Source organism: Strongylocentrotus purpuratus, unplaced genomic scaffold, assembly GCF_000002235.5.
Source record: "Strongylocentrotus purpuratus isolate Spur 01 unplaced genomic scaffold, Spur_5.0 spur5_scaffold_10, whole genome shotgun sequence".
NCBI lineage: Eukaryota > Metazoa > Echinodermata > Echinoidea > Camarodonta > Strongylocentrotidae > Strongylocentrotus > Strongylocentrotus purpuratus.
The window spans coordinates 28,633,832-28,705,920 of NW_022145595.1; the positions used below are offsets into that span (position 1 = coordinate 28,633,832).

Genomic DNA, 72,089 nt, shown 5'->3' on the forward strand with positions numbered 1-72,089 from the left:
AACAGTATAACGGCGCGATTTTTGGAAAATCCTGGATCCGCCACTGGGTCAAACCACCCCCTTGGCAAAAAGCTAGATCAGCCCCTGCAAGCTCTAGCTGCCGTAGGTTTGTCGGGAAAGATCTGTTGCTTGAAAGATAGAAAAATTCTTTGAGAGATGAAATACCAAGTAGACTTGTCCATGTCGTTCACAATCATGGTCAAGCCTCTGTACTTCATTATCTCTATCACTGGGATGACCAATGAATCATTCACATTTTAGAGTTTTAAATCCCGTCTGTACTAGCTTGGCCAAGGGGAATTAGACCTCCCTGTAAGGTCACTGACAGGTGGTTATCTCATCAAATCAGCTCTCAATTAACATAAGAAAAAGGGGATCATGGGGGACCAACAGGCACCGATTAGGCATTGTTTGCTATGTAGAGCAGTAGAGGGCGCAAGTATAGCTTTAAGTAGTGCAGTTGGGCTTTAAAATGAAATGGTATTGGAAGTCTTGAACTTCTTCCATTCTCTCGGGAATGGAGGCTACTTCAAAATGGTCGGAGGATATATATATATATATATTTTTTTTTTTTATCCACGGCAATTATTGAGCCCCGGCCTAGTATAGTGTTGATCAATCAGTTTCTCAAAATAAATAAAATTTGCAATCGCTGCTCTTTGAAGCAAGTCTTACGTGAAGTTAATCTCTCTCTCTCTCTCTCTCTCTCTTTCTTTCTCTAATTCGGTCTCTCTTTACCACTGTATCCGTCTGACTCTCTCTTTCTATTTCTTTCTCTCCTCTCTCTTCCGTTTATCTCTCTCTCTCTCTCTCTCTCTCTCTGATCCCTGTAAAATCATGTATTATGATGCATACCTGCCAACCTGAGACAAGAGAAATTAGGAGTAAATTTTTCTGGATGGACTACGAGGTCGCGAACCACCGAAGGATTGGGGTAGTAGCCCGTAGATTGGGGGGGGGGGGGGGGGGGGGGTACACAGGACTTTAGGGTCTATTTTTTTTCTCTCCATTTTAATGGTGCAAATGGGCCTTTTCCTTCAACCTTTTCGCCCCACACATAAACAATTTTTGAAATGTGAACACTCACAAAACTACATGTTTCACTACCCACCTCAGTTAGGAGCCCTATTTTGCAAAGGTATATAGTAGTAGTAATCCAAAATAAATCCGAGGAAGTCCGGTAAATAACAAGCTTCCACGATCGTAGTCATTGCACAAGCATTGAAGAAAACACGCCAATGTATACAGTGTTTATGCACGGCGTATCAACTGCACATGTAATATAAATACACGTGGGATATACGCAGGTATGAATAAACATCCCCAAATTGCTGATGTGAGATGCTTGTAGGATACTTTACAGGACAGAATGGACATTTTGCCATTGAAAATGGCGGACGCACACACAAAATATTAATTTAAAAAAATTATCAAAAAAAAAAAAAAAAAAATTAAAATTAAAAAAAATCGGAGTTTTGAGGCATGCACTCGGAATTCGGAGTTGGTATGAAAAATGAGGAGAAACTCCGCCTAAATCGGGGTGGTTGGCAGGTATGATGATGGTGTCATGATTGCTTACCAGTTTTACCTAACTTAATCCATCTTTAAATGTGCACTTCGTAATACAATTTTTTTTTTTTTTTTTAAATGGTGCATTAAGTCGAATACTAGACATGGGCCTCGTCTTACACAGATCGATTCAAATTGATTGCTGCTTGCTATCAAGCACAACTCTTTACTAAACCTGAAATGAGATTGGAGGACTTGTAATCAATCATATTCAATCACAGCTCCTCATCAGACAGGACCCTGGAGGACACAAATCATACAAACAAAACACAGACAAAATATTTTTTTCAGATATTTTATTGAAAAAATGTAGTCATTATCAACAAAGTAGTAACTGTTTGGGGGATTTTAAAAAAAGAAAAGAAGAAATGACCCAAAGATCTCTTTCACAATCCCCCTTTCCGCTCAGTACAATACCACTATACTAACAAAAAATGCTTATATACATAGTGTTCTCTTCAGTACAGGTTGTCAAGTCTCTACATACCCTACATTTTTTTCTCACCCTCTCAAAACGAAAAGAGAGAGATATTCTGAGCTAATAAAAACATTTCATTGTGTTTTATGAAGAGGTCGAGCAAAAATTGTACAGGTTATTCTTCCCATAAGTGATTAACTATCTGACTTTTTCTCTTCAAGAGAATGTATTCTGATTGAAAATAGTTGCCATCAGATAACTGGACCTGAAGTGAATAAGTAAGGCAGTGCTCTAGCAATTACCATGGCGATGACTCTTTTGGAGTTTATGTCTTAAGAGATATAGGGTTAGGGTTGTGATTGGGTTATGGGTTTGCTTTAGGTTTATGTATAGTATTTTGTGAAAGGCTGAAGTTCCAAAATGCAATTAGTGTATAGGTACTCGGTCATGTAGCAACTGGCACAAAAGCATGTGTTGTAAAACCAAGCTGATAAAGAAATATGTTTATTGTGTATTATTTTCATTGAGTTGGGATTAATCATTTTTTGAATCTGGATGAAAATAGATTAGAGGTGATCTGATGGCGACTATAATATCAAAAATTCCATTTCCATTATCAAAAAAAATGTAGTGGACATCTTACGTCTAAGTGAATACAATATGCATGGAAATTACAAAAAAGTACAACGAACTTCATCCTAAATTTACAAAGTACTTTTCCATTAGTTCAAGTGGCTTATATTTGCTCAACATAACACGTAAAATGGCAGAAATAAGCAGCAGATTTAAGTGAGGTACAGCTTTGCTTATATTTTGTCTGCACATGGTCATAATTCTATCTAAAGAAACCATGAAGACTTGTTAAGATGCGGCCCAGTAAACCATCGCAAGACAGCTGCCGCAGGTTTTTTCAACTTGTTCATGAATAGTAACTGAATGCGACAAAGACTTTGCACATATTCACCAAGCTCTGTGCTATAACATACCCACACGTGAAGCATATTACACTTTACTATTAAAGATAAACTTGAGTTCTGGTAAAAAAAAAAAAAAATGAATTCTTACAGAATCTAACGAAACTTACACTGAATGTTCTAGATTACAAATAAATGTCATGTGCCAAACAATTTTGGAAGAAAATGTATACTGGCTGAGTAATGAGCATAGAAAGATAAGGAAATCAGGGTAGTACTAGCCCCGACACTATGTGTGTTGTCCCATATACATCTATCTGTGTAAGTGATTGTTACTTTACCAAGACTCTGCCAAATTTATGATGATTTTGATGACTCTAGAACCTTGCATTACATACTATTACTTACATGCTATATGATCAACTTTTCTGATCCATTCCACACCTTTTCTTTCACAATGCAATCGCATTACCAGTACTCAAGTTTATCTTTAACATCATCGTTTTTAAAAAAACAGCCACAGTTTTGCCAGGTCATGTCTGAACAAGCCTTAATTCACTCGCAACTTCACCTGTATTAAATACATTACCATAATAACTTTTGTTAGCCCTATTGTTCTAATAAATTGTGAAAGTTTAGAACTATTTCTGTGTATGGATATGTCATCTGGGCCCTGTCTCATACAGAATTGCAATTGATTCAAATCAAACATTATTACTTTGATCGCAAATCGATGCACAATCCACCGATTAAAGGGCATATGATTTGATTCAGATTAATTGCAACTCTTTTTAAAAGTGAGACAGGCCCCTGGTCAGTGAGTGCATGTAACTTAGGGGTGCGTCTTATACACAGGATTTTTAAGGTATGTGAGGTAAATGTGCGATATCATTTTTAAGAAGATTGGGCAGTGGTAACATAACAGTGAAGCAAACTAAATCTTTTGATTCTATTACAGGAGAACTTTAAAAAAAAAGAAAACTTCAAATCAACTCTAATAGACATAAATATATGGAACAATGTGGTAGCACATTATATCAATGAGAATTGAAGTGCAAATGAAATGAATGTAGTTCGGTATTAGATTGACAATTTGGCAGAACCAAGCAGGTGCAGGTTCAATGATGCCATTACATGCTGCTCCCTTGAGTGAGGAAAATAAAGTTCAAAATCAAGTTTGAGAACTACCAGGAGTTAAGCTAGATTACATCAACTTCAATATATCTAGGGCTTAGAGTACTTCTTGCAATATAGGAGACAACAGTAAATAAGAAACAGGACATAAAATGTTTCTCCATGTGGGGAGTAGAAAACTGAACAGAATATGTACATTCATATCACAAGTTAGCAGCAAATTGTTAACGACTCTGGAAGCCACTTAAAACCAAGAGAGGAAAAGAAAAAACACAAAACCAACAAAATTAAATAGATAACAATTACAATTCATATGAAGAGCATATAGTACTTATAATAGCACTTCAAAGGTTGATATGCTAGCTGAAATTTTCTAACAAAAACCAAGGACAATTAAAACAGTCATGTTTGGGGTTCACCATGAGTGAGTTTATAAAGTGTTCTTGAACATCAAATAATTTCTTTGGTGCTGATAACATTGAAGTTTTTATTGATATTGTCAAATTATCAATTTACAAGAAATGGGGCACTAAAGAATAATAGACATGTGAGTCTTCTGCAATCTTTTTTAAAATGCTTGAAAATAATGGATCATTTCATAATAAATTGAAATTAAAAAGGGAGTCTTAATTAAGTTGAATGTAAACGTTCTTTCTTTCTCCTCAGAGAAGAGGTAAAATACAAGTAGAGAGTAAAATAATATAATTTAATGAAACTATAATGTGATTAATCAAATGATATTGATACTGGCTTGAGGCCTGCTGTTTTATATACTGAAGTATAATCATAATACATACATATTTACAACGAAAGTAATATACAACCATAATCTTATCTCATATTGAGAAATAAGTGATAATGATAAGTAGAGAAAATATAAATATCATCAAAGATTTCTTTGTACAGAAAAGAAACATCCTAAATATATTACTTAAGCCCATCGTACACTATACAATCCTCCTGCTGTTCGATATTCAAATAATTCACGATAGCATTTGATATGAACATTCAAATTTCTAAATTCTTAATGATCAATGATTTGAACAGGCATATGATTATTTAAATCAAGATTTAAATTGATTTCAAGCTTTCTTGAAAGAGGAGTAGCCATCAAATAGCCAAAATCAGCTCAGAATCGTGGTGACGTCGGATTGTCTACAATTTGCAACCGATTCGGCTCTTATCTGAGTAGAAAGCGTAAATGCACTAAAATTCCTGTTGTTTGCATTCTTTTCATTATTCAGAACCAAGATCGTTTGTTTAGAATTCTATACCTATTGCCATTTCTTTTAAACAAATTGGACTGTAGGAAGATTGTATATTGTGCGGTGGGCTTTATACATGTATACAAATCATGAGGATATTCTAGTTAAGTACATGACAACAAAAATCTGTTCATTTTTCCACATCAAGAGGCAGTACGTATCCCACGTGCATAATACAGAAAAGGTGACAAAAGCGACCTTTTTAATACCTATTCCTGAACCATTTTTAGTAATTTGCGCAGAATCACATCAAATATTAGTCAAATTTGGTGATTTCTACATTGCTATAGTCAACTTTTTGATAGGGGAATTCTTTTTAAAAAAAATTAAAAAAACACAAAACAACCTCAAAATACATTCTTAAAAACAAAATCAACTCTTCATCATAATGACATAGAAATTAACTGAACATGATCAGCTTCCCATCATTCCAGTACCGTAATTGAATGATCCATTGTAATAATATTTTATGAGAGAATCTACATAATATGTTAGTGATTGAACTGAGTAGGTAGCTATGGTTTATCTATGATACACACAATTTAGATAAGTTAAGGAGTTTACATTGAAGATGAAATCAAATATATAATAAAAGGGGACCTGAAAAATGACCAACATATTCCAGGTTGTGTTTTACGATCAAAGGTCTTCTTTATCCAACAAGATTTGGACCACATTATCTCTTGCGAGAGGAGATCTGACAGAACATCAATGTCGTCATTCCTCTTTCAAGATAACCGTGAGTTCAAATCTAAAACACGCTTGGATCGAGTCCACCTGATCCCCTATGAAGAACGCGACCCAAATACAATTACAGGGTATAATTTTCATATAAAATACTGCTTTATCCTCTCCCTAATTGATTACTACGTGTCCATCTGAAGTCTGAATATATCTACATTACGCCAGTCAAGTAAGATTGAATGTACATCACATATACAATAGTTATCTACAGACATATAGTACTATCAACTAAAACTTCTTCTAACAATACACCGGAAAATAAGAGAGACAGAGAGAGAGAGAGAGTGCTCTGATAAGTAAGTATTCCAGTTCTGTACAAGTTTTAAATAAACCCCAAATTAGACTTCCAATCATACAGCATAAACTCTAACACACATTAGAAATCTGTAGTAAAAACTGTACAATGCATCATCATAACTCTTTGTATTTTTTTAATAATCTTTTTCTTCATCAAACTTGTACATATCATTTATCTTTTAATCTTAATTACTAGTTAATTTGGCAATTGTTTCATTGTAATACAAAATGTATTTTTCACACAATTAATGTATAAATACTGGATGCGAACAAATACAGAATAATTGAGTACATGAAGTCAGGCTTTGAGTGGTGCAGCCTTTCAATTGTAACAGTACAAAATCTACCAGTACAAGATTGAAATCTTGAATTTCAACCTTGGACAACACATGTTTGTTCTTATTAGATATCACCATGTGAAGTGTAGACTGTTTATGAGAGTTTTCTATAATTACTGTTTCACATTACAAAACTATCAAACATTATGGGAATTTAATGTATGAAATGTAAAACGATGCATTTATATCTCTTTTATGACTTGAAGTCTCCCTAAATATGCAATTTCTTTTTGTGTTACTTTTTTTCTAAATTTTCATCTCCTTTCATGAGAAATAAATCGTTTCATTTGAATTTGTAACAGAATTTTCCAAACAAATTAAGGCTACTGCTATGACAATCACAACATGATTGTTTTGATTTGATTATCTAGTTTTTCAGAAATATCCCAATAAACTATTGTTTTAGCATATATATTTTAAAATATAGTACCTGCGTAAAGCCCCCCCCCCCCCCACCCCCCACCCTAACCAAAAGTTAGAGTTCACGGCTAAATTCTTTATCAAAGTGTTCTGTTTCTATGACGACAAGAAAAGGTTATTTCTCTCTTTTTTTCTCATAAAGGCAGTGCTTTCAAGTAGGGGAAAATAAAAACAAGTCAATCGTTCAAAATCTATATATAAATTAGACAACATATATATGTTTTACTAAGTTTTTAAGTTAAGAGTTGGGTGTAAAACGAGAATTGAGGTAAAAGACTAAAGCTGTGTCTACATAAAGGTCTACAACTGGGAACATACAGAGGTCGGGGTTTCAGAGAGTTGTGTGATCCTACATGCTGTACATTTTTAGTTACAATATATATGTACATGCAGCTCATATATATAGATATTTTTATACACGTAATAAAAAATTGGCACTTTTTATATCAAATCATTCAAATAAGTTTTATGACTTTCCTAATTGTTAGCTGTTAAACTATTCTTGATTAAAGAACAGTAATATAATAGTGAGTTTAAGTACTTAAAATTTACTCTACAGTTTTTGGTTTCATTAGTACCTAATTAGAAGCCATAACTATAACCTCGTTAACAATGAACTCATCTAGTTTTCTAATTCTTCCTCACACTTTCATTCACTTAGCACGGTCTTACTTCTCATCAAGATTGTTCATATATCGGCTAGAGCCCAGCCCTAATTGTATGCTTTGAGCATGCAATGGTTACACTTCCAAATGACAAATGCCATGCTTTCAACAGGTAGGTAGGTAGCAACATTGTTTGAAATTTCAAGAATCAGTCGTGTTTTGTACGATTGTGAATTTGCTCATGATATTGATCACTCAGTGCATTCATGTATGCTTTTATCAAGAATAAGTTGATTAATCTGACAAGAAACATAAATTCTTCAAAACATGCAAAAATTGAGAAATCAAGACCTGAAAATGTTCAGAGATTTGTTCAATCATGTTTGTAATGGGATATTTCACTCCCGGATAATTAGCCAGAAAGTAAACACGACAAAGCTGTAATTCACCTGCAGGTATATTTAATACCCTAGAAACTTGTTCTTGTATATTCTGTAATTCCAAACTATGTTACTGCTGACCTGCACCCATATAAGATACAGTAGTATAGAGTACTGATAAGAATAAATAGTCGCTAATGATGCTTACAAAATTGTGTTCTTTCACAGCATAAACCAGTGAACCAGCGAACCCCCCCCCCCCCAAGTTCAACAACCCACATCCAAAATAGTAAAACGACTACGTATAATCCAAGATGTCTGCCAATTTTTTTTATTTTTTAGTATACCAACACCTTCTGAGCCACGGGCAGTGAATCCCCCCTCCCCCCCCCCCCCCAAAAAAAAAGAAGTTAGCATTCTGCTGTAAGTTCGGATTAAAATATGACTATTTGTCTAACCCAAAAGTAAAAGCAAGATACATTCATGTACTTTGTCAAGGTTTGTTTCCAAAGAAGATGTCTCAGCCTGATTCGACAATTAAAACAAAGATTTAAGACCCCTAATTTGACCATTACAGGCTCATTTCCATAATTGTTTGCAATTCTGAAAGCTCAGAAGGGGCTAGCTTGGATGTCATATAAGTGATTTCAATGTGTGCTGCATTCAATGTTTACCTATCTTACATACAAGACCACCTACTTAGCTATAGCTGTGAAAGTACACAATAATTCATCAATGACCACAACAACATTCCCTGGTGCAAGTACTTTTAAGATTTGAGCATTTAAAGAAGTACAAGAGTACTGCATAATCTGCGATGATTTGGTTTGTTTAGTTCATTTGGTAAATATCAATCCGAAGAAAAATTAAATAGGTATTTCTCGTCACTTCTAGGTGCATTTGACCACAGTCGATGAACCGTGAGAAATTAGACATGTGTGACGATACATCAGGAACCACAAATCTTGGCTCAGCTCTGTGTATGTGTCCTTGTTCTGTAAATGCCAGTGCTTCAGCTAATCTCTGTCTTGGACTGCCATTAGCAATCCTACTGGTGTAGTGGCTTTGGTTTGTGTTACCATTTTGACATACTTTTCACACAGTCGTGTCAACACCTCTAATTGTTTTGGACAACAGTTAAAAACCTGCTTGAGTCTGTTGACCACTCTCTGCTTCATCTGATAAGATTTGCACAAAGCTTTCCATCTTTCTCACTACTCTGCTTCAAGACCTTGCTGGCTCCATTGCTGTGCTTCACACCATATGCAAATTGACATCCTTTGAACTCTCAGTTTGCCATAACCTACAACTGCTACAATCCAAAGTTCACATTCACGCTCTGTAGAAACCTATGTGATCCCTGTTGCAAAATAGTCTGTGCAAGTCTATGCAATCCTTCAAGGGCTTGCGTCTATCTAGCTCTAAACTTTAAATTCATTTTCTTGTAGTTTTCCCAGCGTCTTCTTCACTCGGAGGGAGGTGACTCTGGCGGCCGGGTTCTGGTTCCAGCATTCTGACATCACTTTGGAGATGGTTCGTAGAATCTGCCGGAGAAAAAGAGAAGAAAGTTGCATTAAGCTTAAATCAGACACGATTTGAAGGTCAACCAACAATTTTCAGGGGAAAGGATGACTACACCCCTAAAATAATTTGAACAAACATAGAAGGCCAGGTTATACTTCTTCTCAACAATATCTATTTGGTATTTCTTAACCACTACTGTTTTAACTTCCCTTACCTCTTCCCCTCCCTCTCTGCCCTACCTCTCTCATCACCACCAAGACTACATTTCAAGCTAATGCTAATAATGACATCATCCCCCCACTTGATCTATATACTATGTCTCCTCTCTTCTCTAACACTAGCACTGACACTCTCTACTTCCTTCATCCCTCCTCCCCCCCCCCCTCCAATCACAATACAAACCAATGGAGTAGATAAGAGAACAACTCGCATCATCTCCACTCCATCGATTTGGTCTCCTCCTCTCCATCACCACCACTCTCACCTGCTCCCCCCTCTCATATCCGCTCTCCTACCATCATCACCACCACCATCACCATCATCACAGTACAAACTGGTGAAGAAGTGAAGATAACTTATATCATCTCCACTCCATCTATTTGGTATGTCGGGTCTCCTCCTCTCTATCACTACCACTCTCTCCTCCCCTCCATCCCCTCCCCTCCATCCCCTCCCCTCCCCTACCACTACCAGTACCACTCCCAGTGTCACTCTCTCCTCCCCTCCCCAACCACAGTACATACTGATGAAACAGAACAACTTACATCATCTGCACTCCATCTATTTGGTATGTCTGGTCTCCTCCTCTTTATCACCACCACTCTCTCCTCCCCTCCATCCCCTCCCCTACCAGTACCAGTACCACTCCCAGTGTCACTCTCTCCTCCCCTCCCCAACCACAGTCCATACTGATGAAATAGAACAACTTACATCATCTCCACTCCATCTATTTGGTATGTCAGGTCTCCTCCTCTCTATCACCACCACTCTCTCCTCCCCTCCATCCCCTCCCCTACCAGTACCACGCCCTGTGTCACTCCCCCTCTCCTCCCCAACCACAGTACATACTGATGAAATAGACCAACTTACATCATCTCCACTCCATCTATTTGGTATGTCTGGTCTCCTCCTCTCTATCACCACCACTCTCCTCATATCCTCTATGCTGGGATCCATAGGAACAGCATCATAGAACGGCAGCTGACATTCCTCAACGATTCCTGCAAGATGGAGAGATGGAGGAATATGAAATTTAGCAAAGTAGCAACAAGTCACCATAAAAAAGCGTTTATCTTTTAAAGGCATCGTAGATGCACGGCCATACGTGTTATCGATGCTTGTGATACGGTGTAATATTGAAGCCCTAAAATAAATCGCGCTCCAAAACGATCAAGAAGTGCCTCAAAAAAGTATTTTAAAAATTCGAGTGACCGGTTTTACCATACCCATTTTCCCCAATAGACCGTAGTGTTATGAAAACGCAAAACTTGGTTTCAATTTCCAATCATAAATATCTTGAAAATCAGACAGGCGATCGGCTTGTAAAGGTCATGGGGTTCCTGACTGGAGTAAAGGTTTATAATTATCATTGCAGCATGAGCTAAATCCAGGATTTTGTTTCAAAATCTGAGACAAAGTTACCGGATCCCTTTAACAGAATTTCATGTTTTGCCACACTTCATATGACCTTGACTTGATCTTGACTTGCTCTGTTCAGATGTCAAGGTGTAATTCACAGTTTGTCTGATGCCCTAAGTCTAATAATCATTTGATCAAAAATAACAATACTTAGTAAAGGACCAGTAGACTAAATGAGCAGTAGACCAAATGGGAAGTAGACTTATTGAAATTGCATCAAAAGGAAATTAGACCAAACTACTTAGCCTAAATGTTCATTAGACCAAATGATAAGTAGACAAAATTATTATTGGACCGTGCGGAAAGTAGAAGGCTGGGGTAGACTATATGGGAATAGACCAATTGGGTAGTAGATGAACTGGTTGTAGACCAAACGACAATAAACCTTTGATAGCATACCTCTTGTGACACATCTCCTAGCAATCTCCCACAGCACCATGCCGAAGGAATACATATCCGCCATCTTGAAGGCATCAAATGTGTTACTCATCAACACATTGTCCAACACCTCTGGAGGTAGGTACCGAGTGGTTCCTAGCCTCGTGTTCTGGCCTAGGTCTATCTCGTTACCCTCACTGTTTAATAGAAACAATAAGATATTTAGAATGTTATATTTTAAATTTAAACTGGATGTCAGTTGTAAATTGAAGTTTGTACACATGTATATTATGTACTTACATTTCAAAAGACTCATCAACATTCTTATCTGAAAATACATAATACTGCTCATTATAAAATGGAGGCCATGTGTAGAGGAGAGACAGCACCTATAGATGCATGTTAAGAACCCACTGCACTATTCGTATAAGAGTAGGGGGACCCTGGTGTAATGGTCTACCTGCAGAACACCAACCAGTTATACCGGGGAGGAGAGACCCGATCAAGGGTTACAGTGATTCAGTTTTCTTTTTGCCTCCCATGAACAGGTGAAACCCAATACATAATAATAACAAGACATAAGACATACAATTATTTGATTACCTACATGTATGATTACAGGTCATTCAATTGTTGAGATAGACCTGATTTAAAAGGTAAGAAAGATGATGAATACAGATCGGTTCAAGATTTTAAAATCTGATGTTTACAATTTTTGTTCGTTTATACTACCCTCCCCAAGAGCTTTATTCAAGATATCACAATATTTGATGAAATACCCACATAAGGCCTATAAAAAAAAAAGATGTTGTATTGCCCTTTAGGTGCCAAAACATGGGCCGTTCAATCGTTTTTACTCCCTCGTTGGGCTGCTTTTTCTCAGTTCTGAAAGCTTTAAAAGCCGACCATAGATGTTAAGATTTGGGGTTGGTCGCAAAGGGCAATACAACCTCATTTTTTTTTAGGCCTAATGTAAGTCCCCAAGGACTAATGTGCTTTTCACAACCTCATCACACAATCTCATCACACTTACCTGAGGAAGCGGGCAGCTAGTGACATGTCAGCAATCATACACGTTCCATTCTTCCTCACCATGATGTTAGAGGACTTGACGTCCCTATGAGCGATGGCAGGCTTGCCCTGCATGCCGCAGATCTCTGTGTGGAGATGAGCCAGTCCGTTGGCCGCAGAGTACGCCAGACGAAGCATGCTCTGTGAATCAAGGATGTTCACGTTGAGGAAGTCATAGAGGGAGCCCCATTCATGGTACTCTGTGATCAGGAAGAGCTGGGTGTAGGCCCCGCTGCCTCGTATGTCTGCTGCAATAAAACCTGGGGGCAACAAATAATCAAAATATCAATTAACAGCAAAAACAACAACAATGATATTGGTAATAATAATTGGACTTTTGCAATGCATTAGCACGAACTTAGATCAAGATCTATCGTAAAATGTTGGTTTAGCAATTTATTTTCGTATTCATGTCAACAATGCAAGATAAAATTGTCGGTAAGATGTGTTGAAATGTCCTGTACCATAGTGGTATAGTTATTTTAGTGTTCCTAGTCCCATATGTCCAAATTCAGGCTGGTTTTGACTTGATTTTTTTTTTCTCACTCTTTCGCCGTAAAGGCCGCACCCGACTTTTTGATATTTTCTCTTCCAAAAATACTGCGGCCTTTACACCGGCAAATACGGTAGTGCCTTTTCTGAAGGATACAAGGCACTGTAAGTTAGGGAGGAGACACTCCAAGGTTACAGTGATTAGGTTTGCTTTCCCTCTCCCGGGTACAGGTAACATCAAATAAATAATAATCAATAATAAAATATTAAAGGCATCGTTTAACAATGTTAAATCCGAGATGCACAGAAGTGCCTCATAAAAGTAAATTTTTTTGATTGACCGGTTATACCATACTCGTTTTCCCCAATAGACTGTTGTGTTATGAAAACCGTTTGGCAAACAGTTTTTTTTTCATTACAATTCCAATCATAAATATCTTGATAATCAGACAGGCGATCGGCTTGTAAAAGTCACGGGATTCCTGACTGACCTAAAGGTTTAAAATTATCATTGAACATGAGCTAAGTCCAGGATTTTCTTTCAGAATTTTGTTCCAGAACCGGATCCCTTTAAAGGAAACCTCACCCAAAAAAGAATTTTAACTTATTCTGAGAGATATATCATATTCTTGTCCATCACTGTACAAGATTCCTCACTAAGTATGTGAGAGAGAGATATAAAGCAAGAATAATTATTGAATTAAATTCTTTTCAACTAAAACTTGGTGCATAAATTAATGTATAAGTTTGCCTGGTACAATACATTATCAAGAAAATAGCTGGGCCCCTGTTATGCTAAAAGGCATTACATCACGCCAAGAATATCTTCATTTGTATAATGTCTCTTGTACACTTCCGTGAGGAATATTGTACATCAAAGCGGAGAAATACATCTCAGTTTTCAGCATACCAGCACATATTCTTTGGAGCGAGGTTTCCTTTAATCATTTTAAGATGATAGTACCAGTATCTATGAGTGAAAATGATATCAGCTTTGCAAGTGCCAGGTTAATAGCCTATGAACCTACTCACACAAACAAATAAGACTACTCTCGGTGGGAATGTATTTAATGAAAGCTATATCTTTCATGGTGAGGTTTTAAAGATAAGTACATGGAAACATTGCTATGTGTTGAGACTAAGAAAGTGACCAGCAGGGACATTCTTATGGCTCACTCTTAAAGGTAAAGACCAGTATTGGAAACGCCCCAATTTCAAAAAATGAAATGGAAGCTCTCATTACCAATCATGTGAAAGAATATGTTTTGACTAATACATGATGATAAAAAATTTGCCTGGAAACCGCCTACTAATTCATATATTTGGTAAATTTATTTCTCTCATGGTCTGTGAGAGATATAGGGTAGTCCCATATACATCTTTCTGTGTATAGTGCTTGTAACTTTACGAAGAATGGGCCAAATTTCTTATCATTTTGATGATTCCAGAACCTTGCAGATGCTAGATGCTAGATGCTAGATGATCAACCTTTTCTGATCGATTCCACAACGTTTCTTTCACAATGCAATCGCATGACCATAACTGGTCTTTACCTTTAATTCTAAAGTGTGAATGGTGGATCATAGAGGTCAAGCTTTGTATAGATTTCCCACAAAATCAAACACTAGAAGGGTGTAATTTCACCTACCGGTAATAAGTTTGTATGCCACATGAACATTGTTTTGTCAAATAAAACTGACATTAAATTGGTTGTTTCAGTATTCCATACTATATTTTGTATTATTGTTTGTATGTTTTTATGGTTATGGTTAAATATGATATCTTGAATAACTACCTTCCAAATTTTACATTGGCATCAACTTCAAATGAAGCTTGAAAAAAGAGGGGGGCAACTTACTTAGTATGTTTGAATGCCTTATACAAACTCTATCAAAAGATATTTAGGCTGCTCCTAAAAGCTGTACAGTTACTGTTTAGTTCTAATAGCAGGGTGGGGGGGGGGGGGGGGTAACTTACTTACTACATTTATATACCTCAAGAAAATTTTGAATTTTGGAAATAAAGGGGGATAACTTACTTAATATGCTTGTATGCCTCATGAGAACTGTTTGATAGATCTCTGTTTCCCTAAACCAGCTGGCCTCTTCAGCAGTGAAATAGATTTTGACGGCGACATTCTCCCCTCTCCATTTGGCCTTCCAGACCTCACCATAGCGCCCTTTCCCAATCTTACGTATCAGCTGAACTTGCTTGGCAATGGTGCGTTGGACCTACAAGAGAAACGGGGGAAAAATACATGGATTACTTTCTTGCTAAATATATTACTCATTGCAGATGTAGTATCAAAAATAATATTGCTAGTGATATTTGTTTGTAGGCGTACGATTATTGATTGAATTATTTGACCGCCGGTCCACCCGTAAAGTATAAAGCACGCTTGCTTACAATATATTTTATCACCTGACAAAGCGTTGCAGCGGCGCACGAAAAGTCGTGATCTTTTAGATCCCTTGTTGACCATACATTGCGAGACAAACAAATATCACTAGAGATATTATTTCCAATTAATCTCTTGTTTAGAATATCACAATATAACAGCTTCCATTGTAACTTGCAAATTTTAAAGGGACAGTCTATCTCAGATTTGGAGGGTTCAGTTGATATTTATTGGGTCACATCAATTTTGATAGGTGATTCTTATAGTTAAATATATGGCAACAAAATGAGTAAGAAGTTCAGCGACCCGAAACCGACATGCCTTATCTTTCCATTAGATATAAATAGCAAAAGACCACACAAAGCTTAGCGTTATCATCATTCAATCTTGTCGGATGAATTCCTGAACGAACAAAAAGAGAGACAAGAATGTTTGGTCATTTTGCTCAGAAGCGTCTTCAAGTCTACACACGTCGGATGTTGCCCTTTTGATGTTAGATCTAGTGATTAGAACTTACGAGGAGAGGAAGTCCAGAACCGCTTCCAGATGCGCTGGACTTCTCGAGTAGTTCTGATAAGGTCTCCCCCGGTCCAATGAATGAGTCGTCTTGCTGCGCTACCTCAAAGTCATAGCGTCTTCTCACCTCTCTCTTCTTATACCTAAATAGAGAGAAATATGCCATACGGAGATTAGAGAGGCATGGCATACAATATACTTTGTGGTTCTTTGTTTAGTGTTATGATCTAATGTGACCTTTCTCAGATCAAGATCTGTATTAATAAGTTGCTTCCAACTACTAAAATAGAAGAACAGGATGTGCTAAGATGCCTAGACAAAGGATGTACTTTATGAGAGGAAAGTATTCCAAAGTTTCACTGCCCTTTGATAACATATAAGCAACGCAATGAATATTAAAATAGCACTATTTTTGAGATGCCTAGACAACAGATGGACAGCACATTTTAAAAGGGAATGCATTCCAAAGCTATGACTCTTCTTTGATGACATTTACGCAACAAATTTTTATTCCTACATTGTCCAAATTGTTGATAGTGTCAGCAGTGATATTATAAGCAGTATTTCAACGATCGTAACTTTAGTTTACAAATTTGATCAAAACTTTTTGTATTTGCGTAGCACCCTTCTGCAGGGCGCACAATTCAAATACAGTCAAACCTGTCTATAGCGACTGCCCAAGAGAAACACAAATAGTGGCCTTTGTAGACAGGTGGTCACTAAAGCAGGTTTGACTGTACAATCCATTTATCACAATACTTCAACTCCACTTTTATAATTCTTTCTTCCTTTATCCATTTCTAAACCACGTCTGAACAGCGAAAGAACATAATGTTAAAGCCCATAGCAGTGGGCTCTCATTTGGGAATTCAACATCATTCAGGTATTTACCGAATAACATGTGTTTTCAATCACTAGAATTCAGTTTCATGACCAACAGGCCTTATGTAACACTCTGCAATTTTCACCCGTCCCCCATATGGTTAAATCCTTATCTGACATTTGCATCATCCGAAGATTCTCCAAGAGACGAGGGGGTATTTCTTGATGGGACTTCAGGTTTGCTGTGTGTGAGACTTGTAACACTCATTAATGGTATTTCCACCAAGTCTGGTGTCAGTGAGTTTTGACCTTCTGCATAGGGAAACTGTCTACCATCTCCCTTTAAAGCCCCTCTACACTAGTTTATCCAGGCTGGATTGGACCTCCCTGCAAGGTCACTGACAGGTGGTTATCTCATCAAATCAGCTCTCAATTAACATAAGAAAAGGGGATCATGGGGGACCAACGGTCACCGATTAGGCATTGTTTGCTATATAGAGGGCGCAAGTAGCTATAAGTAGTACAGACAGCCTTTAAATACCCTTCTGGTTCTCAGTAGCGGATGAGAGAAGTGGATGAGAGAAGAAGACTAACCTCAAGTAGAAGAATGTAAGAGCAATGATGAATGCTGCGGCACAGAAAGTGACGGAGATGAGAAGAGCTATTTGGTGGACGGTCGTGTTGTAGGTGTCTTCTACACCTGGCAGTTCTGTTTAAAAAAATACAAAACAGGTGTTTATCAGTTTATTACTTCAATGTGACATACATGTAGGCATACATAACATATTGGGTATTGTGGGGATGTGGCGAAGTGATGACCAGAAGGAGGGGGAGGGGGGTGTCTCCATCAGAAGTACACCTTTCTAAACTTTCACAAAATAAAACAATGATTCATCATCAATGCTGTTTGAAATTAACATCTGGGTAGGATTACACAGTACATCTGTGAGAAAATAGTTAACCTTTGGCTTGCCAGTACTACAAGTATGTTCATTTCAATTATCCTAGAAATTGAAATGAAAAGAATAGTTTCCTACAAACAAAACAAAATATATATATATATAAAAGGGAGAGGTGAAAGCTTTAGCTCTGTAAAAACACCATAAAAGTTCGAAAGACTGATGGCAAAACAGAGCATATAACTTTCCAGTAGACAATCACACAAAAAAGTGTTGTTATCAAAACATACAGCACTCTTTTTTCCTTCAAATATCAAATCAGAGTGACAAAAAGAGGACTTTTTGAGAATTGATCTGTTTACCTGTTGTTGTTGAGGTAGTAGTAGGGGGTAGGGTAGGGTTGAGCTTAAGATTACAATTAGGCTCATCATTACAGCAGTAGACTGTACGGGATATTCTGTGATTGCTAAGCTGACCCTTGCACTGCATCAAACCCCCATCTTCCTCCGGTGCTAAACATCCATACGATCTGGAGAAGGAGAATGAAAGAGGAGATATAATAATAATAATCATATTAAGAATTGGATTTATATAGTGCCTTTTCCAAAGGATACAAGGCCCTGTCTCTTGGACTATCAACAATTTGAGAGGAGTTGTACAGGTAAGTTTTCAGTTGTTTTTTTAAGAAATCTAGTGAAGTACTGTTTCTCAAGAACGAGATGGACAGATAGAAAAAGAGTGAGAGAGAGGGAGGGATGGAGGGAGAGATGGAGGGAGGGATGGAAGAAGAGAGAGAGGGAGGGATGGATGGAGGGAGAGATGGAGGGAGGGATGGAAGAAGAGAGAGAGGGAGGGATGGAAGGAGAGAGAGATAGAAAGAGAGAGAAAGAGAAAGAGAGAAGAGAGAGAGAGAGAGAAATAAAGAGAATGACAGGGAGAAGGGAAATAACAAAACAAAATGCAAAAGAGAAATTGGTTATTGCTACATGTACAACTGTATGTGTAGTATGGTTGTATAGTGCATAAAACAATTACATGTACATGGCATAGATTCACTTGTTGAGATATGTGTAAGTGTGTAACTACATGTATACTTCAATGTGAGCACAGCTTATCAGTCCCTGCTGTAAACCCAGAAACTTCAATAAGCATCCAAATTCTGCAAAATTCATGAGTGATTTAGATTCACAAAAAAAACATCATCATTTATCACTAGTGGGGCTTTTAGTTCAATAAAGTTGTAGAATGTCTTCCTAGCTCCAAAAGCACTAGGACAAATATTGGTAAAAGTACAAAATAGTACAATGATGAAGCGAATATGAACACAACTATGAACACAACTATCAAACATGACTGCATCGTTTTCCAAATGTGTGTTGGTGATCTTGATATCTCTACAGAAAATTGAATGCATTCACTATGAACATGACAGACAAAGAAAGCGGACAAAATATACAGTTCCTCAGGTAGACAAAGGAACATCCCTTCACTGCTATTATGTAAAAAGGTGAATATGCATGTGACACCTGTTCTACACATTTTTACATAATAGCAGTGAAGGGATGTCCCTTTGTCTACCTGAGGAACTGTATATTTTGTCCGCTTTCTTTGTCAGTCATATTCATAGTGATATTGCTACTGGTAGATGTGAACAAAGCATGAATCTATTTTTCCAGATCCATGATAGGAATAAGACATAGACACAGAAGGAATACAACATGAACAATAAAAATGAATGCCATGGATATCTACACATATCTTCTCACTGTCTCCTCCCCGCGAGATACGATATATGAAACCTGATGATATTTATGAATCAAGGGATCTTGTTTTTTCTACACGACAGGTCAGTGGATCCCGATCCCTTCTGAATTTCTTTCCATATTTTTTGCGACAAGTGATAAATGAGTTCGCTGTCGGCGTGATACATAGGGGTTCATGACCGCTCCTGGAAGAAAAGAGCCGCGTGAAGTGTTGTCTTTGCAGCTTCCCAGAAAAAAAGGAAACAAATCACGAATGCTGTGATTCTTCTTTCTAACTTTCTCCTTGTATCGAGCGACATAGACTCTCATTAAAACTGTGATACCAGCTGGTCTTACTAAATTAGCTTGAAACAAGTCCCAGACCTGTTGGTGCCCCATACATTCTATACAAAAGAAATCATTCAAAAGTTGGAAACGGAGAATTGACAGGGCCTGAAATTAGACAAGATAAATGCCTAAAAAATGGCATCCTTGATTAAATTCAAGAAGCATGTTCCTATCAATTATCCTAGCATCTGCTTGTGACATCAATTTCAGTTTGATATCTGGCATGTCTGGACAATTCGATGGGAGTAAGGTACGAGTCCTCTTATTCTTTTCAATGAAAAGAAAAAAATCAACGAAAAGAAAAAAAATCAACATAATCTATTTGGTGAAAAGCTCAAACTGAAAAGAATGCAACTTCAAACATGGATAAATTTTCAATGTACCATACTTTTTTTAAATGGACTTGAATAAATCAAATTGAATGCAGAGCATAAAATTAATGATGATAACGACGTAGTTTTAGCAGAAAAGGTGCAGGTACACTGTTAGTCACAAAGACATCAAATACAAAGGAGTATTACATTAATGAGAACTCATTAACTCTTTTTTTAAGTGGAGCATTCCTCTGCGTATAATATATACTTTGAAGACAAATAGAGCGAGATGAAACATTTCTGTCCCTGAGATTATTCTCCTTCTTCAATTACATGTAGTTATTGGTAGTGCATCAATTCTTCACCATCCTCATCTCGTCTTCCAGGCAAGGAGAAGCAGGGGGAAAAACTTGTCAGGCAGATGGATATGTTTGTTATGAATTCAGCATTCATCAAGTCTGTCATTATACATGCACCCTATGTATTGTTATAGGCACTGCGAGACATTGAACCTGAAGCAACGTTCCGTTCGCCTATAGGCATGCATGTCTAGTCTACAGCCAAGCCAAGACAATCTTTCTTTTTTATCTCAGTCAATAAGATATTTATGATATGTTTTCAACAGTACACTGTTTATAAAGCTATCATCTTTCCTGGTAGATCTTTTCAACTGATAGTTTTTGACATCAGCTCCGGGGATCAAAAACAAAAATCACAAGTAAATTTGATACCAACTCTTCTTCTTTTGATTCAACTCCAAGCTCCAACATCTGGATATAAGAACAGACTCATGCACTAATGCAAATCTCAGATGATTTCATTCATGTTCACTTTGTAGTCATTGCTCGACACTGTGATGTTATTCTTTGTATTATGATCGGCCATTGAACCTACAGCTATGCCTCGGCAAACCCACGTACATTTATATCCTCTCTCTTGATGTCATGTTACAGATAAGCTGAGATGAAGTCTGTGAGGGGCTCATATCATATCTACTCAAGTTACAAATTCAATATATTGGTTGATGTATAAATAATGCATAGTGACCACTAAATAAACCTCAGCTTGCATCAAGATCAAAATTCCCACAGACAGGTTCTGAATGAATAATAATCATCTCACAAACGTAATTTCAACATATTTGTGTCCTTTTCTGTTCAGTTTTAGCTTTCGAGTTATAAGATTGAAAATATTTATAAAACCCAAACTTTACAACACGATATATAAAGTTTGTATGATATATAAATAAATAGATAAATAACATTTTAGAAATTTGCAGATAGATGATAAGCATTAAAAAAAAATAAGGCTATAATCTATATATAAATCAGTGATACTGATAGTTATCAACTTCTACAGGTTCATCTTCAAACCTGATTACACATACTGGTACACATAGAAAGTAAATATAAATGAATTTCCATCATTTACAGACCAGATAATTCATTCAAGATGGTTTTCTAACCACACTCGAGCGCTACTAAAGGATGTGAGATTCATTATCCTCCTCGTGTATTATCCCTTTATCATCAATCAAGTTACTCTTTATTCATTGTAATGGTCGGGCAGTGAACCTGAGGGGAAGCAACAGTCAGTCTATGTATTAACATGAGCTTTAACATATTAGCTGCTGGGTTCCACACATCTTAACCCATGAACTAATGAATTCCCTCTTTTCAACAGGTTCCTATAGGCAACAGTTTAAAGACCATGTGCTTTTTTCCCCATCATTTATTCTTCTTTTCTCTGCATATACATGTATATATGTACACAATAAAATCCATAATATAATGAATGATTTGTGTGTCATTATTATTTTTAGGGTGTGTAGGGTAAATCATTCTTTCTGGAACTAGCCATTGATAATAATTTGTATTTAAAGCCTATTGAGAAACCAAAATCATCTCCAATGGATTGAAGATAATATTGATATGAGTTCAGCTCAGTCTGAATAGGAGTTTTAACTTCCTATCTCGCTATATCCCTACCAATATTACCAGTAAGAAGCTTCTACGAATCAGCACCCTGCTTTAAAACAAGATGCAAAACAGCTACATGTATACAACATTTATGTGGTCGATTGTATCTACGCAAAATGTAGCCTGGAAAAAAAGATGACATCTTCCACAGTACCATTATTTTTATCAGTAAGAAATCCCTTGCATCAAAACTGCACTTCCACAGAAGAATTTAATTCAAGTTTTTTCACATTTTGTTACAGAGCAACACAGAGGGCATCATGAACTGAATTCATCTCTACCTCAGATGTCAAAGGTCACTCAGCAGAGTGGGAAACACAAACAAACCCTTGCTCTATAAATAGACTGCAGTCTGCCAGCTGAATGACCTTGAGTAAATCTGCTTGTAAGGTCGCGACCTAGCCCCTGGGAGAAGGGCACAACATGGCCCCTGGGGAAAGGCCCCTGGAGATAAGGGCATTATCACAGCCCCTGGGAAAAGGGCATGATCATGGCCCCTGGAAGAAAAGACAAGGACATAGTCTCAAGACATGCCAGCTTGGACTACAGACTGTTAAAAATTATAGACCAGAAAATCTGGGAAGCTTTTGGTCCATCATTAGACAAGTTCGCCATTTTTTAAATAAAAGGGTATTACATGTTCAAGCTCTTTTCTCTATTCCAACCAAGAGATTATTGGACAAATCAAAGGGTAGTTCCACCCCCCCCCCCTATTTTACAATGCGTTACATTTTCATGAACTTGTCTTTGCATGGAAAGTAAGCCCGGGATAGGAGATCTACATTCTCTTTTCCATTCTCACTTGCTTGATTTTCCTTATACAGAAAATCTCTGTCTTTGATTACATCCCCAAACTCACAATTTGATTTCCACTACTCTGTAAACACGCTATTTGAATTTGGACAGCAGTTCGCATCGCAACGTATGGCGACAGTGGCAGCATCCATGATCTACAATGTATGCGTACATGGAGGCAGACTGATTATGAGATAGAGAACTCGACATGCAATCTCACCCACACATAAATCTATATGAGTGGGACCACATGTAATCAGACGCTACTGGGTCATTGACTGTTTATTTGGGTATTGGCAGACACACTTGCAATCACTATGTAGTGGCGTCTACATTGGGCCAAGTTCACTGTGCGATGGTTCATCAATTCTTTTCATGTAACCATGTCTTCAGGAAAGGCTAGGCTTCAAATACAGCCTCTATTCATTTTAATTTTAAAAATAATTTAATAAGTAATGCAAATAATTAGAAAGGCAGATCTGCACGGAACAAGCTCCCATTTATACACTTTTAATGGGAAAAAATGAAAAGCACTCAACAGAAAATGACCAAAGCAGCAGCATGTATAAGGTGGGCTTTTCCAAGATCCCACAGAAAAGGGAAATGATGCTGTCTCAAATCTAAACACAGACAAATCAATAGATGGGACTACAGCTGTAGAGACTGTACACCATGAAAGTTTAATGTTAAATTAAAGAACTGGCATTTATTATCTTGATAGATTTTCAATGTCTGTATATTAAACCTAGAAGTGTCTAATGCATGCATTTGCTCCATACATTCAACTGTAAAAATAAATTCCTACACTGCAAATTGATGACAGTGAACAGGGCATAAGACACATACTTTTAGGCCTATACGTGTACATACCGTGCACAACCTTAAAGCTGAAGACCAGTTATGGTCATGCGATTGCATTGTGGATGAAATGTTGTGGAATCAATCAAAAAAAGGTTGATCATCTAGCATATAAGTATTGGTGTGTACTGCAAGGTTCTGGAATCATCAAAATGATAAGAGATTTGGCCCAGTCTTGGTAAAGTTACAAGCACTGTACACAGAAAGGTGGGTATGGGACAACGCGACACGTGCGCGATATATCTATCAGGTCCAAATAGATATAATAATTTGCCAAATATATCAATTAGTAGGCGGTTACTCGGCAGAATTTTTATCATCAGGTAGACTATTAGTCTAAACATATTCTTTGACATGATTGGTAATAAGAGCTTCCATTTCATTTTTTGAGAGGGAGCATTTCCAAAACTGGTCTTTACCTTTAAATGTGTATGCCTACATTGACATCTGCGGGCAGCTATGACCTCGAGTACCCCTTAGCCAATAGTCATATGTAATTGGTAAGTACTGCAAAAACAATTTACTGGTAGTGTTAGACCTTCATGCACATGTGACATTAAGAGGCTAAAGATGTGCAGATAATCTGTATCATAAACACCTTGCCATCTTGCATAAAATGTTGAGGCCAAAAAGTGCCAGGGAGCGTCCAGACAGAGATAGAAACTATTACAGCTCCATTCAACGCTTTGCATCCTCTGGAAAAGGTGCTATGTAAATCCAATTATTACATCATTGTTATTGTCATTGTTGGTGTTGTATTTTTGACTATTATTATTATTATGAAAATTATTTCTTTCTTCACAATCACCTGTTTTTGAGATGTAAAGAAAGACTTTTTTTTTTTAAGTTACCAGGACATCACCAATCAGATGAACCTCTTCAATGCCTACAGCTTTTATGTTTGACCTGGAACCCATTTCACAAAGCCTTTATTCAATGACAAATAACAAACATCAGTGACAAATCTGCTGATAACCAATCAGAAGCAAGCATTTCAGTAGCTTATAACAACAACTGTCATTTGTCACTGATGACAAGTTTTGTGAAACGCCTCCCTGAATGCAAGGCAGCAGTGTGCATCTTCAATCACAGAGCTCGCTCGCTCTCAGATTCTATGATATACACTGCTGTCTTGAGCCAAGGCTGCAGTGACCCCTCAACTCTGGTTATCATCACAGACTTTCACCTCAGTGACACCGTGACCTTGGTCTGTAGGTCGACCCAGTCTCAGCACTGTCACTTCTCCTCCCCAGGAGGTCAAAGGCCTTGAAGTAATTAGTCTTGACCTTTACCGATGAGGACATCCCCATGGTCCACTGTCCCAAGCTGTCCATATATCAATGACCAGCAATGGACAGCTTGTTGATAAACAAACGACTCCCTGTTGATAGTGTATCTTGCTATTTATAGGAATACTAATTGAGTATGAAAAATGGAGTAGCTTGGTCATTACAGTGATGCCCAGGTTATGATGGGTAGGCCTGCACTGCAGGGTTCAGGCTACTGTACGTATTGCTCTTTGGAAACTCCTTCAAGGAATACCCAGGTCTGTTTTATGTTTAGGCAATTGTGCAATGTATTTCAATTACTGCATAGGTTAAAATCATTTGTAGAGAGCTTGAAGGGTAATAACTCTGTGTTAAACCTTTTGTGAAAATCTTTCCACATTTTGTGGTTTGGGTCTATAACTATTTATTCAAACCCCTAACAATATGCTAGATGCACGAGTACAAATGGCAAAGATTTCTGCACACACTGGATCCGTTTTTTTTTCTTCTTTATTAGGAAGGAAAAAATCTTTAACATTCTTAAATTGGCAACATGTTGAGAGATTCAAAATCAATGTTTTTCGAAAAAAATTGGCAATTTCTTCCACTTTCCGATAACATTCTCTCCTATGTACGTACATGTATATTGCTTTCAGAGACATTATTTAAACAATGTAATGATAAAAGAAAAACTTTACTGTTGCCAATTTGAAGAACAGTATGTGATCAATTTAGCCCTAAAAAAAAATCCTGAAAGGATTAAAATATATGAGTTGATGCTACCTCAAAGCTTGACAATCAGTTATTATGCTGCTTATTCTTGGCAGATGATATTTCACCCTTGGTCAATATATCTGAAGTAAATTAAGATTTGCATCAAGTTCAAACTCGAAGAAGCAACTATCATACTATACAAGTAATTAGGCTTATACTTTGGGGCACCTATTAAACATTCTGGTTTCCTCATATAGATGAAATCTATCTGATAGATTTCCTAATACAGATATTTTCTATCAAGTAGATTTCCTAGTAATGGAGACACCTTCTATCAGATAGATTCCTAATGCAGATATCATTTATATTACCAGATTACTTTGACGCCATTTCCTCGTTGCTACCATGTTTTTTTAATAACATCATGTAGTCTAGGCAATATTAAAAGCAATAAAAAAGTTACGACTTTGTTAATGACATTAATACTTGAAATCTGAAAACATGACACATGAGAAACGGGGAATCGGGGAAAAGAGAATTAAAGTTCAAAGTGATGAAACAAGAGAAGATAGAGAAGGCATGTATATCCAAGCATGATGGGAGAAGCTAGTACCAGTAGGCTGATAGAATGGGAAAAGGTGAACGAGATAGAAAGGTGTTCAAGGATGAGCCTTTCATTCTCCTTTTGGTCAACCCCGAAAAGCTCCCCCACCGTCTGTCAGATCGAACTTTGGCAATTTTTCCGACTTTTCAAGCGTGAATTTGGTCGATGACTAATTCCAAAGCAGCGCAGCTCGATTTTCATGGTGAGAAAGCAAAGAAGTGCATTGACTGGGCCCGAGCTGGTACATGCATGCGTGCAAATTCCTTAACTTGCTAATACTGCTCTTATTCTCAGGCTTCCACCTCTCTCTCTCTCCCTCTTTCTCTCTCTCCATCTCTCTCTCTCTCTCTCCCTCTCTCTCTCTCCCTCCCTCCCTCTCTCCCTCTCTGTCTATTTGCTATACATTGTACATCCCTTTTACTCTACAATGTACACCTGCCATCTGGTGATTTTCTTCACTTCTTGCTCTTGCACCACCCAGAAAAATGCACAGCCTCATAAATACCAGATCCTTTTCTTCCTATTACTTTTTTTAACATTTAGGCTAACTTTAAGTTAAGTTAAGTTTAAGTTAACTTCTTTTTTTTTTATCCACAAAACTGTAGAGAATATTCACAGCCTTCCGAAAACCAAGATATTTTTTCTACATTATCTCCATTATCCAGTACCATATCCCAATTTCTGAGTTGACAAACGTTTTTTTTTTCTTCATGAGACTTTAATATCTTGTTATGATAATTTTGTTCTCTACCTACATGTACAATGGTAATGGAGCTTAAAATTTTTTTTTTTTTAATGTTTGACAAATGTTAATTGTTCAACATCAATGCCTAATAGATACCAGATACATGTATGTTCACTATAGCATGTTCAAATGAACATTGATCGTATTTTATTTGAAGACCTACTTGCATATATTTGTCATCCTATGGGGAATGTCGCTATTGAAGCTTTTTGGGGGGATGTATTCCAGCTCTCTACCATGGCTGTGCATGAAAGTGACAAGAATCATGAACATGGCATTGTAGCTGGCACATTTTGGTCCTCTGGCGCTTCAATATCATGTTGTGACTGCCGTGAGAAATTCTACCCAAAATATTGGCTATCATATTACAATTGACTAGCAGGGAGAGATGATGGAAAGAGAGAGATGGAGAGACAAAGACTGGTTACAGAATAAAAGAGAACAGGACCAAGATAAAACAGAGGAAAGAAAGAGAAGGGAAAAGGGAAAAGAGAAAAAAAGAAGGGAAAAGAGAAAAAAAGAAGGGAAAAGAAAAAAAAAAGAAGGGAAAAGAGAAAGGAAAAGGGAAAAAAGAAAGGAAAAGGGGAAATGAGAAAGGAGAAATGAAAAGAGAAATGAAGAGAGAAAAGAAAAGAGAAAAGAAAAGAGAAAATAGTAGACAAAAGAGTAAGGAGAAAAGAAAAATATAGAAATTGAAAAGGGACAGAGAGAAATGGAAAAGAGAACAAAAGAGAAGAGAGAGTGTGAGAGACAGATAGAGAGTGAGAGAGAGAGAGAGAGGGGGAGAGAGAGGGAGAGGGAGGGAGAGAGAGAGAGAGGGAGGGAGAGAGAGGGGGAGAGAGTGTGTTTGGTAAAGGCAAATAGGCACACTTTCATACTACAAATCAAGACCAATAATCCTCAGCAACACTGACTGGAATAACTGAAAGAACTTTTTTTCCCTTCATAATTATGTGAGAGAAGGTGGGGGGGGGGGGGGGGGGATAGAGAGAGTAAGTGCGTGTGTATGAGAGAGATGGAGAAAGAAAGAGTGAAAAAGAGAATGCATCCATATTTTAGTCCTTAATTCATCATGACTTGAAGCATGCAACAGAGCATTCCCTGAGGGGAGTGAGGTGAAATTGAGATTTCAAGCTTCATAGACGCCTAGACTAGGCAGCTGAGTTTTTAAAGGAACATTATTTCATTTAATTTAAACGAGACCTTCCAACCTATCAATCCTATCATCACTTCCATAGTCCCCATACCCCAACCTCTTTCCTTTCCTTCAGTTTCAATCTTCATTATTCTCTTCTTTCTCCTAATTAGCATACACCAATTTCAACTCTTCACTGGATATTCTCTTCATCTCTCAATATATTACAGGTTAACGTAAAACCAGAAACTCTCCTAGACTTTACGAGCACTTTAGCTTTCCAGAGAGTTCCATGGCATAAAAAGATAAAAATAAATAAACAAACAAAACTGAAAATGCAATCCCAAAAATTTCATAATGTGAGTTGCTAATATTTAGAAATCTTAAAATTTCTGAACTTTAACTTACAGTGATGTCCTTTACTGTTTGCTCGTAAAGACACATGCTACCGTTAATCGAGCAAGACAGATTATCCCTTGAAGTATCATTATGAATACCATAAAAGGCATATTGATGGTGCTATAACACGTCTACTGCCTTTACATTTTATAGATCCTTCATTCTAAGTCAGAGCCTTTATGAAACACACTTGCATGTGAACAATTTCAAAGGCAATGCTCTTGTAAAAACGTCTTTGATAACTTTCACAGAGCAAGGAAATTGGCACTCAAAACTTGGGAAATGGGACTCAAGTCACAAGTAAAATCACAAAATGACAGCTTATTATGATCAGTTTCAAAATTTAAAGAGGCACAAGGCATAAGAGTATCAGCAATGGAAAACAAGGGAAATGGAAAAGCAAAGTGACCTATGATTCTTGAAGCCGAACTTCAAAGAAACATACATGAAATATTCAATTACTGAATTAAAACTCTTCAAAAGTGAAAACCCTATAAATTTGTATAAACTAGAAACAAAACAACTTCCGAAGGATTTTAAAGGCAGAATCGATCCATCTTACTAATTCTGTTTCCAACTCCACGAGCATGTGTGTATAAGGTATGGTGCATTATTAAAAGTCTATAGTAATTCAGTAATCAACAGGTTAAAATCACAGATTCCAGTCCACTGGCTACACACTGACTGTGTTTCCAAGTTTCAGGTCAGCCATCGAAAAAAGGACATGTTCTGATGCCCTTTAAAGCTGGATTGCGCCTTTAATGGCAGGTCTGATATGAAATATGTACACAGTCTTGAATTACCAGCCCGGTTCCACCGCTGTATTAGCTTTCGTGGGAGCTCACCTGAGCAGGCGATTATTTCTCTCAAGAAAATCCCAGAGTTTTAGGATTGAGGCTTTACCATGCAAGGCAGGATTGAGTACTAACAGAAATCCATCGCTACAAAGGGCAAGATGGCAAACAGAAGGATGGAAACGAAGGAGTTGAGAGGGCTAGAGTGGAGACATTTTATACAATTTCTTCCTCTCTTGCTAGTTCTTTCAACTCATAGAAGTGGATTTGATCGTAGATTGTATTACAGATGAAGCTCATAAAAAAACTAAGCTAGCATTGTGGTTTGGGAAGCATGTAACTCTGCACGCGATGCAAAAGTTACATCGCAAAATTAGTGCTTCAACTAACTTTTATGTTTTCAATATGATTTGTTCATATCATCGATATAGTACTCTATAGATGACAAATACATTTTAAGTTTTTGAATACATGGAAAAACTTGAAACTTAAAGGTTTCAATGCATGAAATCTTTATCATTGTCATGTACCTTGGCACAACAAACATGATTCAAGAATTCATAAACGGAAAGTGACAAAACAGAAGTAAATCAAACACATTATTCCATTTGACAATGAATAGTTATGCTGCCTTTATGGCATCTGTTTCAATATTAATATCCTCTAATGGCAGCTATAATTTTACAATGCACAACATTAGCTGGTAGATGAGTAACTTTGAGATAGAGTGGGGCTACATGTATTGGTATATGGAGGTGGATGTATGCATACTGCATGTTCTCCCGGCTTCTACCGAGTCTCAAGTTTCTCAGTCCATCTGAAATGAAATCTGGAAAGCCAAACACTGCGCTCATTTCACAGGTTTGCCAATTTTGTTCGATCTCCCAATTTTTATTGCCTTTTACTTTTCTTTTCTTTATTTTATGTCAAATGTTACATGAAATTCCTTCATGGTATTGTCTAGTCATGTTACATCATACAGTATGTATCTCAAAATATTCCTCTCCCTGATAATATCCTATCTCATAATCAATTCCTGCAATAAGAGCTTTTTAACTTTTCTCTTCCCACTCCCTAATTCCACTTTCACTTTTAACTTACAGTTACAAATAATAAAAATAGTTTTTACAAACATATACCCAACTAGAACCTTGATTCATTTGCAAAACTCACCACCCCTTCCCTCTGTAGTCTGGACCCCTACTCATTTCTCTATTACTTCATGTAATTCTTTTTCCCTCCTCCCCCCCCCCCCCTCCTCCTTCTCTTCTTTATCTCCATCTCCATCTCCATCTCCATCTCCATCTCCATCTCTCTCTCTCTCTCTCTCTCTCTCTCTCTCTCTCTCTCTCTCTCTCTCTCTATCTATCTATCTATCTCTCTCTTTCTCTCACTCTCTCCTCCTTGTCATCACTTCAAGAGACCATTTTCAGGGTGATGGAAAGTCAACTTGACAGGAGGAAATGGACAGTCTTCAGGATGATAAAGTGATGCAGTTCATCATCTTCTCATGTCAAACTCCATTACAAAGTACTCTCAGGACCGTCCAGAACAAGGGTGAAAAATGTGCACAATTATGCTCTAAGAAACGGTCAGTCATAATGATAAGGCGGATTACTTTTCCTTCATTTCTTTCCCATTTCTTCCCTTTCCAATTCCTTGTGGGCTGTATATAGCAAAGGGTATTTGATTAGCTTTAGTTACAAAATAGGGAACTGATTAGTAAAGTTTTAGTAATTATATTTTTCATTAAATTGTCCAATGTTTTAAACTTGCAAAGATATCAGAACAGATCTAAGATTAGAGGCCTTCCATGAATACTAGAGAGCACCTTTAAGAAAATTTACATCATTACATGTGAACCTTACGAATGCTGCAAATCTCATCACAACTTTATGAACTAAATTGTTTAGTCTGTTCATAACACAGAACACAAACAATGTATCAATTCACAGCATAAATTATACGCATCTCTACACCAGCAAATGAAACGAGGGCCTATAAATCGATGCGAGATGTGGCATTGAAAGCAACAACTACAGTCCATGCTGATCAGAATTATGATTTATGAAGTCAAGTTTATGACAGTAACAACACACTCACAGCCCCAGCTTTCTCATAAATCAAACTTTCGAGAGAAATCAACTGAATTCGGAGGGCAGTTGGATGGATACAGCTGCTTGCTTGAGAATAGTTCTGCTATCGGATTGTTTTTGCTTTCCTTTTAGCTGGTTAAGATGAGGGGAAAATGCAAAAGGTTTTATAAAAGCATTCAGGCTGCCTCAAAGAATTATAGAAACAGAGATACAGCACATTTAAAGTTTCTGAAAATCTCAATGAATGGTTCAGCTTGTATGGAGCCTGTTTGTTTTGTTCTTGTTTTTGTTTTTGCTTTCAATATAATTAACATCCTAAACCATCATTTTTTCCCCAATATTGAGGTATTGAGGTCTGATACAAGCTATATTAAGGTTTATACAGCTATACTAGAGACAGACACGCCCACACCAGAAAGGGAACTATAATGCGTATATATCGACATTTTCACTAGGAGGGTGCAAGAACTAAGTTTGTTTTAAAGTCAGTACCCAATTAGTAAAACATGGACTTCCCTAAAAGTTGTATTCTTATTTTTACTAACTCCTGAATAAATTGTTGTTGAACAGCTTTTGAGTGGGGATACAAGGGTACAGCTTTTCAGGTAGGTACCAGGTAGCTGACGTTACCAGCCAGCCATCCATCCAGCCAGCCATCCATCCAGCCATGCGGGACAGGAAAGAATGCAGAGGGGCTGATGAAGCCTGGGTGATTTACGCTGGTTTACGGAAGTGAGATGACAGAGACCGATAACCTCGATTCGGTCGCTACCTTCTTCACAGATAATGATGACATTCTGGGAATTGATAGATTGGACATTGATCCTCTAGCTCCACGATGGTGTGACATCTCCTTCTAACTGTACTTGAGGAAGGCTGTTTCATAATACATTTGCCTTGAGCGAGTCTAAAGCTGAAAGATAGAATTTACATGTACGCATCTGCAACTGCCTCTTGAAATTCCTGTACTTGCCGGTCTCACACATTCAAGTGGATTTTTATTCACATTCCCAACAAGAGCCAATAAATTCAAACAAGCTGATGTTTTCAAAATGACAAGTATGCTAGCATTATTAATGTCACACTGAAATTTCTCTACTTAGTCAAGACAGAATCATAACATTTTAAAAAGTTTTCAAGGTTCAAAGTAACACCAAAGACAAATCAATCCCTGTCTTTGTCCTACTAATGTACATGTACATCATCAGATTCTTGAGGTCAGTCAGTCTTGCACATAGAAGATGGATCTTCATGCCCCACTCAATTTCAAACTTGGAAATTACGTCCTTGTTCACACGTTAAAGGTATTACAAAGTTTTGGGAAATTTTGAAAAATGGGTGGATAGTGATTCTTTACAATTCTGATATATTTGGATGCACCTGTGGATGTATTAAAAGCACTAAAAATTCTAGCCCCTAAAACGCTTCTGCTTTCGAGAAAAATTGAATATAAAGATTTACCGGTGCTCCCGGTAAATTTGATAAATTTCAAATAGCTCCTACGGCCGTACTATGGTAGCTGCGACCATGAAAATCTCAGAATATGTAGTTGTAGTATATAATTTGCGAACGGGAATAGCTATTCAGTCGATATTAGTCAAGAAACATTGTTTTATAGCTTAATTAATATCTTGACCTTGAGAGGGAGCTATACAACATAAAGTGGTTTATTATTAATGATTTCATAACTTAAGACTCGATTTCGACCGCGACGACGATCACTGAATATTGTAGGATCGCATATGCTTCCAATATGTTCATTTGAACCAAATTCATGACCCCATACCAAAACTTTGTATTACCTTTAAGTGTTAAACCCACCTCTGCAAACTAAAATGACATTTTAAACATAGTGCACTCTGCATTGCTGTACTAATTACTCTTAGGGCCACCTTTGCATGCAGCTACCTCTTTCTCACTTCAACCTATCATTCATTTAAATGTGAATGTTTTAAAAAATAGGTGGTTAACTGCATCGAGTGTGAATGAGGCTTGGGGCCAGGGTTGTTCATCTTACCTGATTGGTGTTTCGTGTTCTACCCCATCCTCTCCTGCTTGTATCTGAGCAAAGCACCATCCTCCTGGGCTGGGGTAGCAGGTATTGTTCCGTGTAATCTCTGGACAGTGTTCATCACAATAGCAGTACAACATTTTGGTTGCTAGTACTGTCAAAGAAAGAAAAAAGGGAGGGGTCATTTAATAGAGGAATGGGATAACAGGTATTGTTTCCTATAGTCTCTGGACAATGTTCTTCACCATAGCAACTCAGTTGCTAGACAAAGAGAAAGAAGAGAGATTGTAATTACATGGTTAAGGTAACAGATAAATATAAGACCTATTGTTTCTGGCAGACTTTGGAAAGTACCCATCATGGTAAAGTAGTCTGCAAATCATTCGTTGATTGAGAACCAGAGCTAGAAAGGCATTAACTCCATGCTGAAGTCCATGTACACCTTTCTGACTCCCAGTAGAAGACACTATGTATCTTGGTTGTTCAGTGGTGCAAAAAAAAAAAAAAAATCTTTTGTCTTACTCGTCCTTTGTTTACAAATATCCTAATAATTTTCCCTTGTTTTTAATTATATATTTTACATTAAAATACAAAATGCATAAAAACTACTGTGTATTTTACTGTTTTAGTTTCATGACAAAAGACTGTCCTGTTAAATGCCTTTTGCATTATATCCATGTACAGGTAGATACCAACTCATATTTTGACCACAATGAGATCAATTACAATTTATTCACAAATGCTGTCACTTATTACATTCCACATATTGAGGCATGTCTGCATGCAGTCCTCCACAAAACCCTGAGACCAAAGTTATCATAATTCTGTCGCATTCTTGTCACACAAAATTCTATTGATCCGACATCCAAGAAATGATTGATTCATCGACCGAACATGCAGGACACATATTGTACATTCTACGCATACAAACATGTGTGGATACAACCATTCAAGAACATTGAAGAACACAATGAAAGATGATGGATGGATCAAGAAGTGTCAATGAAAATGACCTGGAAAAAAGACAGACACACCTTCATAATATCGCATGTACGTGTACGACATTGTGCTGGCTGAGCTCCCGGCCTTCTCAAATCAAATTGTGGAATTCCCCTCCTGCCTCCTCTCTAGGATACTGTCTTGGGATAAGATAGCTTCAGCTAGGATATTGTATCCTTCTCTTCTAAATGCCTTGAAGTGTAAAACACACCAGGACAAAACCAGGATTGACTCCCAACACCAGCGAACAAGTGAGGTTGCAGTGCAGATCTACAACCGAACTCAACAAAGCGGCACAAGTTCTCTCCTCTAATAGCATCCAAACGCACTACTTGTAAGTCAATCCAAAACGATGAGTAATTCATACATAAATTCCATGCTATTAAAAAGCTGCATGCGCACTCAAAATACATGTAGTTGAGAGAAAAAGGCGGCATGCTGCAGCTAGTTCCATCACTGCCTGATGGCTTCTAGCCCCGATGGGAAATTCATTCATAAATTGAGTGGAGGGTTTACTCTGGTAGATGTAAATTCTAAACATGAATGAATGAGACAGGATGAGACAGGAGCGTAGTATCATGAATGAATATTGAAGAGGAGATCATTTTTCAAGTTCCCATTTTAAAGTGATGATTGCTATAAATCTGTCATTACAAGTATATTTTAACAAGATCTTATGAGGAAACATCATACCAATGAACATGTACATGAACATTATTTGAGGGGAATAATAGTTACCCATTATCTCTGGGAACCGGGTAGTGCATGCACAAGCCTAGTAGGAAATTGAGAGTATTCTGAGTCAAAAGAATAGTGTACTGCTGAATCTCAAACACCAACCATATTAGACCGACTATATATGCACATGTACATGTACACGTAGGCAAAGCTATACACTAAAAAGAAAAGAAAATTGAATGGTAATATAGGTAGTCTCCTTCAACATAAAACATCAACTAAAGAGTAGAATGTACATCAGCAATTGTACACGTATGTACACTGTATAGGCCTAGAAACACTATACATTAAACATGTCCACTAGAGTGAATGTATGGGACAACAGTCTCCATGATATTTCAACTTTTGCCTTATTCTGATTTTCTCTTTCCCTGCTGGTGCATTACCAATGAACCCCATGGTCCCCGTTTACCACCCTCCCTCTCTCTCTGTTTATATCCCATCATGCCTTGCTAATCGACACAAAATGAATTTACAACAGGAAGTATTCTTAGCATGGCGATATTTATGTTCACTCCAGGGAAACAAAAACATGGCATTCAAACTCTGGCTCCGGCCATAAAACTGCATTTACGCTGAGCCAGTCAGCTTGAAAATTGGGAGGATTGTGGAGCATTATTGGAGGGTGCTTTGAGCGAGTCACTGGAGCCCCTATGAATAGGAGAGGATACAGCATGTCAACCTTTCAGACAATGGACGGGCCACCAGAACTAGCCAACCGCAACCAGAGATTGATGACGAGGAAGATGAATGTCAAAACTCATACAAATGGGTGGGTGAAACGATCAAAAAAGAATTAAGAAGAAAACAATAACAATTTCCAAAGTGCACCCCTATAAAATGTAGCTGTGTTGACACAGATGTACACATTTAGAAAATGTCACACCAGTACCCTCATGTACATCGTAGTCTACAGAACGACGTACATGTACCATGAAAAAGCCCTGGAAGTATTCATACATGTGCATGGTATATTTCATGTAAGAAATTACTGATAAACCAAACAGACATCAATTGAGCTGGATCGACTTGATCAAATATAACTTGAGATCAGATTGAATGCTTCGTCTTCTCAAAATCTTCATGAAATGTACAAAGGACTCTAGATGAACTGATGGAGATCCTATAATTTCATTATTAGCGTTTATACCTTCGTTACGTGTCTACTTCTGAATGATTTTCATAAATGCATATTATCTCATGCAGGTTTACACACACTGCACCATGCAGCATCATTTTAACCCCAACATTGATGGCCGTTTCAGGACTCTTCAAGGAGCTGGGTCACTCTGGTGTAAAGGGTGCAAGAAAGGACCTGGTTTTCACTCCCATGTAAATGCTGTATTAGTCATACCCTTCAACCTCAGAAACCTAATCTGTTCCTCATGAAAAAAGATGGAGAAATCACCAATAATGTCAGCCAATAAAACATGGGGTCGCTCTCACAAAATGTGTCACTCTGATGGGAGAGCGAGGGCACTTGTCATTCGACCAATGGTCGGTGTGGCTACTTCCTAGTTCAAGTGCCCTGCTGACGAACCTTGCAGAATTTTGAAAGGTTTAGCAGAGAATAAGTGACATCCCGATCTCTGTACATTATTACATCTTCAACACTTTGTTGGTTTCTTGAAGATTTCTTTTTAAAGAAGGAGAGGGAAAATAGGGTGGCATCACAAATCTTAAATCTGAAGAACCAAACTCATTTTCTCTTCCTCTGTACTTAAGTGTGCCTGTCCAATTTCAGAATGTGTTAAATCAACCTACCGGTACTGTATGCTGCTTTACAAAACAATGAAATCATTCAAAAAACATTCATCCTTAAACTTTTCTTTTCTGATTTATTCCCTTAAATAAAGTTACAATAATCATGAAGTGCTTGCAGTAATATCTTTTACCGGTACTGATGATGATCTTTGCCTTTCAGTTTCCCCCTCGTTTTCTCTCTCTGCCACTTTTGCTCACTCTCACTCTCCCTCTCTGTCTCTTTGTGTCCCAGTTGTTCAATCATCCTCACCCTCATGTTTCTTTCAGGGAGAGAATTCCAGTTATGACATTCTCACATTGAATGTACTACTATGATGAAGCACTTGACAGCGAGATTTGACAGGCCTGGCTTATGAATCACTTGACTTGTGTTTAAGCACTGGGATTAAAGCCGTCAACAATCGTCCATCAGATTGATCAGAATTACAATGATAAATGCCCCCAACCTGCCCTCTCGGAGAGCCAACCCCTCACTCTTATCCACCTCATGTTTTCATGTTTTCTTTCTTTCCTGTATTCTTTCCAATATCAATAATTCAAAATTAAGTCATCTTCTGAGAGGTATAAAGACGGAAAGATATCAACTCTGTATGTACATAAAAATGGCTTTTCAGACCTTCTGACTCAAAGCAGATTTGTATTCTTTTATGGTAGACCACATTTGAAACAACTATATAGTAGTCTCTGAATAAATTTTCTGTCTGCTTCTATTGATTTGAAACTTGTACTAAGTTCAACATAACTCAATCAAAGCTACAAAATAGCAATAATGAATATAGCTGTTGAAGAAATCACAGGCTTCTAAAATACTGTGGCCCGAATTCACAAAGGAGGTTTGTCGACAAACCTAGGTTTATCGACAAACCTAGGTTTATGTGCATCATATGACGCGTTTCGACGATATGACGCACATAAACTTAGGTTTGTTGACAAACCTCCTTTGTGAATTCGGGCCTTTGTCTTTGGGTATAAAAAACCCCACAAAAAACCTGTGAATTGGATTGAAGAATGATCAACATTTAGAAAAATATAGGCTAAAGGCTAGCTACAATCTGATCAAATGTGATTTACACAACGCAATACTCGATAGATATGGGCAGCAGAGATTGTCAATACGCAGAATTCCTTGGATTCTGGATGTCTTGATCCATCGACTATTTCCAAGCTCGACCTTTCTCCTACATGTACATCACATTTTCCACAATTCATTGCAATGTGGCTTTAATATAAGAGAAGCCTTTAGAAATATAAAAAATCAAAGTAGTTTCATCAAATTCCATAAAGCATTGGAATTGTAAACATACATCTGTAGAGCTCATATATTTTGAAACGCCAGAAGAAACTCCACCAGTTTTTGCAGTGTAAATGCTCACGTATAAAACATCAGTGAACTATTTTTTTAAAATAAGATATATCTCTCCATGCCATCGCATGCAGAGCATTGTAAAGTGGCGCATGCTAGAAGTTCACCAAACAAAAGGGTTAGACTGATGGGTCTTTTTATGGGTTTTTCCAGAAGTGTAAGTGGTAATTTAAAAAAGCGATGGTTTTTCAGATTGGTCTTTCTGCATTGTAAATGGGCCTCATGATGGTGCCAACCAAACCAATGTAGTGCTGTAAATCTGCAATAACATGACAATGGACTTAACAGCATCCATTGACTGACACGTACGATTATCAACAAATGGAATTGCCATTAAGAACTCCAATTGATGTTGTCATTGATCAACCTACATCAAATTCAAAAGCCAGTCACCCCAACACCTCTCACAAAGCGAATCCTTATTCCCTCAACTCACTCATTGCACCTATCTCCATTCCATTATCACATTTTCTATTGTGTCTTGTTTAGTGCTGTAACATCACGGATATCTCCAATTCCGTTTAACCGCCAGTCAAAACCGGACGGTTTTCGGTTAAACGATTTTAAAAAAAAAAATTAAAAAAAAAAAAAAAAAAAAATAGTTTTTTTTTTTTTTTTACCGACTCTGTCGGCAACTTTCATTTAACTGCGAGGTGCATTTAAAGGGGGCCGATTTGTGCTTGTGAACTTGTCACAAATAATAGTAACAATGTTATTTTTAGAAGAATGTGTAAGATCATTAATGTAAATTAAAAACAGTAGAGGACCTAGGACAGAACCTTGTGTAAAAGTTGGATGAATTATTATTATAAACTACATATTGAGATGAGATCTATTACATAGATTACTTTCAAACCAAGATGACAGACAAATTGGAGTGTTGTTCTAGTTTTGGAGTGGTGAGTCAACACACAAATTACTGAGCTGGGAGACATTGCCAGGCATAGTGCCAGGTGGAGGGGCATAAATCGAAACTTTAAAAAAAAAAAAAAAAAAAATTATTAAAAAAAAAAAAAAAAAAAAAAAATATTAAAAAAAAAAAAAAATCGGGAAAACGAAACCGTCCAATTGAAAACGGAATCCGCCATGGGCGGTCGGATACCGGACGGTTAAACGTTTGACTACAGCACTAGTCTTGTTGATAAAGCACTTCACAACATTTTTTGACAACTTGGATTATGGATGGGTGGAACTGCGATTGAGAGCTGGGATTTAACTTGTCAAGATTCCAGATATTAATTCTGTTCAAACTGCAAGCTAATACACAACTGTAATTGGTCCGAGCCTCAGAAATTATTGAAATGTGTCCACCATTTCTTTTTCTTCTTCTTCTTACTCCTCCTTTTCCTCCCTCTTCTTCTCATGGGCCCTCTTTCCTCCATATATGTTCTCCATTATATCTAAAACTGTTGGAAACATTTAATTTGCCTATTAAATATTCAGGGAAATATGGTGACATGGTCACTCATACAACAAAGTAACTCTTATGGGGAAGATAAGAATGGTCATACTTTGCTTATAATAAGGTCAATTTAAAATCAAATAATAGATCAAACTTGATGCTCTATTAAAGTACTATTCCTCAAATCTTTTTTCCAATATGCAGGGCACACATGTACAGTGTATCCTACGTAAGTAAAATAATTTGATTGGGTTATTCAAGTGCAGTGATATAATCTCCAGAGGCCTAAATTGCTTAAATGTTGATGAAGAGATAAATCTTTCAAAATTTCCCCACATCTCAGTCATCAGCAAAATGTACAATGAGAAATCAAAGACGTAGACAAAATGAACATATATATTCACGATAACAACCAAGTATTCAAGCATTTTAGATAAAGAATTTGGGAGCACTCAAGATTTGTGACTCATCTCTCATAATCTCTTTCATTACTGCAATTTCTCATAAAGACTCCCTTAGAAGGGAGATGTTTTTCATGGAAACAAAGAAAAACATAGATCCATCAAATCGCTCGAAAAGTGAAGGAGCTACAAAGAAATTACAAGGCAAATACTCAGCTCCCTAGGCATCGGTCGCACATTAATGTGTTATTTCTAAATGCACATGCACACTCCGGTTGGGGAATCGGGAGTAGGAGAACTTGTGAAATTATTGACTAGGCTCTTCGTCCTAGCTACACGTTCTGGAGCTATGTTGACTATTGACACAACGGCGGAGGGGTAAGATGCCTGTTTCAGCCAAAGTATTTACTTTGAGCACAGATCGCCTGATGACATCTCCTTGCAAAGTATAGTCTCAATCCTTGCACTTGGTAATTAATTTTGTCTGCATCTGCTTTTAAATATCTGCTTTACTGAAATCTATGCAATGATTTCAGACACACTCATAAACTCAACAGTTTAAGATGGATTATTTTGAATTGTCATGTAGTACATGTACACTCTACACATATTTGACACGTTGAGATTTTTTTAAATACTTCTTATTCTTTGAAAGCAGACTACTTGAAGTCTGTCATCTCAGCTCAAAATGGTTTCTTGCTTGCTTAGACAGAGTACCTCATCAGCACGGAACTTTCACAGAGTTTTTAGAAAATGGAATGCTCTGACCATATAAAAACAAAGATGAAGCAAAACTGGTCTTTCTTTCTTTAAGCATAATATTCTCGATCTCCCTTCTTGCACATGGTGAAGAGAACTAATATCTTCATCACATGTGTATTGATTTTAGGAGGGCTATATGGTTCATAGCTACAGCCCTAGGTATCACATACTGATCATTACTCTAGAACATGAGAATATTGTCTTTCTTTCTCCCTTCTCACGTTGCCTCCATCACCGTGACATCATCTTCATCCTCATCATCTTCATCTCTGAATTGCTATGTGAGAGGATGAGAGCGAAAGAAAAAGAGAGAGAGAGAGAGGATGAGAGCGAAAGAAAAAGAGAGAGAGAGAGAGAGAGAGAGAGAGAGAAATGGTTGAACTCTAGAATCAGTACCCCGGAGCTCTCGGCCATATTACTAAAACAGTTGTGTCATGAGGCACCTGCCAATCAAACTAGACATACATGTAGGAGTTCATCAATTTCTCTCCTTCTTTCTCCCCCCCCCCCTCCGACCTCTCTCTCTCCCTCCTCCCCTCTCTATCTCTCCCTTCCCTCCCCATCTTTCTGTCTATCCTTCATAGAACTTTCTTATCATGTTGAACCTTGCAAATGATTTTTCTCTTCATCCCTTCAATATTTAAATGGAAGAAATCTCGAACCAAACGTCAGGATTTTGAAAAAAATCTAGCCATCATCTTATTTTCTCTCATCTCTCCATTCTCTTGATCTCTCTTATCCTAAATTTTTTCTACTCTTTACATTAACGTCTTCCTCTCTTTTCTCTCTCTCTCGCTCATTGCTACATTGAAATTTCCAGGCAGGTTCTTCTTTCTTTAAAAAGAAATGAAAGTATTCTTACCATTCTGTTTTGAAGAAACAACTAACACAGGCTCATGTACATGTATACAAGAAAAGAGAATTATTCTCCAGTAAATCAGCTTACTCTACTCATGCTCCAATACAAACTCAAATCAAAGTTTGCTCTGTAAAACATGGAATTTGCTTTTGCACACTCCTAAAAATATTTGTATTATTCTCAACTGCAAACTTATAGGTTTGGCTAACAAATAAGTACTAATTCATTACACACGATATACCTCTTTATTACAAAAGAAAGCACATTGACCTTGAACTGCTATTAGTTTCTTTTCAAACTAAAGTTAATCCTCCTCACATCCCCATTAATCCCATTCAAACAAGACAGGGAAAAGAAAACTAAGGAGGAAAACAAACACTTATAAACAGAGGGAAACATAGAGAATGATCATAGACATAAAATCTGTTTATGAATCCAGTGATCTGATTGAAAAGGAAAACATAATAATACCCAGAGGTGCATGTACTATTTGAGTGGATTGACCTCTTATGAAAGAGCGAGGGCAGTCACAGTAGCTTCAACTTCCTCCAGGCTAATAAATATTGTTTACAATAAAAAGATTGGTTTGCCTAAAGCCAAAAGGGTGTTAACTACCACATTAAATAGCTTGAGTTAATGGTAGAAATATCATCATCAATACCCCTTTTTGTCTCTTAACAGACAGTTTTGCCTTTTGATTTCCTGGTACCAATAAGATGAAAAATCAATTATTCAGTGGATAATTAAAACATGGAAAAATATCATCATCATCAATATTGTTTGTTTTGGTGAATAGTGTCCGTTAGGCGTAAAAAGGACATTCATAAAGAAATGGTATTTATTTTAAAAATCCACATGGCAGCCCAAAGGATGAATTGCATGGAGTTTACGAAGTAAAATCACAACAATAAAATGTCTTACAAATTCAATACATACTGTATATTATCATATTATCATAGTCCTAATATGAATGAGAGAGAAAGAGAAACAACAATATAGAGGCTAATTGAGTGTGACAGTCTAAAGGAAGAAGAGATTGTAAATTACATAAAAATGAGTTGATTCATTAACTAAATAATTATCTTTTATATCTTTTTGATACATTCTAAATTCCGAAATAATAAAAATAGTAATTTCACACCCAGTTAATGCCCTTCTGTCATGGCAGCAGAGGATACACATTAAAGTTTCTATGAAATGAAAACAACGGTATGACCTATAGACAAGTCCTTGGAAAACAAAATATACCAATCTGGTAATAACAAAACCAGAAATTGTACACTGAACATTGCATTGTACATAATTGTCCAAGGACTGGTTCGGAAGAATGCCTCCTAGTATTCCATGAAAATTCACAGACAAGTCATGGTCTTAGCACTTTTCTTGTGCAGCAGCATGCAATAATCCCTTTATGCCAGAGCCAGGAATCTTTCAAGATTAGGCCAGATTAACGCTCAAGAAAACAGAAAGACGAGATAGCCGTGGAATGCTTCACACAAGCACACAACAGGAGAAAAACCGGAGTTATCCTCTACCTGAGAATGTATACAGCACATTACACCTGCAGCTCTAGAGCAAGAAGGACATTAAACTCCAGTTATTACCATCTGACTCTAAGCAGACTATTATACACAGAAATCATAACTTTAGAAAGAAATATTGACTATATACTTTAAATGAATCATGCGACACAACCCTTGATTCCTGTAAATGTGTTATTTCTAAGAAATACAAGGTATTCAGGATGGGTGAGATGTGATTGAGATCAAAGCAACATCTTAATTTAAAATATCAAGCCCTTTTCCCTCCTACCGTATACATGTCTGTGTGACATTTCCTCATGATGTGAAATATCTTCTGTTACATCTAGCCTATCTACATGTATACCGGTAATGATAACAAATAAGGAAAACTATGAAATTCATCGTCAAGTCTACAGGTTATTGAGACAGATTAATTACTTCCGTTTGGGCTTCATAGCATCAGTCTTTAGTTTCCTTCCTCTCTCTTTCCATAAAAGCTTCTTCTTGTTTGTAGATGAATAAAACGAGTGAGTGGATCATTAAGCCATCTCAAGGAACTGAATACCAAATCCTCTTCCTCCTAACACTTTCAATAAAAACATCCTGCAGTGTAACATTTCCTTCTTCACAAACAGCATGAAAAAGTCCATTCTTTATTTTCTACTTATACTGATCAACTCAAAATAATATACTTTTTGTCCATGTAGTTTAATCATCGTCTTAAATTATATTATGAATGGACCTAATTTTAAATAAAAAAATTAAATGTCCATCCATAGAGTCCAGACTACATGTAGCTAGACTCGGCAACCCTGGGTATCTTGGGCCAACACCTGAAGATGATTTCCGAATAAAAGCAAAGAGGTCAAGTCACCCACTGCTACATGTACGTACTATCGATTAAGTTTTTCTTACAAAGAGCACAACACTAAATGGATGTGGGCACCCAAAATAAAATTACCAGTATGTTTGTGCCTCCTAACAAATATCAAAATTGTAACATGGTGATCAAGCATTGATAAACCTTCAATATTTAAGTCTGGACCCTCAACGAAAATAAGTTAGTGAGGACCTCTGGCCTACATGTATGTGTAGCACTCTGGTCACATATCATAAGTTCAGGTAGAGTTGACACGTCCTCAGCTGACACATAATCAAAGAGCAAAAAAGAGCTTACAAACTTTGCTACAACACAATTGAACTCTGCCCTTACTTGAGTCTCAACATACAAAAATATTTCTTTTTCTTTCTCGCTAGCTTTGAAAAGTCTTTTCCTGTTGTCAGATCGCCTATTGTTGAGTCCAATCCACTCTGATAAGTTGTCAGAAGCGCTAATAAACTCATTCCAATTGCATGAGTGGTGGGCAAATACAGGCTCTATACGGGATGTCACAAGGTTATGAATGCACAAATTTGTTCATGAGGGAACATTGATGAAGCACAAACAAACCAAACGCAAATAAATTGCAGTCCCTGCCTCGAAAATGAGCTCTCAACTTTGGCCATATATTTTTGTAATGCCCTTGTCATGTGTGAGTCAACGAGATTCACATGTTCATTTCCTTGCAAGCTCATGGCGTTGTTATTCATTAATTGCAATATCAACTCATATCTCTATAGATAGAGTGTTCTTCCTTTCATTCTTATCATATCATTATCTGTTTCATCTATTTCTCTATGATTTAAGTGTCATAGTCACTTCCAAGTACGTACTATAAATTTGTAAATGATATACATGAATCAATCCTTAGGATTATACTTTTCATCCACCTTTATTTCCCTCCATCCCCCTCTACCCCCCCCCCCCCCCCCCCCAAAAAAAAAATCCCTTATTCCATATCATTCTACCCTTTACTTACAATTCCAATATACAATATTGGATTACATCTTTTTAATTTTACATATAAATGCTGTTATCCATTGATATGTGCTGTTATTCCTTTGCTTGAATAGTTGTGATTTCAATCCAATAATGGTAAGTCCTTTTCTCACTACCCATCACATACAGTGTATCAAATAAATTTTGTTTAATACAGTTACAACTTTTATGGTTGAATTCATCCTTCCCACCTTACCCTATCTCCTCTCACTGATTTACCCTTATCAACATTTGAAAGCTACACCAAGGCAACCCCACCTGACACAAGGGTGTTAGGTGCTAGTATTCTTGAGGTGCTATCATAGGGGGGCAATGATTACATAATCATGTCTTCTGTCTAGACTCCTTATCACGCTGCTTTGAAGGGATCATTGCAAACAGTACCCACAGACAAATATAAATAAGGAAAAGGGATTTTCTCCAGTTAGCAGGTATTTAAACAGGTGCATTGGAGTATTCAGGTTTTCCTACTCGCACAGGTATGTTACACTTTCCTGTTTGCAAGACCTCTCTGTTTGAATAAAGCCTGAATAAGTGTGAAAATAGCACATAATACCTCAATTTTATACCTCATTCAAACTGATTACAATGAAAACAGAGTAGATCTACATGCATAAATACAAAGTGATGTAGAGGAGTGAAGAGACTGTAGTGAGAATTTGAAACAGAGGCTGTATAACCAATGTAAACTTCCAAAGTGATCATTTGGATGGAGATAATACACAATGAACATCTTGTGATCGGGGCTATCTTCCCATGAAAATCTCCCCCTCCCCTCTTTCGTACATTTCAATAAAGCCTGAATGACAAATTAATCGTGCAATTAGCCAGTGACTGCATGTTCCTCAAATGAGGCACCACAGCTGAAATTGCCCCTCTTACCACTCAACCATGTAGTTCTCCACGTCAGAACATTTTTTGTTTAAACATTGCTTTCTCTATAGTTTAGCTAAGTAACATCCCCAAACCCTAAAAACATATTTGGGCAGGTACAGTATATTCCTATACAGGCAGCGTAGATAAAACACCATACATGCTGTTTATTGTATGTTCATATAAGAAGATGCGGGCTTGTCACAGGAGCCCTGTATCAACATCTTCTAACTGTGTAAGGCGCCACGGATTTATTCAACTGGCATTCGGAATGCATTCGGAATGCACTTGTTAATCTTTCTGGAATGTATCCAGAATGCGCACATTCTAGCCACATTCTCAAAAAATCGATGCGACCTGCGCCTATTGTCTAGAGAACAAAGGGGCATTCCAGAATGCGCACATTCTGTACGAATTCTGGAATGCATTCTGGAATGCCCCTTTGTTCTCTAGACAAAAGGCGCAAAACGCATGGACTTTTGAGAATTGGGCGATGAAAAAGCATGCCGGAGACGCTGGCGATTATAATCAGAGATGCGTGATTTCAAATGCGACTATACCTCATAAGGTTCGACAGCGCGGCTCACTTTTAGAAGGAGTAAGAACTATTTCTAATTATCTTTTTAAACAGGGTATAACATTCGTTTTCTCAACTTCTGATTTTCTGAAGTTGATAACAGCGAAAACACGTTGTCTCCTAATTGAAGGGGAAAATATCTAGGAATTACGTTTCCATTTCCCAATAAAAAAAAAGTTACGATCGCTTTATTTCTCAACCGTTAAAATGAATTTTGACGCTACGAGCTGGTTTTAATACAAGTATTTTCCTGCTCGAAAAAGATTGCATTTATATAAAATAAATTGTTTGCCTTTTCAAATTTCTGCCGACATAGTGTTGGAATATGAATAAGTATCATTTTATATAAACAGCGCGGGAGTAAGTAGGAGTAAGAGCTATTTTTTCCCCATCTTTTAAACAAGGTATAACTTTCGTTCTCTCAACTTCTGATTTTCTGAAGTTGATAACAGCGAAAACACGTTGTCTCCTAATTGAAGAAACAAAATATCTTGGTATTACGTTTCTATTTTCCCATAAAAAAGTTGCGGCCGCTTTATTTCTTCCCCGGTAAAATTAATTTTGACGCTACAAGCTGGTTTTAAAACAAGTATTTTCCCGCTCGAAAAACATTACATTTATATAAAATAAATTGTTTGTCATTTCAATTTTCTGCCGACATAGTGTTGGAATATGAATAAGTATCATTTTATATTGACAGCGCGGAGCACTTTTAGAAGGAGTAAGAGCTATTTTTATTTATCTTTTTAAACAAGATATAACATTCGTTCTCTCAACTTCCGATTTTCTGAAGTTGATAACAGCGAAAACACGTTGTCTCCTAATTGAAGGGAAAAATATCTAGGAATTACGTTTCCATTTCCCAATAAAAAAAAAAGTTACGATCGCTTTATTTCTTCCCCGGTAAAATTAATTTTGACGCTACAAGCTGGTTTTAAAACAAGTATTTTCCTGCTCGAAAAAAGATTGCATTTATATAAAATAAATTGTTTGTCTTTTCAAATTTCTGTCGACATAGTGTTGGAAAATGAATAAGTATCATTTTTTAAAGCGCGGAGCACCTTTTGAAGGAAAAAGAGCTATTTTTATTTATCTTTTTAAACAAGATATAACATTCGTTCTCTCAATTTCTGATTTTCTGAAGTTGATAACAGCGGAAACACGTTGTCTCCTAATTGAAGAAACAAAATATCTTGGTATTACGTTTCTATTTTCCCATACAAAAGTTGCGGCCGCTTTATTTCTTCCCCGGTAAAATGAATTTTGACGCTACGAACGAGTTCTAATACAAGTATTTTCCCGCTCGAAAAACATTACATTTATATAAAATAAATTGTTTGTCTTTTCAATTTTCTGCCGACATAGTGTTGGAATATGAATAAGTATCATTTTATATTGACAGCGCGGAGCACTTTTAGAAGGAGTAAGAGCTATTTTTATTTATCTTTTTAAACAAGATATAGGTAGTACGTTTCCATTTTCCCATAAAAAAAGTTGCGGCCGCTTTATTTCAAATTCTTCAAACTCGGTCAAACTATCATCAATCTCTTTCTCTCTCTTTTGTTGTTGTTGTTGTTGTTGTTGCCTTTTTTTGCTTTCGTTCAAATCAACTGGGTGTCAAGTAAATTACACTACACGTTCAATAAATGCAAGGGAAAGATTTAACGGTGGAGGCAAAGGACGTATTTTACTCAGTGGGAACATCATAATTGTTCAGTATTAACATCGACATCCATTACGACTGTTCCCTAGGAAACCAACAAATATCGATGGACGATGCTCCCCCCCCCCCCCTTCCCCCAAAAGATTGATGGGAATATGAAACATCTGAGACTTGGCATTCATAAATTATACTTAATTTAAAAAAATGGGCAATCCAACCCTGTGGTGGAAATTCGCTTTGTTAAGGAAAGCAAAAAAATCATGGGAAACATTCATAAAAGTTTGAAAAACGATCCGATAAACAAAAACAGAAGCCTTTGCGGGGTGTGAAAATAGCCATTAAATAAACCACCCCTGACTTGGTAATTCTTCTCCCCTGTAATTACCAGTGTCGGAACTCTGACAATACGCTTTTCATGTTATTAACTTGATCAATTTAGCGAATCATTCATGTATGGACCTCCTCTATTATGAAACGCTTATCTCAGCTGCCTGGACCGGATCCCACAATAAGAGGAACAAACGAATGTAAAGAAGTAACTACTCTGGAAGATTACCGTTTTGAAAGAAGAGGATGTAGGCCTAAACGTAGGTCAAACTACATGACAATACAAACAAACACTCTTAACTTATTTACCTTTACGAGGGCATGTAGCCATTTAAGAGCAGGTTTGAGTAATAGGTATAGCCACGAATATGAGATTTTTCCTGGGCAAAGATGCTACCATTGTTAAAGGGAACAAAAGCAAGGCAACATAAAAAAAAACAAGTTTTCTGGCAATAAAGACAAGCGATTGCAAGATGAAGAAATTAATTTCTATTATCATTACTATTCTATTACAATATTGTAAGCATCATCATCGCCATCATCATCACTTCATGTATACATGTACATGCCATCTACAGAACTGATCATGAAACGAGGATTAACAAAGTTTTATTGACAAGATAGGTTGAACGAGAACACAGATGAAGACGAAGACAAATAAATTGAATTCTCACGAGGGGATAACCCAAACAAGTCTAGCTGTTCAATGGTTATCCTGATAAATGTGATTTGTGTGTCATTTTATTTTATAAAATATATTTAGGCAATAGTGGTAAGATGGTAATATGGTAAGGCACACGACGGCCTTTTTTAGATGGCAAAATTAATATTTCAAATTATGAGAAACGAAGTCAAAAGTATTCAAAGTAAATATTATTTTTGTTTTTTATCTCAAAATTCATTTCCCAAATAGTCCTATATTTGATTTGCACATTTAAAAGAAAGGGCATTTCGTGTAGATCATGGCATAATGTTGGTCAGAATATCGTTACAATTTTTTTTTTTATAAAACCCATGTAAAACGAAGGCTTAGGCCTATTATTTATGGCTCGGTTGATAATCGGCCGAGCTTCAGCAGACGACAATCATTGACAATGGGGGAATGAATCAATTGAACAATGGAGGTATCAACCGATCTTACGCAATTTGTAATTGTGAGTGTATTGAGAAGGAAAGACGAGAAGCTTCAGCAAAATAAGACGGCAATTTCCCTAAAAAAATAATGGACCTTATTTTTCGTATTGATGAACAAAACTTATATTTTTAGAAATAAAAAAGTCCGAACTTTCATTTGTATATTTACAAACATATCACGAAATTGACTGAATGATGCGCAATGAGCAATGAAAGTAGAAATTTTTTCCATTACTGGCGATGTAACCGAAATCGCTCCGTCACATGGGAAACTAGTCTTTTACCATATTAAAATGTTTTATAGACTTTGTTTGTTTAAATGCCTGACTTCCCAATTATTTTACTTTTTTATGGATTTTTTTTTTTTAATGCCCCTACTCCAGAAAAGCAATCGAGGACAACTAAATGATTTTTTGGGGCCTTACAACTGTCAATTAAAGTTCACTAGGAAACCAACAAATATCGATGGACGATGCTCGTAATTACCCCCCCCCCCCCCCTTTCCCCGACCCCGAAATATTGATGGGAATATGAAAATTGTAGTTTCACGGATATTAAACCTAGTGTTATCCATTACGACTGTTCCCTAGGAAACCAAAAATATCGATGGACGATGCTCCCCCCCCCCCCCCTTCCCCCCGAAAGATTGATGGGAATATATGAAACATCTGAGACTTGGCATTTATAAATTGTACTTGATTAAAATAAATGTGCAATCCATTTGCTTTAAAGGAAAGCAAACAAAATCAGGGGAACGTATTCATGAAAGTTTGAAAAACGATCCGATAAACAAGAACAGATAACAAAACAAAGGCCTTAATTGCGGGGTGCGAAAACAGCCATTCAATAACCCACCCCTGATGCAAAACCGGTTTAGTTTGGCTATTCACCGGAGCCAACGCGTAGGCTGAACAGGTCTGTTGTTTCCCGATTCGGGCATAAATAGTGCGCCTTATAATTGAATAGACTGGGTTTAATACGTTATAACTTTGTTGTAGAAAGAAAGACACGCAACCGATATTATTGAAAGTTTACAACAAAACAAATTGGCCCGAATTCACAAAGCAAGGTTTGAGCTCAAACCTTGCTTTGTGAATTCGGGCCATTGTGTCTCACTCAGGCCTACGATACACGTATATCTCTCTCTATCTTGTCTACTCTACCTCGATCAAAATTAGCTCGCAGACAAAAGCCCTTGTCAGTCGTAATACATAACATAGAGTCTGATTTAAGAGACTGCAATACGTCATGTACTGTACCTCTCGAAACAACCATCTATACCAGGGGAATCTCACATCTCCCTGCATAGAAAAAAACTTTCAAGATATAGTGTATGTGCCCGCAGACTTATCAAATGTCCCTGCTCGAGAACCCCGTATTTCTTTATAGGGGCACATTACGGTGCGGGATCAGTCCAATAACTCCAAAGGCCGATATTATGTTATGCTATCTGTGCCATATATATAGATACACTTGTATTCATATTACCGGACGTCTCGTAGTTTCACGGTTCAGTCCTAGTGTTATCCAACACGACTGTCAATTTAAGTTCACTAGATAGGAACCAACAAAATATCAATGGATGATGCTCCCCCCCCCTCCCCCCCCCCTCCCCCCTCCCCCTCCCCCTCCCCCTCCCCCTCCCCCTCCCCCTCCTTCCCCCGACCACGAAAGATTGGTGGGGATGAAAGTTGGATTGATGACTGTATCTTGGAAATGTTGTAATCAACACCCAAGTTCGAACAGACCGCGATATTTACGATTGTTTTGAGGTCGCCGACATGTGGCGGGAATGTCATAATAAATCTGTCATTATTTGAATGTCCTTGTTGCGACTGGTCAAATGCCATGGTGAGGAGCAATTATTTCCGATGACAAAAACATTTGTGTATTACAAAAAATTCCAACATTTTAGGATTGTTATAGGCATACGGCCAATTTACACCTGTAATCTCTCTCTCTCGATAATAATAAATCCATCTCAATCTCGAATAAACACTGTCTCCTTCTTATCTAAAATGAGGCGTCATGTCAATCAACACCAAAGTTTAAAACACGCGTATATTTGACATTGTTACGCGCCTTTGTTCTGAGAGCGCCGACATATTTGTGGCGGGAATGCCATAATAAATCTGTCATTATTTGTATGTCGTTGTTGCGCACATGTCATGTTGTTGTCCACATGCCATGTGGCGTGAGATAACACTGTTCAATTATTAGAGCATGCGGACCATTTAGATTGGAAATAAGAAATAAGAAATCTTGTTTTTCTAATATATATAAAAAAGACTACAATTAGTCTCTTGCATTCTCTTTCTTTCCCTCGTTCTCTGCAATTCCCCTCCGGCTCACTTAATTTTCATCTCCCCCCCCCCCCCCCCACTATCTACTGATGACCTTCTCTTTATTTGTTTTGGAATAAATAATCACACCCTCTACAATCTTTATGAAATTCCGTAAAGAAATATGATATAAGTCCAACAAAAAAAAAAATCATTATTTGTAAGAGATGGAATTAAAAAATTAGAGAGGGTTGATGAAGTAGGTGATGTAAAAAAAAAAAGGGGGTTTGGGGGGTAAGGTAGGATAGTGTGCGCTTAACAAACAAATTATACACAACATACACAGACCACAAACAAAATAATGTCCGTCTCGGTTTGGAAATAAGATTATTCGAAACGACATATGTGCTTTCCTTCAGGCGCAGACGCATGGAGGGGGGGGGGGGGCAACGGGGCCAGGCCGCTTCCTCCCTGGCCAAAAAAAAAAAAAAAAAAAAAAAAAAAAAAAAAAAAAACGGACATTATATCCCTGCCAATAAAAAAAAGTTTAAAAATAAGATGGTAACCACAAATATCCACTCTCGCTTTTTATCTAAATGTATCATTTCATTAGTCCTCAGATCTTTCAACACCCACCATCTCTTGCATCCTCTTTCTTCCTCTCATTTTGATCATTCAGATTCATCCGCATTTTCATGCAAAATATTTTCTTCATTCTTTCTCAATCTTTCTTCTACTCTTTTTACCATCTTTAATGAGGCATCATTGTCAATCAACACCAACGTTTCAAAACACCGCGTATATTTGACACTGTAACGCGCCTTTGTTCTGAGAGCGCCGACTCAGAACATATTTGTGGCGGTCTGGCGGGAATGTCATAATAAATCTGTCTTCATTCTTTCTCAATCTTTCTTCTACTCTTTTCACCATCTTTAATAAGCTGAAGAAAAGAAAGAAAATCAATTACAATATCACCGATGCTTGAGAAATAAATAGTGAGAGAAAGAGAGCTACAAGCGAAAACAATTAAATGTCGCTGATGTTACCGGTTAGCCGTCGGAAAGAAATAAAAGTAAGTCCATTATCACCTGCGCTCGAGAAATGCAAAGAGCGACCGATCGCGGGAGAGACAGAAGCGAAACCAATTAAATATCTGTTGATTTCTATCAATTCTTATGGTTCATTCTATATCGAAACTATTCCGGCACGCAATATCAAGAAGGTAGTCGCTGCCGATCGATATCGCCTTTGTTCGGATGGCCTATTCATGGAGCAATCCGGAATGCACCCAGAATGCGCCAATTAAGTCGTTAATTACCGCATTCTAGGTACATTCTAGGTACATTCTGGAATGTGGATTAACGGAACAATAGATTCTGAATAGGGCATTCTACATGCATTCTACATGCATTCCGAATGCCAGTTGAATAAATCCGTGGCGCCTAAGTGTGAAAGAGATGGTCAACTTGAAACGTGATCTGACAAAGGGATGACATCATCATCCAGAGCTATGGCTACCTACGTACATGTACATTGTACATGCAGGCCTGTTCACAATGAACACGGTTGCAAAAGCTTCTGATAAATCAATTCAACGGCTATTTGGTCTGTTTGGAGCCAGAGGGGCGTTAACTCTGTGATAAAGTATAAACAGGCTATTTGTATATTCCACTGAAATCATGTTTGCATGATATACATCATTGTAATTGCATACATGAGCAACATGAACAACGATATAGTCTATAGCCCCTGTTCTTTCCCCTCTCCCCAATCTCTCTCTCTCTCTCTGCTCTACATCTCTCCATTATCGCTGTTTAACTGGTTATCTCTTTCTTTTCTCTCTCAATCTCTCTCTTCCTTCCACCCCCCCCCCCTTCCTTTTCATTTTTACAATAGCTTCTTCCAACCGACATCAGTGATTTGCTTTTGTAATAGTTTGATAACATTGCTGAAGTTGCCTACACATACTTTTAAGTTTTAAACCATCCTGTATGCACCCACAGTCCCACACACATCCACTTTAATATACCTCCACACACCTGTCCTCTCATCAATGTCATGCTTAAGAAAGAAATACAAATTAAATCCAACTCCTAGAAATTCTTGACGATCTTTTGAAATGTCACTGCATCTTGGCGGCTGGCCACGGAACCCTAGCCAGGGCCTATTAAAGCCTTCCCCACACCTCACCCCAGACCCCTCGCTGGTTCCTAGCCCCATGAACATGGCACGTTCTATAAAGTGCCCCATGCATCTCAAATTAACCCATTCACTCCTGAGGTCCTGCTGAAAGAAAACAACAACTACACCTGTCAGCTACCGTCACATTCTTTGATCCGTCTCCTCACCGAAATAGATCCTAATGAAGTAATTTGTACTCTCTCGATCGCCCTACGAAAGTAGTGCTGAGGAGTGAAAGTGATGTGTACATGGTGTTCCATAGCACCTAGCTTAGATACACAATGTACCTGTACAGGTCGGCCAGCCTGAATCATCCGTCATGACTATTAAGAGTATGAATTTCACTTTTAAATATATTAAAATGAATGGTTTTCTTAAATCATTATTTTTTCACGAGGTGACAGTTATCCTTTGTTTCAAATTTTCCAGCATAAAGAGTCTTCCTTTCAGCTTCTGTAACAATTTCGCTTTCCCCTTTTACATTTCCTAAATCAATACGAAACATTGATCATGTACACTGTACCCCTTCTGTGGATATATCTCCAGTGTAATGCAGACTTCTGACCCCCCCCCCCTATATTTCCATATTTCTACTCTCTTATTACCGGTGCCTGCTTCAATTTTTCATATTCATAGTCTGCAGAATGATTAAGTCATGACTTGGAATCTCGCTTGTGCCTATTGTATCCATCCAATTTAATACAATACACCCTAATCTGCTCTTTCAAACATTTAGCCATTTCACATTCAATCCGTGCCCGCACTCATACAAATCATAATTCAATGGAGCTAAAATGTTATGTGACTCATGCCCCCTTCCCCTATTCATTGTATTTGATAAATGTATTCCTACTTGACATTGGAGTATTAACTGATCAGACAAGAAGAATACATGAATGTCAATGCATTTGAACTCCTAGCTCAAGCCCATCAAAAGCCATTCTTCCACGCGCGAGAAAGGATGCAGTAAGCCCCGCTCGTAAATCAGCGTAATTTGTCAACCCCTTACGCAGCTGGCTATGAATGAGGAGGGGGTGGGGGTGGGGGAATTGAATGTGTTAAACATGATTTGGGGGGCAATCACTGGCACATGTTTAACAAAGAGCATGTCATATCACGGCAGGAGGATGGGCACATTTTACAAGAAGTCAGTAACACTTCCCGTCCTTGACAAAAAAAAATCAGGACAAAAATAGGATGCACGAAATTCATCGCTACAAATATCACTAGGAATCTACTAAAACTGTTTGAAAGTTAATAATATGAAGTCTGTACATAAAAAAAATTGTATATTATTGGTTCTCCATCCATTCTTCAACACACATCAATGCCTACATACAATCTCTAATTTCAATAGCAGTTTGCTTGAAACTCCTTTCTTTAGACATTTTGAAAAAACTTAATAACAAGAGGACTTCAAAGTTGGTAGTCTGAAGTCCAGACTCAGGCTTCACTCCATACAAGTTCTGCAAAATACATGATTAGTTTTTACGAAATTTTCAGGAACTCTGATTTTACCTGTGTTCTGCAGGTAGACCACTGAAGATCCTTCAAGGAAACTATCAGTCCACACAATTTACATCACTTGTATCTGAGTAGAGTCCATACATACATACATGCACAGGAACACAATATACCTCCTAGCTGGCTAGCTCCTCCCAAGATTGAAATCAAATATGATGACTCTCTTCCCCCAGACCTCACAATTTTCTTGCGAAGAAGTAAATGAGATTCCAGGGTAAATAACGGAGCAGTGTGTAGCCTTCCTTGGAGAGGGATTATTCAGTCGTATTTACCCAAACTAGGTGGTGATCTCAGGAGAGTGTTGCCCAAATCCTTATTAAACAAGGGCACCAGCTCTATGACAACATCGTTGGATGCAAACGTTTCACACCTCCACGCCTGCCCTTACTGTCTGTCTGCCTGTCTACAGGCACGTCTGTCTCCCTCTCTCTCCCATTCTTCATCAAGCTTTCTTTGCATAACTTCTCTACTCCTAGCTCTGTCCCTCATTTTAGTCTCTATTTCTCTCTCTCTCTCTCTCTCTTCCTATCCCCATTTTTTCTTTCTTCCTTTCCATCTATAAAACAAGTTTAAATTCTCATACATACATACATGTACATGCAGTCTGTTCACAGCCAGAAGGGCATTAACTCTCTCTTTTATATGACTTAACTCCCTTCTGGCTCCAAAAAGATGACACTTTTTTCTCTCTCTACTCCTACTGCACTAAAATCACAATCCGTCAACTTGTCATCATATCTTCAGTGGTAAATGACAAAATTTAATTTATCTTATAAATGGTAATACTAAATTTACACCACTTATTCATTACAATTTTAATGTCAGCTTTAAAAAAGGTGATCTTTATAATCTCATAATAGAAAACTATCAATCTCACAATCATCACCTTACATCTAATATTCATACTTTTGGGGGGCATTGTCTTTTTAAAGGATCACTCGATCTCACACCGTGTTAATTCCAAGTATCGCCTTTTTGCCATGCTGCTAGAAAGGGAAAGCAATGGAATCCACAACTGACTACAGTATATTTTCTGGAAGGGTAAGTGTTTTCAAAATGACTCTGTTACTCCTGAGAACAATACAGGGGGTAGAGAGCTTTACCTATCTGTCTACACCTCCACTGTCCATAGCTGAGCATGCCAGTATACCAGGAACACATGTGGCTTTAGCGATGCAGCTCAATGCCATGACAACGTAGTCTCAAGTTCAAACCATACCTGTAATATGACTGAACAATGATGTCATCATATTCAAGACTGCCTCAGTGGAAATCTTGAATCTGTATTATTGTACAGAATTATTAAACATGGTAATAGCCTGTGAATGATGAACGTTAAACAAATCATATTCCACACAACAGATTAGTTGCCTTTTAATAAAAGTTCTACATTGTGTCAATCATTCTTTCATTGGCAGTCCGTCAAATCGGCAAGTCGGTCACTTGATAGTGATGTGTTCACTGACAACAATTATGAGGGTAGTTTACCATTAAGGTTGGTTTTCTCTGTAAATTAAAAGTTATTCATGATCAAGGATACTCTGATAATAAAGTGGAAGCCCCAGAATAAAGATATGTAATGGTGTAGGAAAGCATAAATAGAATGATTGGTACTGGGAATGTACATGTAAGCACTTATCCGCTAGATTGGATAACAGATCCATACAAAGTTGAAGTGTGTTATGTGTCGCATCAAAGTTTATCAAGAAGTTGAAGTTCATGAAGAAGTCTCGAAGGTCTTCAAGGTTAGACTAGGTTAGACTAGGGGAGACGGCCAGGGAAGGTGTTCCAGTAAGCACCATCCCAAATCCAGATGGGGCATTTGGATTTGACGCTGCAGATCGAGCCCAGGCATTACAGAGAGGTCAGGATACGGGGCAATGGCAGACATAGAGCAGGGGTCAATGCCACCTAGATTCTGTTTCAAATTGGGAGGATTGAGTTGCCGGGGACGAGAGCTTTCAGCTAAATCCCGTCGAGAACCTAGAACAACAGGAGGCTGGGGCAAACATGGCCGCCAAACTTTCCACACCTCCCAACAAATTCTTCTTCCATGAGAAATGAGAACTTTGGAGGGAAAATAATCTGAAAGAAAATAAGATCCCGCATACACAGAAGGCCTGAGCCGGCTTTGAACTGTGAATGGATTTCTAAAACCTGAAATATGGACGTGACGGAATTTCAAAGTAGGGTTCTTCATACATGTATGGCTGGCTATTGGCAATCATGAACTTAATTCATCCTTTCTCTATATTAGAACCCCTACAGTACACACATGAACTGTACAAGCAGAAGCAAGATACTTTGGCCAATCGTGAAAGCTGTGATTTAATCATTTCTTATTAAGATACTTTATGGTTTACTTGCATAACTACAGATCTCCTAACACACTGAAGTTTTCTTGGTTTCCAATATATACAGCAAACTGCTGATTTAAGATTTCCTTTTCTTATGCAAGTCTTTAAAATAATAGAGGCGCCACAATGAAAGTTTGATTTCCAATGTTTGAAACAAAAACTGATCATGATCAGTTACGATATGGGCACACTAGTAGCAAGCTTAATCAGTCAGACGTTTTACGACTCCTGTTCTTTTGTGGTAATAACACCAGGGCTGGTATTCTTTCAAAAGTCTGCCTTCTACTTCTGCCAACTATTACTCAAGTTTCCAGCTAACTTACATGTGCACCAAATCACAAAATCCCATTGGCTGGGTTGCATGATACTATACATGTAGATCTACTGAGCCTAATACGCCATGTACGAGAGCAAAGGGAGAAAGCCGAGAGGTCGAGGGCTACATATCGGATACAACCCAGCTATCATCACCTCTTCGTGCTGCCACACGCATATGGCAGATTTATTAGGAACGACAAAAGGCACGGTATTTTGTTCACCCTTGCGTATCCAAACACCACCAGACTCCACTACAATCCCCTCCGTAGACATGACAGAATGTGAACCATTCCTTCAGTGGTCATACTAAAACTCCTCTGGGCCGTTTCCATTTAATGCAGAACTTTTCATTTCTATAGACTCCTGACGGGAGGACACATAATCAAAGAGAAAAACAGCAACAATGAAGCCGACAATCTTAATGCAATGTTCCTTACTTATTATTCTTGTATCTTACTGGGGAAACCTTTTAATATTTCAATTGAGTTCTAGCCTACAATATCATGTATACCTGATAACTAGGTAGCTATACTTATAGTATGGAGGACATCTGATCTGTACAGCCTTTATGGTAGACAATTTGCAATGTAAAATAATGACAATCGAGCAGAAATCCTACACAAAACTCTTGTCGGACGATATTTGATATTGAGATAATAAGTTGGGATATTCTACTAGCTTGGATGGGAGAAAATATATCAGAATAAATGAGAACAGAAGATGACAGAGTTATAAAACTGAATTCTAAAAGGCAAGAATTATTTTTTTTTTGTGGAGATGCTGCATGCATGTAGTTGAAAAGTTCATGATTTCTGCTTTCTACTCCAACTTCTTCGAAGAATCATCTTTCATCTTTACAGCATTACTTTTAACACCAAAAAATGAGATTACAAACTAATAATCTCAAACTTCTCACACAATCATTGTCACCCAGGTGAAAGCGAACATGAGAGAAATCAAGAGAAAATGCACACCTTCCTTCATCTTCCCTCTGCACCCTCTCGTCTACTGTAAGCCTTGCCAAGTTCACCAGACCGTGAACAAAAGACGTAGAGATAATGTGAAGGCCGAGTCTCTGCCAATACCACTCCTCAGCTCAGATCCCCTCCTGTCTGTCTAAGCCGGAGGGGCCTCATGACAACCGAACCCCTATGATTGGGTAATTGCATTTTGTTCATCCGAATTAAGCCAGGTTGGCGCCTACCACAGCCACGGCGTGAAAAACCAGGCTAATTCGCGTTCTTTTCCACTCTCTCCCCCTCCTTCCTTTCCCCTTTCGATCTGCCCCTTGTGTAGATCTTCTGCTTTTTCCTCGCCCCCTCGTGTTGTCCCCTCACTTCTACAAGTTAGGCCCCCATCACCTATATTCTTGATGTTTGTAAGGTCAGCCTTCATCTAATTTGTATTTCTCTGTGTAAATGTTTGTGAGAGTATGTACAACAGAAATACTAAACAGAATTATAATTTCTAGAACCAGGTTTCACTGGACCAATACTAGAAAAGGTTAGTCTGAAAACAAAATAATATTGTTCATCACTCCGTGTGCACCATTTCCCAAATCATTTGTTATCACAAATCATATAGTTAGGCTTTTGATCATAAACTTCTTATTCAAGTATTGGTCTTTAATCACTTTCATTTGTCAAATAGGGAAATTGTGCCATAACAACATCTGCCTTGTGTAGTACATGTACTGTACATGTAGCATGGAAGACTTGTTCAACAGATACAGTGTATCTAATTTAGCACAAGGCTATGCCATGCCTTCAAGTAGACCTACAAGTTATTAAAAAAATTACATCTCTCATAATTAAGTGCTTGGCGATCAATTTCAATTATTCAATATGCCAGATCTACACATCTACATGTAGGTTGCCATGGCAGCCATAAATATGATCCAGATACCCTAACAAAAAACCCAGCACATCTTCATGCACATGTACACATGTACAAGCAAGATACACAGATGTATTCCTTGTTAAACACATGGATCTATCTCATCACACTTGGCAACAAGCAGCGGCAGTGATGACATCGCCACCACCTCAATGTCCAGACAGATATCTGGAGTGAGGAGTGACGGAGAGATAGACCGACAAGGAAATCCCTCAATGACAATGCATCATGATAATCAACTTGTCGTCCGTCCATGCAGTCTCCTGGAGAACTGTCTAGTTTGAAGGCTGAAGTGATTTCTGTCAAGAGGTGACACCAACATTGTATATATATGTATCTTACAAAGTTCCTGCAAGACCATTGCCCCCCCCCCCTTGACTTTTTCTTGTCTTTGTGTATGTGTGCAAGTTCTCATGACATTACAAAGGCCTATTTTACTACACGTTTCATTGCAGATTGAAAAACTTGCTCAACTATTTTACATGTAGATGGTTTTATTCATTTAACTTTCAATCAAGATGGTGAAAGGCTTACTATGATACAAAGCATTTCATCTCCATCTGTCTCTCTTGACACAGGACAAGAGTACTCCTCAGAATGATCTCTTCACAGCAAGAAAGGAGAGAAGCTGTAAAAAGACCTACACAAGGGGATTGATGGTACTACATACATGTACATGTACCTGCCGACCTTTCACAACCAACATTAGGAATCGCTCAAGTCAAAATTAGGAATACAGTCTTCATGTATTTTGTAAACTTTTCACACAAAATATTTCAGAACAAAGAGAGGAATCTAGGGTTTTAAAAAATTAACTTGAAGACCAAAAAATAGGAATCATTCCTCCAAAAAAAGAATTGGTTGCCAGCCATGTGTTAGAACTGTAGTTTGGCAAGCAAACTTTTAGCCTGGGTATTCATGGCATGTACTCTAGATGAAGGCAATATCGAGCACCAGGAGAGGGTTTGCTACCCATGGGTTCTTACATTCAATACACCCTGACATTGCATGGTGCAGCAAAGGTCATCACTCTGAAAATAGTTCCCACTGTGAACACACAGTGCCACATCCATGCATTCTACATACTTGAGCACATTTCCTTTCAAACATAGCCCCTGTTCACGTGTACATCAAACAATGGTTTTATTGATGCGCCTTCAGAGCAATACAGGTACTAGAGCTGCTCCTGAGCTGGGGAGAGGGCATTGTGGTATTGCCCAAACGGACAGGTGGGATTAAAATTTGTTGTGTGAACAGTGCAAAGTACACTGCAGACAAAAAATCAATCCGTTCAATGTGTATAAGGTCTTTGCCATGATGTAAAACGACGTGTAGGCCTACTAGCTGCATGTGGTTCCGATGTTATATTTTGTGTGAACAGAGCAGACACTCTGATGTGCAACCAATAGGACAACCAAGATAAAAGGAATCAATTGTGAACAGGGCTTATGCCCAGTATACACTCCAGTGTATGAAAGTAAAGAGTGTCCCGATTGAACCTGTACAGTGTCAGAATGCATTTGAATGCATCTGAACCGAAATCTATGGCTGTGTATGTAGCCTACGTGCATGTGTAAACAATGTTCATAAAGAGCCTCTACAAACTTAGAATGCTTTCAAAGGTACATGACTATAATAGAGTCTTAGAGAATGGGCTAAGAGTGTAAACACTGTCTGCACTCAGCATGTATAAAAGTTTGAATACATTTGAAGGCATCTCCAAACAAGATGAGCCAAGAGTGTCATAAAAGGTCATGACCTCTTCGCACGACTAAAGATGGCTGTCTCCAAATATAGAAAACCATATCTTCTTTACAATCCTCCCACCATACATGAAGTGTACATGCATGAGATTTTTTTTTTTTTCTTCCTTGATGTGCAGTTTAGTGTACGCCAACACAAATTACTAAATTGATAATTTGTTTGTGACATGCCACAAAGGGTCATATTATACATGTACCGGTATGCTAACTACTGTACTTAGCCAAATCTTCAAACCCAATTGGATTGCTATACTATAATTAGTATACTATCATATTGGCTATTCAATTTAAAGAGACAATTCTAATCTCTCAAAATGATTGTTAGGAAGGAATTTCTGAAATTCCAGAGTTTTTGGTGTTAAAACAACGATCATTTATTTTTTAGAGTCATTGAATACATGCTTATTATCATGAAACAAATGAAAATATTTTCTTTTGTGATCTCTGTTTGTATGTTTTGTTCAAATAAATAATAGGCCTTTACTATTGTTGAACAATAAACATTTATGGTTGTTTACAGTACATATACATGTATATGTCCATGAGTTCCAAGTATGTCTCTATGCATCATAAACAAATAAATAAACCTCATTTAATTTGTCAGTTCTAGTCACTAAAGCTCTAGAGAGAGGGAATGGTCAACCCATCCGAAGACTCCAGAGATACGATTAGCATCGACAGACCAGTGTATAACAGCCAGTTCAGACTACAGGAAATTTATACAAAATAAACGTTGTATAAACGTGAAAGGAGCGTACAGACTAGATAACAAAATCTGATAAAGAAACGTTGTACATAGAAACTAGTTTTAACAAGGTCAGTTAACATTGTAGGTGCCCAATCTCAGTGCGCGCTCACGTTCAGCTCCGCCCCATTATACGATTTTCATAACATACGTTGTTCAGACTAGAACAAGATGCTGATTCTCTATTGAGTTTTTGTTCGCAAGAGATGCCCAAACAGACGTTTCACCAAACCACTTTTTGTTTTACGATGGTTTTTAAGCACGTTCAGACTATGTCAATTTAAAATGACTTATAAACAATGTACATGTAGCTACCGGTATACGTTTCTAGTATTGCTATACAATGAATTTCGCTAGTCTGAACACCAAGTAACTCCTTTGATGATGATGCTACCAGCCAAAGGCAATCATTGAGGACAATTGTCTACTGAGAGAGATCAAGGCTCCGGGTGAGGGATGCTGGGATACTTGTTGAGGACGAGACGTCTGTCCACTGGCTAACAACATGTCTAGAGTGATTTCAAGAGAATTCTTCCCCCATCTCAATGAATTAAATGAGTCCGAGTATCATAGACTACATGTAGTGTCATTATTACTGTCATAAAATAAATGTACATGTACACATGTACATGAATGATGATGGCAATGAAATGATAGTCTACTTGCTCCAGACTCAATGTGGGGGTTAATTGGCTGGCTCAATGCATACTGTTAGCACATCAGATAACAATAATTGCATAATACTTCGCATCTAATAACTACCGTGTTTAATCTGCTGGTACAATGTAATCCTGTTTAAATGATTTTCTTAAAATTTCAATTCAATTCAAGTCAATAGGCGAATTATGATTCCACAATTTTATCTGATGAATAAAAACGGCCATGCAAATCTGGAAAAAAAGTGCAATGCTGTGACATCAAAATCAAGTCATGTGTTCATGCAGTTCATGAACAAGCTGTCTGTGTTTAATTTTAAAGACTTCAACAATGCGGAAAGTCCCTTTTGTAGGCTGCTTGCATGTTTTCATTTATTGTATGCCTTCATGTTCCCTGACCTTTTCGATAAGGGTTGAAATGTCGTGCACAGCTCTTGCACAACCCAACAGAGTTTGACGGAAATCGGTGTCGTCTCTCGACAACCCTTCAATTCATTATTCCATTTCCTTCATCTGCTCAGCTCCTAGCTAACTTCCAACCATTATTGGGGGAGCCTAACTTTTCAGGTTTGATTACGGGCACAGAAGGAGAGAAGGATGTCCACTCGGGGAGCACTGTTAGGAGTTTTGTTCTCATCACAGTGCAGTAGAGTATATTTATATAGTAGCTGCGCTATATTAAAGTTAATTTAATCATTACCATTTTTAAGAATGCATGGAATACTCCCGCAGTATCAGGTATAGGGCCTCGTGTTTTAAATGATGCCCAGGTCATTAGCCTGCATGGGCCTTCCACAAGATAATTTGGAAATGTTTTATTGTTGCATCATAAAAATGTTTGGGTCTATGGGAGACCCCCCCCCCCCCCCCCCACCTCCCTACCACCCTCTGCCTCTTATGGACAAGTTACTAGATAAAGGGTCATTTTAGCTGTTTATAAAATGCATGTTGGGTCAAAACAATTTCCTAATGAAAGACTCAATAAAATCAAAACTTGAAGAGTTCATCAAAGATTTCCAAAAATTGAAATAATAAATGAACCAAAATGAAAATAAAGCAACTCAAACGGCTTACCGGTAGCTGTTCATCATCGAACTCATGGAAGAAAACAAATTGGCCAACAATGCATGTAAAAAAAATTGCACAATTACATACTATTATTTTAGTACACATTCACAGATATGCAAAGGTCAAAGCCTTCCGTTCATAAACTCAACAGCAGTTTTATATGCCTTGCAGGAGGAATTCTGAATAATAATAAGATTTTCTTCATTAATTGCATGTTTGGACATATGCAAATGCCAACGGCCTTCAAACTCATCTCCTTACAAAATTGTGCCAGGGTAATAACTCGATAGAAATTTCATTAATCGCTTTCTCTCTTTCTCTCTCTCTCTCTCTCTCTCTATGTCTCTAGCTCTTAAATCATCACTGTCTTGCCTTCCTCTAATCTCTTTCTTTCTTTCTTTCTTTCTTTCTTTCTTTCTTTCGTTCTCTCTCTCTCTCTCTCTCTCTCTACAGGGGTGATAGTGAGCACTAAAAAAAATAGGTTTTTTGTTTTCCCCTCAAACACGCCCCCTTGAGTAAAAAAAAAAAGAAAAAAAAAAGAGGATTCGCGGGGACAAAATGGCATCTAACAACATTCCCCCCTTTTGAGTAAGAAAATTTGGAAAAAATAGGGAAAATTTGAAAAAAATAGGGCAAAATAGGGAAGAATAGAGAAAATAAGAGGGAAATCTGGAAAATCAGGATAAAATATGGAGGAAGAAAAAAATATTGGTAAAAATCTGGATTTTTTTTTTTTTTTTTTTATAAATCGGGAAGAAAAGAAAAAATCGGGGAAAAATAAAGAAAATCGGGAAACCGATTTAAATTGGGTTTTTATCAGGCCTGCTCTCTAGCTCTATAGCTCTCTCATTCATCACTGTCTTGCCTTCCTCTAATCTCTCTCTCTATCTCTCTCTTTCTATCTCTCTTTCTATCTCTCTCTCTCTTTCTCCCTCTATCTCTTTCTCTCTCATTCATCCCATCTGTTTCGCTCATTTCATCTCCGTCTTGCCTTCCTCTCTCTCTCTCTCTCTTGTTCCCGATACTTTCTCCATGTATCCTTAATACCATTCATGAATGTGAATATCTAGGCCACATACACATGGTACAGAGCAATAACATTTTCTAAAGCCCGGGTTAGCTACCCAGAAAACTGGGCCAATGGCACTTTGAAAAGGTCACGCAAACATGAAAGCCTCAGTCAAAGTGAGCCAATTTGGGGGCGTCACGGCCTCAAATGACTGAAATAACAATTTGCGGGTTAAAATACATGAGAAACAGTCTAGATTCTTTGGCTACAGATTAGATGAGCTGCTCCCCTATGAGAGGTTTATAATCTCTCAATGCGATGGGGGCAAGAATGCTTTGACATGACCGAAACTTGGACCCTTTGATCTAGATGGACAGCTTACATGAAGCATGTAGGCCTGCATATAAATCTTGAAAATCAATATAAAAATGCATCAAATATTATAGTGATTTTTTAAAAAAGAACCCCAAAAAATGTGCCAATTAATGCAATTGAAAATCTGCAATATAAATGGATCCACATGAAGAATTTAATTAAAATTTAATGATCTGATAACAACATTATATAAATACTTCCTATTCTTAATTCAACACCAGTTTCCTACGCCTTGCCGTGCTGTGATGCAAGCAAACAGTAACATGGAAATGGAAAAAAAAGAGTTGTGACCATACATGATGTACAGGTACATGTACAGTACCTGTACATGTACATGTCATGGAATTATAGTACTTACTCAATGCCATATTTTCAAGGTATACAAAGAGAAATTAGAGAATCCAGAAATTTTTCACCACCACACAAAGAGAATGAAAAAGTTTAAACATCAAGACTTCCACAGCACAATCCAAGACAATAACTTTTACATAAATATGTTGGCCTTCATGTAAATCCTTCACTGCCTTTATGCTATTAATCTTCAAGAACACTGTTTTAATATCACTATCAATCCAAGCCCGAGTTAACCAAGACTCAGAAACAGGCCCAATGGGTGCTTAACCAATTGTTGACTGGTTTTGAGTGGACCCTGTATTAATAAGTCTCTGGGAATGGGAGATTTCGATAGTTAACAGGTTGACAGGTTGACTTACAAACAGACCTGTGATTAGAATCGTCAGACAAACCTTAATCTGAACCTAATCAAAGCAGAGACAATTCTTCTCCCTTGATGACTAAAAAATCTACCACATTTAGACAGATAATTCCATACACTTCCATGTTGAACTTTAATATTTGACAATGCTTTGTAATTTACAAGGAAGATGACACATTAGTTGGCAAACACACATGTAAAGGTTATGACAGAGGAAATCAGGTTAGGAGTCAGGACCTGTAGGTGCAAGACCAAACGTCTTCCAAAGGTCTTCCCTAGGACAAAAAAGAGCAACGTAACAACTGTCTACGTGTACATGTACATGTTGTAAGTAGTCCAAGCTCGAGAGTAAAATAGTTATTTATCATTGTAAACTTGCAGGAATCTGCACAATTTGGGAAAATGTCTTGGGCTGGATTTTTTCATTAATTGTGATTGGAAATGGAGGTCCTCGAGTCTTCAGCAAATTCCATAAAAATTCTTCTGAAAATTCCATACAAGCATTCTACTCTTAAAATGTAAGAACCAAAACATGTGGGGTAAGACTTCAATTAAAAGTTCTAAAACAACAACACAGTTTCCTTTTCCAGAGTTGGGAAATAGATTGTACATCAAGGCCACTTCTGAGTACTAAAATAGGCACAAAAACTTGGTCCTTATCATTTCAGTACAGATAAATGCCCGATTGCTCATATACATGTATGCAGCAAATATTTGGCCTTGCATGAACTGAACCAAATCTGAACCTACATGTACGCTCGTTTAGCAAGTGCATCATTCATCGCTCATCAACGGAACATGCACTATAAATTAACACTTGGCTCAGAGTCAATTAGGGCTTGTTCGTTCATCAATCCTTCTTCCTGTCTGACCTACTAATTGGTGATAATTAATAATGATCCAATCTCTGCTACAGGTGGAAATGGATTAGCTAAAGATGAATGGTGTCTCCCTGCCAGTGAGGGGGGGGGGGATCACCCAGAACAGGATGTGGCTTACCAGAATGTGATAACTGGATTAATTAAGCCTATAGGGATTAACAATGGATGTGTGGCTTCTTGAAACAGTAGGATGATTCATGTACAGTGTAACATGTACAGGTATATATAAAGGCAGCTCAAAGAAGACAAGTGGTCTTTATGAGGAGTTGGTCTTTGTGTACAGGTTCACTTTATAGTACATCAATGAGAAACAGAAAATGTGTTTTTTATAAACAAGGGGTCTTTCTATACAGATGGTCGCTAAGGCAGCTTTCATTGTACTAGCACTGAAATTTTGCTCATGACAACAGTTTTCAAGACTTTTAGAAAGACAAAATTAAAAGAATGTTTTTTCATCTGCAATGTGCATACAGGAGACTTCTACTGATTTATGAATTGCTTTACAGTCAAAATTACATGCTGAAATTGATTTATGAATTGCTTTACAGTCAAAATTACATGCTGAAATTGTTGCCAAATTTAAAGCTAAGTGCTTATATAGAGAGAGACATATTATTTGTATTTATTAATTGATGCAGATTTTAATAATCATTAATAGAGGAAAGTACTTATAGAGCGAATAATTCGTAGAATTGTCCATGCACTTTTGTGTAACAAAATTAACAGAAATTGTATCAGAACATAGAATACATGTAAGAGCAATTTAACCAGAACAAAATATCATGATGAAATCAATAATTACTTACACATGGAATTAGCATAATTTAATAATATATGCATGCATGCTCCTTATGAAATGTCACATGGATATTAGTCAACATCAATTAGAAAAGACTTACCTGCAAATCGTCAGCAGAAGAAAGACAGGCACATGTAAGAAAGAGAAGAAAAGAAATGGGAAATGTTTAAATAAAGGTAAATATATACATAAAATACATACACATGTAAATGTATACTTGTTAAGACATTCATATTTAAAGTTGCAAACTTGTTTAAAATACTCTTTTGTTACTCAAACAAGTTTTAAGAATACATAATTTGCAATATGTTTTATAGGGAAAGCGCTAATATCTCACTATTCTGGAGCACTTTTTATGCTTAATATTCCATTGATCAATATCACTGTTTTACTGCTCAGTGCTCAGCATTAGTGGAATATAATAGATTGAAATCATCAAAACGTACATGCATTTAGGCATATGGGACTACATGTAGCAAATGTTCTTTTATACACGGACTGTTACAAAGTCAAGCAATGTACATATTAGAAACATTTAAGACAAGCTACATGTATGCATTGAGTCCAGGGAAGAATGACCATTGACTGCACCTATACAATGTATGTAAACAAGAGTGTACAGAGATTGATGTACATGTACACTCTAACAATCAGGCCACTAGACCAACACATACATGTACATGTAGGCCTACAATGTATGTGGGACTAATCGATGTACATGTACACTCAAGAGCTCCACTGTTCCCTATTATTAAAACGTACACACACACATACATGTAGCCCTACATGTATAACACTTGGGTGAGTATAAAGGGCTAGCTATTCATAAGATCTATCAATGGGCAAAGTATGTGTTTCTGGTTACTCAACAATGCCAGGGACAACAGACCACTTCTGGACAATGCCATGGTCAGTGGAAAGGGTCAGTCCTGGAAGGTCAAACTGACCAGGTCTAGGGTTCGAAAAATATTGGATCAATTACATGAACATGTACATGTGCATCAAATGTAACATTGCCACACACTGTGCACACATACATGTACAGTACATGTATGTACATGTACATCTAAATGTATGTGTACTCTGCATGGACCATGGTAGGCCTATACTAGAAATGACAGGGCCTATACACATCACATGTATTCTCCATGTTCACTTCGGCATGGAACATGATGTATATGTAGGCCTACCCCACCATGCACTTTGTAACATGAACATGTACATTGTACATGTATGTGAAAACTCAATAAAATTGAACTCAAATGTACTCTGGGAGCGATAGTTCAGTGTAGCAGTAAAGAAAAAAAATGTAAACATAAGAACTAAAAGTACATGTACATCTGAACAACATGTACAAATCATTCTGTTTTCAAGTCTTCAGCAAATAAAATTGTAAAATACATACATTTACAAGATAGTTCAGGTAGAAAAAAATAAAACAAAATCCTCTGTACAGTATGTCAATATCTCTGTAACTGTAAGTAAATGTAGGTCTCGATCTACGTACCATTAACATACAAAGAGACAACAAATGCCACTAGCACATTTAATTTCTGAAACTCATCAAATTCAACACCCCCAGCATTTTGTCTAGCTCTTGATGACTTGGACCTAAATGTATAGTAAACAGTGATGTATGCCTACAATATGAGTTACAATGAGTTTTCCCAGTTTAGCTGTATGATAGCTGCCATAGGGATTATCTCTACAAGTAACAAGTAACAACAGACAAGATTTTGCATATCAATATGAGTTACAACAGACAAGATTTTGAATTTCAATATGAGTTACAACAGACAAGATTTTGCATTTCAATATGAGTTACAACAGACAAGATTTTGCATTTCAATATGAGTTACAACAGACAAGATTTTGCATTTCAATATGAGTTACAAACAGACAAGATTTTGCATTTCAATATGAGTTACAAACAGACAAGATTTTGCATTTCAATAGAATTAAAACAGACAAGTTTTTGCATCTCAATAGAATTAAAACAGACAAGTTTTTGCATTTCAATATGAGTTTAATACAACAGACAAGTTTTGCATCTCAATAGTTTTTACATTTTTTCCAGAAGCAATACTACATGTATACTGACAACTTTTATAAGATCGACCCTTTGCCAGAGAATCCTAGAATTCTTGATAGCTCATTTTAATTGAATAAAGAAAGCGCATTCCTGTTATATAAATTTACACATTAGTTAATTATAATGAGAAAGAGATTTTGACAGGAGGGCATCTGAGTGTCCAAAAGACATCCATTCTCGAGAAAGATACTTTTTCATTTTCAAAGCACATTTTAATAAATGACCCTTATTTGTGACCATGGACCTAACCCTAGTTTTTCAATTAGGAAACCAGTTTTCATATTACTTGGCTAAAAGCCTGTCCACAACTAAACCTCTTGATTGTTTTTCTGTAATTCTTAAAACTAGTCCTGCACCGTCTTTGCTTCAAACTTTGGAAGAAAAAAAACATGAAGAAAGAAAAAAAAATTGCTTCTGAGCTCTCAATTCCAGACTCAATATGCCAGACATACATGTATAAGTACGTCAACATACATTAGGGTAAACCATTTTGCAAACCGATGAATAATCAATCAACTTGATGAGATGAGTTAATTTTCTGTGTTATTTTACAAATATTGCAACCTTGCCACTTTGATTTGTACAGTGCAGCACTAATAATTCATACATTACCGTGTATGAATGAAAGTAATCAAGTTCGATGGTAGATAAACGTGTGTAAACCAGTGCTATAATGCATGTACATGTATAGGCTACATAATGTAACATTGTACACCCTACATAATAGTTCAGGGTAAATTCATGTATTCTTTCAAGGTGGTGTATTAGGTTTTTTGAGAATTTTTCATTTACTGTAACTTTGAAAACAAAATTCGCAAATGAAAGAAGTAAAACTCAGTATACACACTCGCACACTTTACTGACTTGCGAACCTGTATTCTACATTTTGTACATCATACATGTACTACAATGTATGTGTACATGTATGCATATTATTTATTGTGTGAATGTTAAAGTCGTAGCACACAATATGTGTGAATTAGCTTCCTAAATAACCTGCCGTCTCTATCATCACTCGTTATTGCACCCCCAAATCAGATTCACGACCCAGAAATTTTTCTAATGAAAATACAGCGATTATCACTCCTAACTTTGATCATGAAACTAGGTCAAATGAAATAGCACCCTTTGGCAGTTTGGTGTTGAATTAGTTTGAAATCTCACCATCTTTGCCTCGATCGCACCCCTGAAAGCTCATCAATATTATCAGATCTGACAAGTTTGATTTGCTTTACAGGACGGCCTCCATTTGGGCTAAACAAATCCACTCTGATGCCCTAGATTGCATGCAAGCATTGTGCATAGCAAACTAACTTGTATATGTATACTGTACAATTGTACATGTAGAAAATACAGGCAATACACAGTATTTTCTTATTGCATCATTTACATGTACTGTACATTCTATAGTGTACAATAGGAAATTCCATGGTTACAAATGCTACATGAACATGTACTCTGCACAACATGAGATATGATATGTATTATACTGTAGACTATTTATCGGCATAAAGAATTTTTAATTGCTAAAAGAGTATAA

The 72,089-nt window shown here is 37.3% G+C and overlaps 1 protein-coding gene and 1 long non-coding RNA gene across 2 annotated transcripts in view; both read right to left on the bottom strand.

The window, feature by feature from the left end:
* Positions 1 to 1,848: 1,848 nt before the first annotated feature.
* LOC592872 (bone morphogenetic protein receptor type-1B) lies at positions 1,849 to 37,660 on the bottom strand. Its single transcript, XM_792376.5, has 10 exons — positions 37,257 to 37,660; positions 33,631 to 33,778; positions 18,185 to 18,351; positions 17,518 to 17,632; positions 16,103 to 16,244; positions 15,226 to 15,418; positions 12,658 to 12,955; positions 11,646 to 11,821; positions 10,698 to 10,828; positions 1,849 to 9,628 (listed from the first exon to the last, which is right to left on the bottom strand). Exons 2-10 carry the CDS (start codon positions 33,762 to 33,764, stop codon positions 9,506 to 9,508), a joined length of 1,479 nt encoding a protein of 492 aa, XP_797469.4. The 5' UTR covers positions 33,765 to 33,778; positions 37,257 to 37,660; the 3' UTR covers positions 1,849 to 9,505.
* A 30,301-nt stretch (positions 37,661 to 67,961) lies between these two features.
* Positions 67,962 to 72,089, bottom strand: part of LOC115921792 — a 14,222-nt gene continuing 10,094 nt past the window's right edge. Inside the window, exon 2 of the long non-coding RNA XR_004063117.1 lies at positions 67,962 to 68,557. This is a non-coding gene — a long non-coding RNA (uncharacterized LOC115921792). The remainder of the gene's footprint in view (positions 68,558 to 72,089) is intronic.

Excerpts from the sequence above, each read along its gene's own strand:
- LOC592872 (XM_792376.5), bottom strand. The coding sequence starts at position 33,764 with ATGTTGTACTGCTATTGTGATGAACACTGTCCAGAGATTACACGGAAC. Across the intron at positions 10,829-11,645 it reads TAGGAGATGTGTCACAAGAG|GAATCGTTGAGGAATGTCAG; the intron begins GTATGCTATCAA and ends TCCATCTTGCAG. Across the intron at positions 9,629-10,697 it reads ATAGATGGAGTGGAGATGAT|ATTCTACGAACCATCTCCAA; the intron begins GTAAGTTGGTCT and ends TTTCTCCGGCAG.